Source organism: Gossypium hirsutum, chromosome D06 (genome assembly GCF_007990345.1).
Source record: "Gossypium hirsutum isolate 1008001.06 chromosome D06, Gossypium_hirsutum_v2.1, whole genome shotgun sequence".
NCBI lineage: Eukaryota > Viridiplantae > Streptophyta > Magnoliopsida > Malvales > Malvaceae > Gossypium > Gossypium hirsutum.
Window position 1 is genome coordinate 55,661,797 of NC_053442.1, and position 72,089 is coordinate 55,733,885.

Genomic DNA, 72,089 nt, shown 5'->3' on the forward strand with positions numbered 1-72,089 from the left:
CATTGATGAGTGCTTGAGCTTTTTGATAGTTGTTGATGAAAAATGAAAGATATGTTAAAGATTAATATGTTTTGTGTTGAAGTTTTTGGTGATTTTGAGTAGTTAGGGCTAAATTACAAAAATAAATTTTTGAAGGACTCAAAGGTGGAATAAATGAAATGTATGGACTTATATGGGTACTAGGAAGATTCGGCCCTTAAGGAGTGTGACCAAATTTTGTGTATTTGGTGTTTTGTGGAATAAGGACTAAATTGTGAAAGTGCGAAACATTAGGGGTAAAAATGTAATTTACCCATTTATGCGTTATTAGACTAAGTTGAATGAAAATATGTTAAAACGAGATTTATTTGAATATGTTAAGATCAAGAAACCAAGAAATTGGATTTAGATCGGGGAAAAATCGAAAGTAGTTGAGTAGCCGATCAATTAGTCGACGACATCCGAAGAAAGTTATAAGCAATTAGATATTAAAATTTCGGAATAAATGTTAGTTATATATGCTGAAATGGAAATATGGTAAATGTATATATAGCTGAATATGATATGGGTGAATTATATGTTAAATTAAGGCTTGGTAAGCTAGCTATTAAGGTGAAATGCTAATGTTAGTATTTGATTTGGTAATAATCTGTTTGGGGACAGCAGCAGTAAGGTGATTTCGGAAAATCGCCATAAATTGTAGGAGTTGAATTAGAAGCTGAGTGAATTATGTCATTAAAGCTTGAAGAGTCTATTTTCTTACAAAAGAAACTATAAAAATAAAAGAGTTACCGATCTTGACATATTTGAAGTATTGTGGGGCTGAGTCAAAATGACTGCTGGATTCCCTGTTCTGTTTTTAGAAAATCATTATAAATTGTACAAAAATGATTATAAGATAAAATTTATATGCTTAGACTCCTTAATGAGTCTAGTTTCAAATGAGATCAAATACAACACATTTTGAAATCTGTAAAGTGAGAAATTGGATTCGTAGTGAAGAGTGGTCAGAATAGTCAAACAGTGAAACAGGGGAAACTTTAAGAAAAATCTGGTATTGATTGGCCAAGCCTAAAATTCTGAAAATTTTATGGATGGAAGATATACGAGTCTATATTCAGGGAAAATTAGCGGCAAGTGAGTTGGAGTTTAGTAGCTCCAGTTATAAATAATTTACTAACTACTGCTCAGGAAAACAGCTCGTAGTGAATATGTGATTTTGTTGTAAACATTAATGAAAGTTTGCTGATGAATTATTTATTGATTATTATAAAGCTTATTATAATCTATGTGTGTGAAAGTCGGATCAATATATATATTATTCTGAAAGTAATACTTGAATAGTCGATTAATGACTATTTTAAATTTTGTTGAACTTAAGCTCAAGAGCAAAGGGGAACTAGATCCGATAAAGGGAAGGAAAAAGTAATTGAATAGCCATTGAAGTCGTTCGACGACATTTGAGGTAAGTCTTCGAGTAATGACCCTACTTGAATTATATTGAAATGAATAGTCATACTATGACGGATAGTCGAATGTGCTTAGAGACTATGTTATAAAGCCAATTGAAATCATGCTCTTTGTGTGTGGCTACTGAGCCGAAATTTGAAAGGTTTAATAAATGTTTTGTGTTTGAGCCTTAGTAACGAAGAAATGATATGGATGTGTTATGATTATTGATATATGTGTGCATGAGCATTGGAATATATCCGGGCTAAGACCCGAAGGCAATTATGCGAGTTGATATATCCGGGCTATGACCCGAAGGCAATTATGCGAGATGATATATCCGGGCTAAGACCCGAAGGCAATTATGCGAGTTGATATATCCGGGCTATGACCCGAAGGCAATTATGCGAGATGATATATCTGGGCTAAGACCCGAAGGCAATTATGCGAGTTGATATGTCCGGGTTAAGACCCGAAGGTAAATGTGTTTGCGGCTATATTCGGTTAAATACCGAAGAAACTTGGGTTTGAATGTGAGCGTTTTGTGCTGTAACTAATTCAATAAATATGCTCGACCAACCCGAACGATAAGGTATGTTTGCATGTGCATTGGAAAAGTCGATTCGTTTTAAATAGTATTCGTGCGATCGGCTAACGAACTTTCGGCTTTTAGAAAGGTTGATACTTTGTATATATATGTTGTTGAAGTGTGAAGTAAGTATGATTATGTGAATGTGTGTTAAATAAAGTGACTTAGTTAGCTATGTGAATGTAATACTGTAGTCAAAGCCGATTTCATTACTTGAAACTTACTAAGCTTAAAATGCTTACCCGGTTGCTTTGGCTCTCTGTTTTATAGATTTTGTTCGTTAGCTATCGGATTCGGGATCAGCGAAGTCGAAGTCATCCACACTATCAAAGCTCTTTTGGTACTTTTTTTAGTGAACTCTGGATATGGCATGTATAGGACTACCCCCTGTTGTTTAAGTACTTTTTGTGATGTATGTGTGTAAAGCCATGCGAAAATGGCTCGTAGAAGTGGAGTATGGCATTAGACCATTGGTGTTTATGTATGTATATATGGTTTCATGATGTGACTATGGTTTGGAATGGAAGTGTTGGGCAAATGATCAGCCATTGGAATGGCTAAATATGATCATACGTGGACCTATGTATGACAAAACCCTAGTTGGTCCATGGTAACCACGAAATAGGTAAAGTTTACCTTGAAAACAGATGCTGACAGCAGCAATGGTGTAGATTTGAAAAATCACAAAAATTTGTAGGAATGGAATTAAATAGTTAATAAATTATGTAATCGAACCGTGATGAATCTATTTTCATATGAAAGTAACGAAACAATCATATGAACAGTATATTAAGAGAGATTAAAGTTCTCGTGAAACGGGGTCAGAACGGTTTCTGGATCTCCTGTTTCGAATTTAAAAATTTACCATAAATTAACCAGGGATAATTAGGAGTCATACCATATATGTGTAGATTCCTCTCTGAGTCTAGTTTCTATAGAAACAAACGGCATCAGTATTGGAGCCCTGTACAAGGAGATATCCAAGTCGTAATGCGCAAAGGTCAGGGTAGTCGATCCCTGTAACATGGGAGACTTTGACTAATAAACTGTACTAATTGGCCCGACCAAAAATTCTAGGAAAAATTATGTAGATGGGCATGTGAGTCTAGTTTCAGGGAAAAATCACGAAACTGATTTTCGAGTTGTGAAACTCAAGATATGATTTTTAAAGCGACTATTACGCAGTTTGGCAGTGTCTGGAAAATTTTTTTTTAAAGTCTGTTAACACCTCGTGTTCGACTCCGGTGACGGTCTCGGGTTCGGGGTGTTACAGTTGATGCTATTTGCTTACAGCTGTTCCCATTCTCGTTGAGGAACAAAGCAAAACAATTGTTAAACTCTTTACCATGAGGTTCCATCACTATATGGGCTCAAATGATTGAGATATTTTAGCAGAAGTACTTCCCACCGGCTAAAACAACCAAGTTGAGGAATGATATCTCTTGCTTTGTTCTGATCGATGTAGACACTTTATACGATACATGAGAGAGATACAAGGTGCCCTTACCATGGGTTACCTTTATGGTTACAAGTTCAAATCTTCTATAATGGTTTGAATCCATCAATTAGGCTTTTAATCAACGTAGCATCTGGTGGAACTCTAAACAATAAAACACCAAAAGCACCTTATGAATTTATTAAGGAGATGACACTGAATAATTATCAGTGGTAATTCATGAGGACAAAATTGATGAAAGCAATCGGTGTCTTTAATTTAGATGCAGTAACCATGTTATCAAACTAGGTAGAAATATTAAATAAAAAATTGATGGTTTATATATTTCTACGCAGGTAAATTAGGTGATGCAATGCGATGCAAATGGAGGTGGAATAAATAATCTAAAATATTTACCCTTTAGTCCTAGCACAAAGAATAAGCAAATCAATTATATGGGTACTAATTCTAGACCTCAAAATAACCCTTATAGTAATAACTATAATACAGGTTAGAGGAACGACCCAAATTTCTTATGGGATGGTCAAGGAAATCGAAGATCACAACCCCTTCGAGCTTTAAACAACCTTATCAGCAAGAGAATAAGCCGAACCTTGAAGAGATGTTGGAAAAATTTAGTTCAGTGTCAGAGACTCATTTTCAAAACACCAAGACAGCTTTGAAAAATCAGCAAGCATCAATTCATGGGCTCGATAATCAGATTAAGCAGCTTGCTAAATTGGTTTCAGAAAGGCAGCAAGGTAGTTTACCTAATAACACCAAACCTAACCCAAAAGAGCATGTGAAGGCAGTTACATTGAGGAATGGGAAAGTGTTGGCTGAGCCCAAAAAGAAGTTGCAACAGGAAACTGATAAGGCAAATGATAAGGGGGTAAAACCCAAAGAAATTCAGACACCAGTGCTTAAAGAATATAAACTGCCAATCCCATATCCGAAAAAGTTGAAGAAAGACCATATGGATGAACAATTTGGTAAATTTCTTGAACTTTTTAAACAATTACATATTAACTTACCTTTTGTTGAAGTTATTTCACAGATGGCCACATATGCAAACTGTTTAAAGGAGCTATTAACAAATAAAAGGAAGTTTGAAGAGCTATCCATTATGAAACTCAACGAGGAATGTTCAGCTATTTTCCAAAATAAACTGCCAACTAAGTTGAAAGATCCAGGAAGTTTTACAATTCCCTATTTTATTGGTAGTTTAACCATTGAGAAAGCATTAGTAGATTTGGGTGCTAACATTAATTTGATACCTTATAAAATGTTCAAGAAACTTGGTCTTGGGGAACCAAAACACTAGGATGAGTATTCAATTGGATGATGGATCTGTTAAATATCCTAGGGGCATTATTGAAGATGTACTTGTAAAAGTAGATAAATTCATATTCCCTATTGATTTTGTTGTACTTGACATGGATAAGGTTGTTGAGGTGCCTTTAATTTTAGTTTGCCCTTTTTTAGCCACAGTTAGAGCTATCATTGATGTGGGTGATGGTAAACTTGTGCTTAGGGTTGGTGATGAGGAGGTCATTTTTAAAATCTATGATGGAATGCGATTCTCTAGAGAACAAGATGATTCATGTTATTTTATTAACTCTATTGATCATGTTATTCAACATTCATTGCAGGAAATCGTTCATAAGGACATGTTGGAACGATGTCTTGCTTAAGGAGAGGAGGTAGATGGCAGTAATGCTATGATAAGTGAGACGAAAAGTGATTTAGATTCTAATAAGTCTTTACTAAAATAGAAAAATTATGAGGACATTGAGGTAAGTAAGGAATTAAAATTAAAACCGTCTATTGAAGAACTTCCCAAATTAGAATTGAAGTAATTACCAAACCACATAGAGTATGCATTTCTTGGAAACAATTCTACATTACCAGTGATTATTGATTCATATTTAAAGTTGAATGAGAAAGATGAGTTATTGTAAGTGCTGAAGGAACATAAAAGAGCTATAGCCTGGAAGATTTCTGACATTATAGGAATTAATCCTTTTTTTGCACCCATAAAAATTTAATGGAAGATGAGTACAAACCATGTGTGCAAGCTCAAAGAAGGTTAAATCTGAACATGAAGGAATTTGTTAAGGCTGAGGTAATTAAACTTGTAGATATTGAAGTTATTTATCCTATTTTTGATAGTACAGGTTCTTCCTAAGAAAGGAGGAATGACTGTTGTGACCAACGAGAAGAACAAGTTGGTTCCAACAAGAGCAGTCATGGGATGGAGTTTGTATTAACTATAGAAAGTTGAACGATGCCACAAGAAAAGACCATTTTCTACTACCATTCATAGATCAAATGTTGGAGAGATTATCTGGTCACATGTTTGCTTGCTAGATAGACTTTCTAGCTACTTTCAAATCCCGATAGCCCCCGAGGATCAAGAAAAAATGACATTTACATGTCCATATGGTACGTTTTCTTATCGAAGAATCCCTTTTGGATTGTGTAATGATCTTACATTTTCCATATGGTACGTTTTGTTATCGAAGAATCCCTTTTGCATTGTGTAATGATCTTACTATTTTTCAATGTTGCATGTTAGCCACATTTGATGAACTTGTAGAAGACATTATGGAGGTATTTATGGACGACTTCTCGGTATTCGGTAATTCTTTCCATCTTTGTTTTTAAAATTTAAAACAAGTTTTAATGAGATGTGAGTAAATGAACCTTGTGCTTAATTAGGAAAAATATCACTTCATGATTCGAGAAGGTATTGTGTTGGGCCATAAAATTTCTAGTAAAGGGATTGAGGTTGATAGAGCGAAAATTGAAACCATAAAAAAACTACCTCCCACTAATTTAGTTAAGGCTATTTGAAGTTTTTTAGGACATGCTAGGTTCTATAAAAGGTTTATCAAAGATTTTTCTAAAATAGCGAAGCCTTTAACTAATTTTCTAGAAAAAGATGTGTCATTCGATTTTAGTCAGGAATGCTTAGAAGCATTTAATATTCTTAATGGAAAATTAATTAATGCCCCGATTGTGGTTGCACCTGATTGGATTTTACCCTCTGAACTAATGTGTAATGCGAGTGATTTTGCAGTAGATGCAGTTCTTGGACTGTGAAGAGACAAGCATTTTCAGCCAATCTATTATGCTAGCAAGACTTTGACAGATGCATAAGAAAATTACACTACTACAGAAAAAGAATTGCTACTTGTGGTTTTTGCATTCGATAAATTGAGACCCTATTTAGTATTGTCTAAAGTTGTTTACACTGACCATTCCTCTCTTCACTACCTTCTAACTAAATCAGATGCAAAAACTCGACTTATAAGGTGGATTTTATTATTACAGGAATTTGATTTAGAAATCCAAGATAAGAAAGGAGCTAAAAATCTTGCAGTAGATCACCTTTTAAGACTAGAAAATCCCCATCTCAAGGAGCTTAATGAGAATAAGATAAATGATTAGTTTTTTGAGGAACAACTCTTGGTTGTAACTGATTCTGAAGTCTCTTGGTTTGCGGATATCGTGAATTACTTGGATGCTAAATCCTACCAAAAGGGTTGATTCATCATCAAAAGAAGCGATTCATTGCCGATGTGAAAAATTATTTTTGGGAGGATCCTTTTCTTTTTCGTGTATGTGCAGATCAAGTAATTCGAAGGTGTGTTACAAAATCAGAAGCAAATAAAATCTTGGAACACTGCCACTTAAGACCGATAGGAGGACATTACAGTGGGATTGGGACAACACATAAAACACTTGAATTAGGTTTTTATTGGCCTACATTATTTAATGATGCTAACAAGTATGTTGCTTCTTGTGATAGATGCCAAAAAACAGGTAATATTTCTGAACGTGATGAAATGCCTCAAACTTATATGCTTTCATGTGAAATTTTTGACATCTAGAGCATTGATTTCGTCGAACCATTTCCTAGCTCTTTTGGTCATAAATACATAATAGTAGCTGTTGATTATATGTCAAAATCAGTAGAAGCTCAAGCTTTGCATACTAATGATGCTAGAGTGGTAGTTCAATTTCTTAAGAAGCTCTTCTGTCGATTTGGAACACCTAGAGCGATTATTAGTGATAGTGGTACACATTTTTGTAACACGCAATTTGATAAGATCCTTAAGAAGTATGAGGTGCATCATAGACTAGCTACCCCTTATCACCTTCAAACTAGTGGTCAAGTTGAAGTTGCAAATCAAGAACTCAAACGCATCCTAGAAAAAACTGTAGAGTCAAATAGAAAGGATTGGGCTTTTAAAGTAGATAATGCTTTATGGGCTTATAGGACTGCTTATAAAACACCCATAGGAACATCTCCTTACAAACTTGTATATGGAAAGAGTTGTCATTTACTGCTTGACCTCGAACACAAAGTATTTTGGGCAATAAAATTTCTAAACTACGACTCTAAACTTGTAGGTGAGAACAGATTGTTGCAGCTAAATGAGTTAGACAAGTGGCAAGCTAATGCTTATGAGAACTCGAGACTATACAAAGAAGTGACAAAGTGACGCAACAATTGTCGTTTGAAGCAGCCCAAATAATTCACAGTTAGGGATCGTGTTCTTTTATACAATTCAAAGCTCAAATTATTTCCCGGAAAGCTAAAATCAAGATGGTCAAGTCCATTTATGGTACAAACTGTTTTTCCGTACGGTATGATAAAGGTAACACATCCGGCATATGGCATATTCAAGGTAAATGAAATCGACTCAAATTTTATAGTGGGGACGATTTTAGAAATGATAGAGAGGAGCTTCGGCTCTGAGAACCACCGTAATCGTGCACAAGGTAAAGTCGAGCTTAGACTCTAAATAAGCACTTCTTAGGAGGTAATCTGAGTGTTTAACTTCTGCTAATTATTTTAATTTATTTGCATGCTAATTTAAAATTAAATAAAAAAATGTTTTCGACCCACATGGCCTGGACACACGAGCGTGTCCCAAGCCGTGTGCACAATGGGGTATTCGATAATCAGTCACACAGCTTGGCGACATGGTTGTGTACACAATTGAGTGTTCTACTGTGAGTTACACGATGGGAAGACATGGTCGTGTAACTTACAGGGCCTGGACACACGAGTGTGTCCTTGGCCCTGTAAGTACTGGGAGTTAATTTTTCCAAATTTCAAAGGTTACATGGCCTGAGGTGGTCCACACGGCCTGGACACAAGGTCGTATGGCACAAACGGCTTGGACACACGGGTGTGTCCTAGGCTGTGTGAGTATTTGAGCTAATTTTTCAATTTTAATTTAAAGTTAGTGAGTTACACGGGCAAAAGACACGACCGTGTACAAGATATGACTAGGACACATGGGCGTATGTGAGGCCGTGTGCACCACACGGCCTTACAAAAGGCGTGGAAGAAACAAAGGTGATCATACACGACCTAGACACACAGGCATGTTCGAGGCCATGTGAAGACTAGGCTTAGAGTTTTAAATCACACACGGACTGAAGAAGTGCCATACGGGCGTGTGATATGACTCTGTGGCCCAACACAGGCCTTTACACGACCGTGTCACCCTTTTAAACCAAACCTTAATTTTTTTTCCCTTGTGTTTTCTTCTTCCTCACTTCTTTCCCCCGTCGTCGATTTGCCTTTACCCACATTGACCCCCATTCCGGCCACCCACTCCGTCGCCCCTACGCCCTAGCCTTTCTCCTTCCTATTTCCCCCTTCCCTTTCCCTTTTTTTCTCATCCATCCAGCCTTCATAGCCTCAACTCAATCTTCCACCATCACCCATTTCGATTCACCATTCCCCCATTTCCATCTTCTTCCTTACTGGTCAAAGGGAGAGCATTGGCATCGCCGGTACATTCGACGTATATTTTTTACGGAGCATGGCCACGGGGTGCACATTTAATCTTGCCTACTTCCTTGCCCTTGCTTGCCGCCATTAAACAAAGCATAGTAGGAAGGGTCTTATCTACGTAGGCCCTTACGTGACTCACCTCGCATGACACTTCGGTCTCCTCGACACTCTGGAGTAATCTTCCTTATTCACACTGGTTGGACAGCTGGCCCCATAGAGGTTATCGAGTATTAGTCACATGAGGAGGATCAAGTGACTACGTGGAGTGGATCCTCCTCAATACCGATTATCTCATTCTGACCCTCAGGATGAGCATGCGGACTTCACTGATGATGTCCCCTTCCACTACGAGGATCCACCTCCTCATCCATCTTAGAGTCACCATCCTGCTACTTCTGTTGCCACCTTAGCGGAACTCTCCAAGTGGTTCACTCGTTTTGAGCGACACTGTTTTGAGCGGTTTGACAGTATTGATGTGAATTTGCAGCAGATCTATCAGCACCTTGGATCAAAAAAATGTGCAAGTGTACACAATCGCAACAAGTAATAAAGTGACAAGTAAATGTCCAGTTATTGTACCCATAGGGACTGTGTAAAAAAATTATTTATGAAATAAAATTCAAATACTTTGGTGATTAAAAGTATTTCGATTTTGAGGAAGTGGTTAAAAACTAAAATTTAACAAATTAAAATAAAATAAAATAAAAATAAAAGTTCCAATGCACAATTTCAAAAGATGGTTTTAATCAAGATAACATAATTGTGTTAGATTAATTATATTTCTTAACTTAATATTACTAAAACAATGTTCATGTTGTTACGAAATAATTCACGACAACTTGGTAATTTGTTAACTATAGCACATACAGACTTACTAAATTAACTAATCTCTTGAACATATCACTATGCCAATTTAAACAATTAATCAATTTAAATAAGCAAGTAAAAGATTAAGTGAGGTAACAATATATACCTACATTGAAATAGTTTAATCACAATAATCTTACAAGTTATGCAAGGCTAACGTACCGTTTAATACCGTCGCTAATTTAACCCTCAGCTACCTTAGAAGATTGAACATGCACTGATTAGGTATTGTAATTGCAACACTATTAATAATTAATTCATTAGTTACCTTACAATTATGATGCAAGAATAACTTCATCATGGTGTTACTTAATCAAACATTTTACCAAGACCTATAACAACACGAACATAATTTCAATAACTTAAGTGGACGAAATGCAATCAACCTAACATGAATTAAATTTAAGCCATGTTAATTAAATTAAGAATAAAAACATAAAAAACTATTCATAAACATGTTCGTAACAACAACAATAAAAGTTAAAAGATAGGAAACTAGAATCAAATCCCGTGATTCTTCGAAGTCTGACTAGTTTGCTCCGCTCCTCTTTCTCTGACCGTTCCTATTGAACCAAGGCTTTTATAAGTACTTGAATGTTGCTACCAATGATTATTGAAGGGATCCTTTTCAAGAGGGGAAATTGACAAGGGAATGGAAGGGAAAAATGGAAAGCAAAGGAAGGTTTGGAAGAGAGAAAATGAGAGAGAAGTGAAGAATGAAATGTGTGAGAGGTGTGTTGAAATGAGTAGCAAAGGCGGGTATTTATAGGTGGGATTAGCTGCTAAAAATAGAAAAATTTCAGTAGCCATAGACCCCCTTGGCCGGCCACACATGTGGCAAGTTTGAAGGTTTCAAACTTGCTAAATTTAGCTAGGGGCAAATCTACAAAAGCTTGATAAGTGGAGTGGTTTGAATGCAATTTCAAGGAAACTTCAAGGGCTGATTTGCAAGTCAAATAATCAACAAATTTGAGCTAATTGGGTCAGCATGTTGGATGGCTTTGGGTAGCCCATTTGCTCGATTGGGTCGATTTTCTAGGTTTAGCACAATTGGGCCTCATTTCATAATTTAATTAATAATAATTATTTAACCCAAAATAAATTGGATTAAAATTAAAATTAGTTATATTATGAATTAATATTCATAATTTGGACTGCCTTAGGCTGAAAAATTAATTTGCCTTGATTCTTCAAAAATCGCTTCCTAGATTAGCATTTCTAGCAGTGTCTGCTAAGCCAATTTTCACCCTTTATCTGCATCTATCAAAAATATATCAAAATTTATCAAAATTTATTATAAAATGAATTAAAATTCAATATGTTAATAATTTAAGTACAATTTAATTATTTTATATTTTTTGACAAGAATTACTGCAAAATTGCATAAAATTGAGTTAAAAAAAGGCATGGAAAAGTTTATATATTTTCGTGTTTCCACACCTCCATATATCTTCTTCAGCGCCGACGCCTTACAATCATGATGCCTCTGACGATGAATACCACTGATTTTAGTTTTATTTTTATTTTTTATTTTTGCTTTTAGTTGTTTTATTTTTATTTTCTTAGACTTATTTCATTTATTATCTTTTGAATTATATTCTTATTTTTATGGTTGTTTCTAATCGATTTTGTAACCTCTTAATCTTTTTTATTATTTGTATTTATTTTCTTATTAGTTTGCTTGGAACCATGCAATACATTTAGATTTGCCTACATTTAGATTTGCCTACATTTCTTATATTCACCATCTGACTAATTCATCCATATTCAAGGCAGTTTTAGTTTTCTCCCTCTCTTATGATATTCTGCTTATGCTGTGCTTATATATGTAAATCTTAAGTATAGGGAGGTTATTCATATAATTATTGGAAAATCCCTAAATTATTTCTTGTGTTTAAGTGATTTTCTTATACTTCCATTAGAATGAATTTTTGTCTATTTGGGATTTTTACTGATCTGTTTTGGATCAATTTGTAGATATTTGTGCATTGGTTGATTTAAAATTTAAGACATGAGAGAATCAAGCATGAAATGTTAGTTTTTAGAATTAAAAATTTTTGGTTGTTTCCTTGAATTGAGGTATTATCTTGAAGTTTTAAATTTGCAAGTTTGACATCAAAAACCATGATTTTTTGTGAGATTTTGAACCTTTAGAGCATAAAATTTTCATGCACATTCAATTATTGGTTATGAGTGTGACAACTTGATTCGTTATTCTAGAACTTCCTTCGATTATACATGTCGAGACCACACTTTTGATTTGATATACTGAAATGATAAAGACACTTAGGTTTTAACCCACTTATCTCATAAAAATCCTACCTTTGTAATTCACCCTTAGTGAACCCTGTTGAGACTAACACATTGTTTCTTAATTTACCCATTAATGTTAACCCATAACTCATTTTTTATTCATTAAGAACTCTTACTGTTTTAGTGACTCCCTTTTTGTCGAAATTTGATTTGGTTAATTCCCCTAACTATGCTCTTTTGTTTGATTTGCTGAATTATTTCTTCTTGTTCTCAAAATATATATTGATTATTAATTAGTTATTTATTGGTTGAGCTTGAACAGTTAAATTTATAAATTGAGAAGAACCTCTTTTTTTTATTGTTAAATAGTTTTGATTGATGCACTTTTTTTTAATTCAACATTTGTTTATTTTTCCTAGTTTAGGAATTTATCAACTCGATCTTGATTATAAACAACTTTTATAGTTTTTTCCACACCCTTAACCTAAACCCCATTACAACCTCTTTAAGACATTTTGATTAGTGTGTCATATCATTTTATAGTGGTGGAGATTTGATTTTCAAGAAAACTTATGGTAATGGCATTTCTTGTTCGACTAATTGCGTGCATATTTATTGAACCTTAAACACTTTGAGTGATTTGAGTGAATCTTTAGTGAGGATGTCAAGTCTTGTCTATTTTGAATTAAAAGTAATTACTTAGACAAAGGGAGATACGGATGTTTTCGTGCTTTAAAATTTTTCAACTTGGATTGTTTGAATCTTTAGTGCCATTTTAGTTGAATTATCAATTCATGATTATTTGTGAATTACTTCGAAACATTATTGATAAGAATTACAAGTTGAGAAAGATTAACTTTAATGTGAGTTGAGAATTTTTCTTGAGGACAAGCAAATGCTTAAGTGTGGGGATATTTGATAAATGATAAAACTAACATATTTTAATCTCATTCTTAATGTGTTTTTGGATGTTTATTTATTCAAATTGGTGAATTTGATGCTCCTAATCCTATTAATTCATGTTCTTATACTTAGGTGAGCATTTGGGAGAAAAAGGAGCAACAAACAAGCGAAAATCAGAGAAAAAGAGAAGATTTTAGGATCCACACGGGCTGGACACATGCTCATGTGAGCCACATGGGCTAGACACACGGCCATGTGCCAGCCCGTGTTGATTTTGCAACCTACTTCCCAAACGCATAGAAAAACACAATTTTTAGGCTTTCCAAGCATTCTAAAGTCTATAAATACCAAATAGAAGAAGAGATATGAGGGCCATCGGAGAAGATCGAAGAAAACAACTCGAAGAACACCATTGGAGCCAACTCTGAAGTAGATTCCCATCAAGATCGAAGACCTCCTTTTAATTTCTTTTGAAGTTTTTATGAGTTTATTTGTTTCTTGTGGTTTTTCTTACTTTGAGATATTTTCATATAGAATTTTGAACTAATTCCCTAGATAACTAAGGAAGATGAAACCTATGATGAATTCTATTATTTAATTTTTATTTTATGCGATAAATACTTGATTCTTGTTCTCAATTATGTATGCTTATTTCTTGTTTTAATATTTTCAGGATATTAATTCATGTTTAATGTGCTTAATTCAGTGGAGGAAAGGTCCTTATTTAATAGTAGATCTAGCATAATTGAGTGGAGTTGCATGCAATCCTAAAAATGGGACAACATAAATCTATCGGATTATAGTCAAATCTAATAAGGGAATCCATAAATCGAGTTAATGCAAAGATAGGGGGTTTTAATTAGAAAGACATTTCAATTAATCAACTTAGAGTCAGTTGCTCTTACTCTCGAAAGAGATATTAGCATAATTTAGGGATTTCTACGGATCAAGTCACCAAATGAATAAATCATTTAACTCAGATTCATAATAATAGATAAAGTCTAGGTGGATTCTTTCCTGTGTATTGTCTCTCTCATTGGTTATCATTCGGTTATTTTCGTAATTTATATTCTGTTGAGTTCTTATTTAGATTAGTTTTGTAATTTTAGGTTAAAACCAATCACTCCAATTTGTCAGCTAAATAATAGGAAAACGGTAATTACTAATACTTTTAGTCCTTATGGATACGATATTTCTACTCACCATAACGATATTATTTATCGATAGGTGCACTTGCCTTAGTCGTATTTTTAGTTAGTCACGTGAGACACATCACAAAGTTATGTTTTGTGCTTGAGATGTGGCATTATAGCCTTGTTATGATTGAAGTTGTTTTGGTATAAATGTGGCGACTTTGAATGGCATATTGGTTACAAGAAATATGTTGATTGAATTGGTATGTTTATATGTGTTTGAAAGGTGTGTAGGTCTATTGAATCAATGCACAATTAGAGTGGATGATTGGGCAAGTTTTGGACTTAAAATGATTTGTTTATAGGGTCAATTTATAGAGCACACAACCTGGCTACACGGTCGTGTGTAACTTATTATTTCAAGTCAGTGAGTTACACGGCCTATGACACGACTATGTGACATAAGCCAGAGAGTTACACGGTCTGGCACACGGTCTATATAATAGCCTATTTTTCAGTGGTGTCAAAAACAATGGTTTTGAGGCCACCAAATCTGACGAGTAAGCGTGTAAATATTATTATTTAATATTTACGAGTCAAATATGGTTTTAAAAATGTTTTTGATTTGATAAATTATGATATATAAGCGATTTATTAAGTTCAAGTGGTAAGACCCTAAGGTAAAATGGTTTTAGAAAATAAGGTATCGAGACCTCGTTTCTATAAACCAAGCCATAAATATTTTTATAAATATATATGGAGTGTCATTAAGGTGGTATTAAAGCTTTGTTGAAAAATTTCAACGTTTCAATAGTTAATTAATTAAAAAGGACTAAATCGTAAAAGATGTAAAATTTAATCACTATTTAATTTGAGTGATTAAATGGTTAATTGAATAAAGGAAAAGGGATTTAAATGGTAATTAGACCATTCAAGGTTAAGCAAGGTTTAAATAGTCATTTGATAATTAAATTGAAATAAATAAAACTAAATTGTTTATTCATCTTTTACATTGTCTTTTTTACGAATTATTAAGGGAGAAAGAAGCCATTGTTAACCTTGGAATTTCAGCAATTTGAAAAGCCAAATTGATCAAGTTCGAGTGGAAAAATCAAGGAGAATGAAAATTACCAAAATGCCCTGAATATTGGTATTTTTGCAAGTTAGCCAGGTAAGTTCATATGAATTGTATTCAGTAAAATTTTGATTAAATTGAATGTTAATATGTGATTATATTGTGATTAAATCAATATATATGTGTTAGTATGCAATTTATCTTGTAATCAAATGATGGAAATCCAACGATGTTTTAACGACTACCGAGTCTCATTTGAACCTTAGGAATTCATAAGATACAAATGACATGTCATTAGGGTTTACATGATTCAGGTGCTAGTCTTGAATGTCCTACCGATGGTTGAGGTTCGGCATGTGTTGTAGATACTCTACAACTCATGTGAGCAGCATCATGTAGCTACGTTCCGACTCACAGCTCGTGTGAGCAGGCCCATTTTCAAAGCTCATGTAGAAACTATATTGATTTCATAGCGCGCATTCGACAAATTGCTGAAGCTCTCAATTGGGAATTGTTTTGTGAGAAAAGACCGAGTACAAATAAGGAACTAGTTCGTGAATTTTATGCGAATTTGACCTAAAATGAATTGACGAAAGTTTTTTTCTAGAGGAATCAAGGTACTAATAACCCCAAACGCTATTAATGAATTCTTTGAATTACCTGATTTCGAAGATGATAAATATTCTTCCTTGATGAAAAATTTTGAGACTAAAAATCTGTAAGATATTCTCGAGGAACTTACAGTTCCAAGTTCTAAGTGGATTGTGTCAAAGTAAGGAATTCACACTTGTCGTAGAGAATATTTGACACCACTAGCGAATGTATGGTTCTATGTCATTCGATTTAGTTTTATGCCTATTTCACATGGGACTACAATTTTATTAGAGCGAATGATCTTATTATACTCGATTTTAATTGGAAAGACCATTGATGTGGGAAATATCATTTTGAGAGAAATGCGAAATTGTGTCACTAGACGTTCTAGCCTAGCTTACTTTCCCTTTATCATAACAATTTTGTGCTTGAAAGCTAAAATTCTTACAAACGTAAAGAAGATAGGTTATAGCCAGGGCACAATCACAGATTGGGACCTCTACCGAATAACCGGAGATTCTGTTCTCCGGCAATGAGTTAAAGAGAGTGAGGATCCCGAAGAAGAAAAATATCCCATAGAGATCAAACTAATGTAGTCAATTGAAATCCCTAATAAGGTAGAACCAATGGAACCAACAATCGAACCTGACATGACAACCTCAATGTTCAGAACTCAATCGCCTTATCCAGATCTTCAAGATGAGCTGTCAAAATTGATGGACATAATGCAACATATGTAGTGACAGCAACAAGCTTATTAGAGATATTCAAAAATACGGGATGACTCAATGAGAAGCGCTTTAACAAAAATATGCAATGACCCGCTTATTTTTGTGCCTAAGTTTCCAGATTTCATATTTGAACCATGGAGTCCACTATCGAAGAGGGAGTGAAGTGATTCATGCAAAAACAAAGATTATGGAGCAAAAGATGAGTCGAATTCTAATGGATCTGCAAATAAATAAAAAAGAGGGGGATCTTAACTTTGTTTTATTTTTCTTCTTAGGTTATTTAATGTTTTAGAATTAGGTTCTATTAGGATTTTTTTTTATCGCATAATAAAACAAGAGATGGAAATCATAAATAAAAATGAACAAGTTGCAAAGTACAAAGTGTGGCAATAGATATATACGTGTCTAGGATTAGATCTAAAGAAAGCTTGGTACTTAGACAGTCAGATTGACTCACCTCTTTTTTAGAATTCTACCTGGTGTATATTATCTATTCATTTTTAACAATGAGGACATTGTTCATCTCAAGCAAGGGGACCTAAAAATTGAAATTATTTCCTCTCAGAATAAAAATTTCTTTTAATTATGATTAGGATATATTTTGTTCAAAAATTTGAAATTTTGTTAAGTATGCTAAACTTCAGTATGAATAAAATTCTATTATTTCAATAATTGTTATATTAGTAGAATTATGACATAAATGTATTCTTAATAAAGCATGCAAATCATACCATAAAATTTTTAGTTCCTTAAGAAAATTAGGCATGCATGAAAGTTTAAGTCTATAGAATTGACTTAGTAGTTTCTTGAGGCGAAATCCTAGGAAGCATGGAATGTTGAAAATGATTTAGCCAACTTTTTTTGGACTGTTTGATCCTTTCAAGCCAACCTTGATGAATTTTTATCCCTTGAAACCCAACTTTGAGACTATATGGCCTAATTTTATTTGAACCTTTGCAATATTTAGCCATCACTTCTCTCTAGTCAGCTTTAAATTATCTCAAACATTAGACTCAGTACTATTCAAAATATTCTTTGAAAATAAGTTTGGGGGAGTTGAAAAGAAGCACCAAATTCTCCAAAAATTATAGTATATACAGCAAAATGCTCGTGAAAAAAAAAGAGAAGAGCATATGTACTTGAAAGAAAATAGATGTACAAAAGAGTATGTGAGAGCAAAATAATTTGGTGTATTGAAGGTAAATATTCTGAAGGTCTGAATGAAGTTGAGTCTAGGGTTTTTAGCCAAAATTTATCTATCTTTTACCTACCCTAGCCTAGCCACGTTACAACCTATTTAAAAGACCTATTGATTCAAGTTTCTGGGCTACCTACATTAGTGGAGAGAAATTAATATGTTCAACATATGAAGGTATAAATTAAACTTGATGATTGCAGCTTAACCTTAAATAAGGAAATAAAACCAAATTGGTAGGTATTTAACATGTCTTTATTGAGTAAGCATTTAGTTTATTTTTATTTTTATTTTTATTTTTGCTATCATAATAGTAATTGAGATTAATTTGAATGATATATATACTTAAGTAGCATAAATATCAAATTTCTTATTCTTGAGCATAAGTATACTAAATTCATAATTTTGGGAAGAATGTTGTTCTGAAGTAATTTTTTAAAGGTGTTTCTGAGAAATTCTTTTCAATTTGTGCATTACTTGGGACGAGCAATGAATTAAGTTTGGGGGTGTGGAAACATGAAAATATACACACTTTTCCATGCCCTTTTAAACTCAAATTCATGTAAATTCGTAGTAATTCTTGTCGAAAAATTTATTATAAAATAATTAAATTGTACTTAAATTATTAACATGTTGAATTTTAATTAATGTTATAATAAATTTTGTTTAATTTTGATCATTTTCGGAAAATTTGCATAAAGGGCAAAAACTGGCTCAATAGACATTGCTAGAAGCGCAAAACTAAGAAACGATTTTTGAAGCATTGAGGCGAATTAATTTTTCAGCCGAAGACGATTCAAATTATGAATATTAATTCATAATATAATTAATTTTAATTTTAATCCAATTTATTTTGGGTTAAATAATTATTATTAATTATGAAAAGAGGCCCATTTGAGCTGAACTGAGAAAGCCGATCCAACCGAGCACTGGGCTGCCCAAAACCCTCCCACATGCTGACCCAATAAGCTTATTTGGCTGATTATTTGGATTGAAAATAGCCCTTGTAGACTCCTTGATTTTGCATTCAAACCCCTCCAATATTCATGCCTTTCTAGATTTGTCCCTACCTTAAAATAGTAGGTTTGAAACCTTCAAACTTGCCATATGTGTGGCCAGTCATGGAAGGAATCTATGGCTGCTGATTTTTTCTATTTTTAGCAGCCTACTCAACCTATAAAACCCCCTTGGCTGCTCATTTGAAACACATCTCAAAACCTCTCATCCTTTCACTTTTCTCTCACTTTCTCTCTTCAATCCCCTTACCTTGTTCTTCATTTTCTTCCCCATTTCCTTGTCGATTTCACCTCTTGAAAAATATTCCTTCAACCACCATTTGGAGCAACATTCAACTGTTCGTGGAAATCTTGGTTCAACAAGAACAAGCTGAGAATGAGTAGCAGAGCAACTTAGTCAAGCCTCGGAGATACATCGGATTTGATTCTTGCTCCTTATCCCTTTAATTTTTTGTGTTGTTATGAACATTTCAATGAATAATTGTGATGTTGATGTGTTTAATTTAATTAATATGGCTTAAATTTAATTCGTGTTAGGTTAATTGCATTTTCTCCACTTAATTTATTAAAATTGTGCTTGTGTTGTTATAGGCCTTAGTAAGATGTTTGATTTAGTAAAACCATGACTAAGTTATTCTTGCATTAAAATTGTAAGGTAACTAATGAATTAATTATTTAAACGGATTGAAATTATAATTAATTGACACGATACTTAATCAGGGCATGTTTAATCATCGAAGGTAGCTGAGGGTTAAATTAGCAACGGTATCTAACGATACATTAGCCTTGCATAACTTGCAAGATTATTGTGATTAAATTGGTTCAAGGTAGGAATACATTGTTACCTCACGTAATCTTTTATGTGCTTATGACATTGAATTAATTGTTTGAATTGGCATAGAGACATGTCCAAGAGATTATTTTTAATTTCATAACTATGTATATGCATTAACGCATTTGCTTATTAAAATTTGTTTAATCGGTTGAATTGACATAGAGATATAGTCAAGAAATAAATGGATTTTGGTAGGTGAGTTTGTTCATAAGTTAGCAGATTACCAAGTGTCCGTGAATTTATTCGTAACAACATGAACATTTGTTTAGTAATTCTAAGTTAAGAAATGCAATTAATCTAACACAATTATCTCATCTTGATTAAAATCATCTTTTGAAACCGTGCATTGAAACTTTTATTTCCTCTTTATTTATTTTACTTAGTTAAAAATCTTAGTTTTTAATCACCAACTCAAATCAAAATATTTTTCTTTACCAAAGTGTTTTTAATTGCATTCATAAATAATTATTTTCACAATCCCTGTGGGTATGATAACTTGACATTTACTTGTCACTTTATTACTTGTTGCGATTGTGTACACTTGCACATTTCCGTAGTTCCACTAACTCCAATAATGCTGAATGCGATACTCAAGTATCTGAGTAAAGATGTTGCTAAGGATGAGTAGAAACTCATAAAGGTATGAATAAATGTTTTATAATGTATGCTAATGATGAATTTTATGTTATATGTATTTATATGAGAATCAAATTTTGAGGCTTTACTGTCTTATACAATGGAATTCACAAGATTTATCTTGATTAAGCTTACAAGAGTGAAAACAAAGAGTTCAATGGCTAAACGAATAATAATGTGGCCAAAGCCAAGGATTGATTAGCAAATTAAGAGAATTATAGAAGAGATATTAGATTTTTCTAAAAATCATTTGGGATCCACAACGTCACCGTTAAATAAGAAGTTATTCACGAATAATTGACTTATTCAAGTGTGGCATCTAAAGAACAGATTAATCGAAATTTCTTCTAAATTTATTTCTTTAGTGAATGGGATAATGTGGGATTATTGATGACTATAGTAGTCAGTGAAATAATGTTTGAACTAAAAAGATATTTGAATGCAGCGGTTATAGTCGAGTATCTTATGACGATCTTTTCTGGGTATTCTGTATGTTCTTTTATCCTCAGAGGTACATGCAATGATTTATTTTCAAATGTGATTCTTATTATATGAGAACGCTAGCTAACCATAATGTTAGACGGAAGTATTGTTAGGCTGGTTGATTTATGATCGGCATTATTTTATCTTTCTTTGGTGTTCTATTCCATTATGTTTCATAGAAAATTCGACGATAAAACTCATATGATGCTATTATTATATTTCTACTTGTTATTGCTCTAAATTATATATGCGATTTATGTTGTCTCTATGACAACTAATTCTAGTGAGCATGAGCGGTATTCCTCTTCTAGATTTTCTTTGAGGGATTATCAATCTCTTTATCATTCAATATAAGTTGTATTCTCAAAAGAGAGATTCACATCTTGGATTTAATTATCTCAGTTTTCTTATCATTTTTATGGTCTAATTTTATCTATCAAACATGGTTCATTTCGAAAGGATATTCATTGGTCGAAGGTAATTACATTTATTACGATTATAAACCCTGGTTCGATCATGGGAGCTCGATGATATAGATATCAGATTATAAAGGTTGTGTTCCTGCATTGGTTGTTATTAGGACTACCTTTGATTTTCCTCTTCTATTTATGAGTGCACTATTGATGTTGAGGTATTGTTCTATCTATATGATTGAAACATCGATCTTATTATAGCACTAAGGTTTTAATCTATCTGATGGTTGTGGCTCCGATATGGGTCAAAGCTTTGATGTTAATAAGTGAAATAGCTTTATTATATTCCCTTTCTTGCTTTCGTGAAGGGGAGGCATCGACAAAAGTGTAGACGGTGGAAGATTGAGCTCAAACTTGTATATTGGTTCTCATTCCTTAGGTTATCTTGATTATGTCAACAAGTTAAAATATGATATTATGTTTCGTTTGAGTTAATGCAGTTTGTAGAAATCTTTGATTGGTATTCTAAGTGAATTATGATAGATTGTATGTATGGGTTGTCTGGACAATAAGAAGAAGGGATTATTCTGAAATTTATTATTCGATACATAAAATCGACTCAGTTGTTTTAATCAGAGCAAGTTATTCATTTGAAAAGTTAATTGAGATATACGCATTTGAGTTTATCCTTAGATTCGAGAATAAATTTAGTGCATTCACGGGTAAATTAACGAATAGTCAGAATGAGGGATTCATATTCTAGAAGACATGATACAAAAATATATCTATCAGAACAGTTCTAATCAGGAAATGTTATTATGGGTTAGAGTCGTCTTGATAGTTGAAGATGTAGCGCCGGTGTTAAACGATATTGATTGATGCTTTCCATGCAAAGGGAACAAATATCAGTTGAAAGCCATAGATGCAAACATGTCAAAAGCATCAGTTAGAGTTTGATAATCTGGTTTTCTCAGTTATGTTTTCACAGGCGATCATTAAGGAATCTCTCGGTAGTTATACTACTAATGATAAAGTGATTGACACACAGCCTTGTGACCCTGCAGTTTGAAAAATTCCTTCATTTTCTATAAAAATTCTATATGTTTCTTATTTAGTCCCAACTTGTTTCTAATGTGTTTTTAGGGCGTCGAAGGCTCGTATAAGGGACAATATGAATGATATTCATTGATTTTGCTATGATTGATGTTGAGCTATTAAATGATTAAAATTTTTTATAGTTGAAACGTAAACTCCGGTAATGCTTCGTAACCCTATTTTTACGACGAATACGGGTTAGGGGTGTTACAGTCTACGACATGGCTGTCTGACCTAAATCATTGAGTTACAGGATTTAAGACACAGGTTGGGACAAAGCCGTGTGTCCCATTGTTCGAATACCACACGTCTAGGCTATGTCACATGGCCTGTGACCCCTGTTTTCAAAATTTTTAACTTTTCCCCAAATTTTTTGAATTGTTTTAATTTAGTCCTAAATTAATTCCAAACTATTTTTAGGGCTCAAGGGCTCGATTTAAGGCCCAAATGTATATGTTTGCTAGGTTTGTAATGAGTTTTAGGTAATTAATGTTAAATGACATTATTGATCTGCTTTGAAGTTAATTGTTTGGATTTGTATGGTAATGCTCCGTAACCCTAATCCAAAGACAGAAATAGGTTAGGGGTTTTACAAAATAGGTTGTCAAGGCATACGATGTTAAAATTAGTAGAGATGTTAAAGAAATTTTAAGCTAAATTTTTTAGGGTAAACTATAAAATTGTCACCCAACTATTAGCGTATTTTTGTTTTGGTCAAACAAGTTTAAAATTTTCTATTTTAGTCACCAACATTTTCAAAATTTAATAATTTGGTCACTCATTTGTTAAATCGCTGACAGAAGCCTTTTTTTCATTGGCATAATAACAAATTTATCCTTCCAATATTTAAAAAATTATCAATTTGGTCCAAATTCTAAAAAGTTCAACAAATTCAACCACCAACTTTATAAATTCTACCAATTTAGTTTGATTCTTAAAAATTAAAACATTAAAAATAAAAATATTTAACAGTTCATTTTTCGATAAAAATACATAAAAAATTATTAATAAGTTAAAAATAAATGAATACCTATTTTTTCTCTTTCTAACATGAAATTTATTTATTAAATATTATTGGCTTAAGGGTAAAAAACTCCCTTAGTAAAAAATAAAAATTCAATTAATGTAACAACCCGTTTTTTTAGTGGTGTCGAAAACAATAGTTTCGAGATCACACTTCCAACGTTTGAGTCTGTAAATATTAATCATTTAATATTTTAATATTTATGAGGTCCTTAGGGTCGTATTAACTTTTGGTTAGGAAATTTTAACATTTAGATAGTTAATTAAAGAAAAAGGATTAATTCGTAAAAGATGTAAAACTTCATTGCTATTGATTTATAATGATTAAATGGTTTAATTATCATAGTTGGAAGGACTTAAATGGTAATTATACCATTTTTATATAGTGGGACGGTTAATAAGTGAATTTTTATACATTTTATATGTTACTTTTTAAGATTAAATTAATAATAAAGTATTAAAACATAAAAAAATGGTCATCTTCCAAATCTTCCATTGATGTTGAACAAGAAAAACCTCCATTGAAGAGTTTGAAGGCTTGGCTATGCTTAACCCTTGCATGTAAGTTTGTTTTGAGTTTATTTCTTTTAATTTTTATGTTTTTGATATCGTTGCAACTAGTTCAAGCAAACTCGTACCTCCGTTTTCAAAAATATTAAATGTTTTAGAATGTGCCACGGATGAGTTTGAGATGTTTGTGAAAATTTGTGACAGATTACTCAACTTGGTTGCTGAATAGGATTATTTTGTAAAGTAATTTTTGTTGATTGTAATGTTAAAGGACTAAATTGTTTAAACGATAAAAATTTATAGTATTGTTGTAAAATTATGTTAGATAGAGGGTTTTATAGATGTAACACCCCTAACTTGTATCCGTTGCCGGAATAGGGTTACAGAGCATTACTTAAGGTTACATTTCAAAACAAACAAAAATTTTAAACATTTTAATTCATATCACTAATAATAGCAAAACCAAACAATAACATGCATATCGTCCCTTATACGAGCCCTCGAGGCCCTAAAAATACATTGAAAACAAGTCGAGACTAAATCAGAAACATTTAGAATTTTTCAAAAACAGATGAAAATCTTCAAATTGTAGGGGTCACAGGGTCATGTGACCAATCACACGGCCGAGAGACACACTCGTGTCTCTGGCCGTGTGGACATTCAAAAATAGGGACACACGGCTGGGTCCCAGCCCGTGTCCATGCCCGTGTAACTCTCTGATTTAGGTCACACGGCCAAGCCACACGACCGTGTGCTAGGCAGTGTAACTCTCGAAATGCAACCTGTAAAAACCTACAGGGACACACAGCTATGTCGCCTGAATGTGTGTCACATACAGCTGAGACACATGCCAGTGTCTCTGACAGTGTTGACAAAAAGTAGGCCATTTTCAAGCCATTTTCCTCACCTGTTCATGCACACACATATAACCAATTTACCACAGGTAATCAAGCACTCCAAAGTGCACCAAACCATTCTATAACAAGCTATCCAATTACGATTCATAAGCATACAACCAATGTGTCCAAAAAGTGCCTCAATCACAATCATTAAACATGTATATCCATATACATAAATTGGCTAAAAGTTCAACTAAATTATAACTAAACTTATGCCATAACTTACCACTTTGTTTACCTATCAAATTTCACACTAAAAGTACCAAACATTGCATTTTACATCTAGCACCAATAACCATACATGTCATCTATAACAATTATACCAATTCACCACATTCAAACATATCAAAAGACCATATCAACTCCAACCATCAAGGCCATTTAAATGACACAAATCTAACCACATCTAGATGATTCCAATAGTCAACATGTATACAAACCATATTTCAACCATACACATCTATTCAAAACCTTTCCAAGGCATAACATATATTGACCATGTTGAGGTCAATTCATCATATATCACTTTGGTCGTTCAAACATGCTTTAACACACTATCAAATTCACACATATCAACAAGGCACCAAATGTACCAAGGCTAAAATGACATATACATGCCAAACACATCAATTAACATTTAACTAATCATAAACCATAAGTTCACCTATACATTCTATTATAACCTTAACCAAAATATCAGAATCTACTGATATAATTGTTAGATAGTGTGATAGATCTCCGATGAACTTCCAACCCGATCAAGCTTCCGATAATCTGAAAAGTAACAGAAAAACAACTACGTAAGCAATGAATTCTTATTAAGCTCGTATAAACTTTAGTCATATCAATCCATTTCAAATATGAAATTTATACATATCAAGAATAATCATATAACAATACTGTAAGGTTCATAAAACCATATCCAACAACTCATGAAGTGAATAAATCCATAGCATCATATATACATATTATCCCTAGCATAGTAGGACTTTATAAAACTTTAAACCCTTTTAAATTTTCTTATTTTCATTTGCATTTACTCTCATTAGCTCAAATAACAACTTTAATTCAATTCATCATTCCCTTTTTCATCATTCTACACTTCAAGTATGAACTTACTATTTCATTACCTTTCCACACCCGTTTCATATTCATAACATACAAGACATAAGCATATCATTCAATCATAGCCACAAGCTAGTGCATTAAAACATAACTCCTTTTGGAATTAGTCACATGATAAACCATTTCACAAGAAATTACATAATTTAAACATTACCACTCTTTCACGAACACAAGTATGTTTCCATTAGAGCACTTACCATTTCAATGCAACTTATAAGTAAACATAATACCATTCAATCAATAGCTTGGCACATGCCTAAGCATCAAACAACAGCACATGTTAGCAATGTAAATGCATATATAAACCAATAATCATGGATGAGCACAAAAATTGATAAATTTTCATATACATGTATCATCCAATTCAATTTTTCCATCTACCATGTAACAACATTTCCATGTAATTCATATGTGTCTGTGTCATAGTCCGTATTGAACTCTTATCATTTCGTATCAGAATATTTCCCGTCGAACCATTTAGAATATCATTGGATACTCGAGATAGCTCACACATAGTGTGCTAAACTGTAATCTATCAATTCCTGTACATGTATGCTCCTATGAGCTATGAATTAATATGTTCTCACGAGTTGTAAATCGTTAAGCTCATATGAGGTGGGAATCGGTGAGCTCTCAGGAGCTGAAATCGATAAGCTTATACGAGGTAAAAATTGATAAGCTCTCACGATTTAAGGGCATTTAGAAATTTTCTATTTTCCTCCATTTTCCACCCGATATTGATCTAAATTAATAATTTTATTCAATATATTAATTTAGAAATAAAAAATTCATTTCATGCAATTTGATCATCTTAGAAATTTTTACAAAATTACCCCTAAAGTTTTTCTTTTATTCAATTTAGTCCCTGAGACCAAAACATGCAAATTAACCATTTTTACCCAAAATTGATCCAATCTGAATACTTATGGCATCAAATATAGCACACTACTGTAATAATTTCAAATCAAGTCCGTGTAATTTTACTATTTTAACAATTTAGTCCCTAATTGAAAAAGTTTATCAAAAATCACTTAATAAAATACTTTTAAACATCAAACAACATTTCAGATTCATCATTTAACATATAAAATTTTAAAGTTCCATCAATGGCAACATTCAAAATCGTTAAAAGTTTCAAAATCAAAGGTATAGGCTAGCTGGACCTAGTTGTAATGATCTTAAAAACATAAAAAAATAAAAGAAATAAACCCAAATTTAGCTTACATGCAAAGGAGGACTTGGCTGAGTGTTTAAGCTATCATCCATGGCTTCCTTCATTCTCTAATTTCGGCAAAACTAAAGAACAAATATGATAGCATAATTGTTTTATTTTTAATATAATATAATTTATCAAATTACCATTTTAACATTAATAATTAAAATAAACAAAAAATTCAAGCCCATAATTTTCCACTAACACATTGAATGGTTTAATTACAATTTAAGACTTTTTTCCTTTATTCAATTACTCATTTAATCACTCAAATCAAATAGCGATCAAATTTTACATCTTTTACGATATAGTCCTTTTTAATTAATTAACTATTGAAACGTTAAAATTTTTCAACGAAACTTTAAAACCACTTTAATGACACTCTGTAAATATTTAAAAATATTTATGACTCAGTTTATAGAAACGAGGTCCCGATACCTCATTTTTTAAAACCACTTTACCTTAGGGTATTACCACTTGAACTTAATTAATCCTAGTAATAGTATAGATTATCAAATCAAAAACCTTTTCAAAGTCACAATTAACTCATAAATATTAAATAATAATATTTACGAACTTATTCATCAGATTTAGTGGCCCCGAAACCATTATTTCTGACACAACTGAAAAATGGGCTGTTATAATAGAAACCCTAAGTACTCGGATGGTATGAGTTGTTTTCAAATAAGGTTAATTTTTTTAATTTTCAAGTTTAGGGATTAAATTGAATAAAGTGTACAATTTTGAGGCAAATGTGAAAAATTGTAAATAGAAAGGAATATGTATTAAATTGAATGACACATGAAATTGAAGCTAATAAAGTGAAGTAAACTATTTTATAGATCAAGAACAAGTAGATGACCAAGGAAAAGGGAAAGTTGCTGACTAGTCCCTGAACTTTTACAAACTCTACAATTTAGGCCTAGTAAGTTTGTTCAATTTATTTTAACATATTTTGAAATGTACATTGATTATGAAATTGGTTATTGAATATTTTAGTGAATGTTTGATTATAAACTATTGTAAATTTAGAAAATAGTTGCTTTGAACTTTGTTAAACGACGTTGTGTTTTGAGCTAGATGAACATAGGATATAGTACGATTGGCATACCAATAGGTTATGTCGCGCGTAGTATGGGGCTGATTTAAGATGAGACGATGATTCATGACTTGTTATTGTACACTTAATATAGTCCAGCATTTGTTGTAGGCTATTGCGAAATATTACAGTGATTCTGGCGTGTTACTAGAGGCGGATATAAAGCCTTTGGGCTTGGCACTTAGTACCCTGACGTGTTTTTGGTTGGAATGGCTTGTTTGAGCTTTTGGCATGTTTCGGGTGGATAACTATGTACTTATATCCGTTATATCGTTCATCGAGCATAATTTTTCAGTGTTAAATGTTTTGTTAATGAATTGTAAAAGGTTGTACATGAATTTTCCATTAGCATTGTGACTTGATATTGAATGAGTTAGTATGTTGTATTAATACGTAACTCGTATATGATTTTATATAACCTCACCTGTTAATAATTGTGGTTGATAGGAAGCAGCACTGTCTATTAATCTTGTTATTAAAATTGCTATGTTTATTTCGGTAAGCTTTATCGGTTTAACTGTCGAACTTACTAATCTCTATAGAAGCTTACTCGTGTTATTTTCTTATTTCCTTATAGATAGCATTATGTGGAATCAAGCTAATGGATCAACTTGAACATCACACTATCTAGTCACATTTAGGTAGTTTTTGAAAGTTAACTTTTGGGTTATATGGCATGTAATAGGTGAAATTTTTAAATGTTTGATTGTATGTTATGTGGTAATTGTGAAAGTGATGAATGATGTTTATGTTCAGTATTAACTTGTATGTGTTCATGTTCATGTCATGTTATTTGATCATTTGGTATAAGTCTTATGTAGATGTTCGAAATTATGGTATAAATGTATATGTTTGAATGAGAAGAGTAATGGTAAATTTTAAAATAAGATGATATAAGATTTGAGACTTTGAACAAATACTTGTTAATATGTTTGGTGTATGAATGTGATATAGAATATAGCCTTGAATTTGGTTTGTTTTGGAATGTGAATTGAGGTGCCAAATGATGGCATATTGGTTAGACATAGGTTGAGTGAATTTGACATGTTTTTGGGTGTGATTGAATGTGTTTGCGCATGAAATTGTAGTTGAAAATAGCTTGGCTTGGCATTTAAGTTTTGGTGGAGAAATGACTTGAAATGCCAGCTTTTTAAGGTGCACACGGTCTGGGATACGGTCAGCCACACATAGCCACCCCACACGGTCGGTGTCATTATTATTTTAGGTGCAAATTTCACACGGCCTAGCACACGGTTTGGCATATGGCCCGCGGCACAGCCATGTGATCATATTTCAAATATACACACAGTCACAGATAGTTACATGGCCTGGCGGCACGACTGTGTGACCAAACTTCGAATGCATACACAGTTTGGCACACAACTTGCGACACAGCCATGTGACCCTCTTTAAAATTATAAAAAATTATAAACTATAATTATAAAAAAAACTTCGATGATGGTGTGGTATACCATGTCAGCAAAAATAAAATTATAAAAAAAATTAAAATTAATAAAATATATAGAGAGAGAGAATGACCCTGGACAATGATAGCCAAATTCATTCAAGATGAGTACAAACTATAATTTTTTTAAAAAAAATTTATAAAATTACTAAAAATTATAAAGATGTTATAAAATTTTGAATATGTAAATAACTATAAAAATTTCAACAAAATTATAAAAAAATTAATTAAAATGCGAAAGAGGGTGCCATGAAAGAATTCAAAATTACAGAAGCTTTTCAATAATTGAAAAAGATTTCATGATAGAATTCAAAATGAATAGAGTGCCACGCAATCTTCCTTGTAAAGAGAGGTGAGAGAAAGATAAGAGGAAGAAAAAAAAAAGAAAATATACTATATAAGGAAAATAATTATTAATATTTAAAAAATATATAATTTATAATAATTTTTATGATGTTTTAAAAATTTATAATTTTGCACTCTCCTTAATTTAAACAAATGGTTGTTCAAGTTCATTCTATATATAAATATTTATTAATTTTAAAATATATTTTATAATTTTTTATTTTTTTGGTAACGTGGCATGCCACGTCAACACACATTTTTTTAAACTTTGTTGATGTGACATGCCACATAGCACTGTATGTCATGTCAGCATGTCAGGTCAACGTCGTTTGACACATCAGCAAAGTTAACGGTCAAACTGATCAACTAACGACTTTCGTTAACGGAATGGCCTAGTTGATTTTTTTGGGAGTCACTAAGAGTTCAATAAGATGAACTTTTTTCCTAAGGATTTAATTGCATTTTTATTTTTTTACTAACGGTTTTTTTACGCTTAAGCTAATATTATTTTACAAATAAAATAGTTTTAAGAAAACCCATATTCAAACTTTTCTCGTTTTTAGTTTTATTTTATAAATAATAATTTATTTAATGTACATATGGTCTTGTTCCCTAGTCCTCGTCAAATTTGTTAAGCATTGGGCATTACCTTTGTGCACAACCAATGGCACCAATAACTCTTACTTCGAATTTTTTGATTTCCACATCTTTTATTATTGTGCCATCCAACTCGAAATCAGTTATAGAGTTATCAGCATGGCTTTTTACCTACTGGGTCTCTAAGACTTCATCCTCACTTGTATATCTCCAATCGTGTTCGCCTTCAAGCTATAGTCTTTGACCCAGCTTAAACACACTGGTTGTTAATGTTGAAAAAAAGAGAAAAAACTGAATTTGCTTAAGTCTTCTTCATGGTTTGTCTCTTGAATTGTTTTATTTATAAGATTATTAATTTTATTTATAAAATTATTGTTTTTATAAATAAATTCAATGTTAGAAAATGGGTATTGATTTATTCAAAAATATTTTTATAATTTTGTATCTATTTTTGTAAAATCTTATATATTCTTATCAAAAAAATAAACTTATATATATAATTTTTAAAGTTTTCTAATTTCTGAATTTTTAATATTAAAGACTAAATTAACATAATGTGAAAAGTTAAAGGTTAAATTTGTTAAATTTTTTAAATTAAAATTAAATTGATAAAATTTGTAAATATTAGAGGGATAAATTTATTATTATTCTAATAAAAAATCTTTCATCATTAGATGAGTGGCCAGAATATTAAATTTTAATAAAGTTAATGATTAAAATATAAATTTTTAAATCCAATACGTTAAAGGATATGACCATTTCGTTTACCCTATTTTTTTTTATAACATAGTAATAAAAATTCCTGTCGTAATAAAATTAATTGAGAAATTAAAAAAAAATGATGATGGTTGATTCCTTCACCAAACTCTTTCTTGTCGCTGTGTGTCTTTCAACCTTTAGCTTCGGCAGTTTAGAGGCTCTAACGCGATGGTACTGCTTCTGTTCCAACGCAGCCACTTTGACCGGAAACATCGTCTATGCCGCGAATGTCGATCAGCTCTTCTCTTATCTCTCAACCAACGCGACGGAGCACGACGGATTCTTCAACACCACCGCGGGACAGGAGCCTAACATGGTGTATGGTCTCTTTCTCTGCCGTGGGGATGCCCGTCCTGAAATATGCCGTGACTGCATCAACCTTGCTGCTGCCGATGTAGTTAAACTTTGTCCTAACCAAAGTTGGGCTATTATTTGGTATAACAAGAGCATGCTACGTTACTCGAACCGGTCCATCTTTTCCTCCATGGCTGAAAGACCTAATGTAACTTTGTCGTACTGGGTAGACGCCATGGAACCATACCGCTTTAACCGGCTGGTTGCAACTGTGATGAAAGATATTGCAACTCGGGCTCCAAATGCTACATCTAGGACTAAAAAGTTTGCTACGAAAGAGGCAACTTTTAATGCGTTCCAAACACTACAGCCTAGCACAGTGCACACCAGACATTTCCAGTGAGGATTGCTACAGATGCCTCCAGGACGCTATTGCAGACTTGCAATTCCATTTAGGTGGAAAACAATCAGGATTTGCTATGTACCCTAGCTGTACTGCACAATATCAGACAAGCCCTTTCTATAGCCTAAACCAAACTGGATTAGCTAAGCCCCCAGTCTCGCCTCAACATCCTCTTCTACTCCCTCCACCTCCTCCTCCAGGTCGGTGTAATAGATCAAAGTAGTGTCGTCGATGCATCATTTACTCAAAATTTGTTTTAAATTCGCTTTACTTAATCTCCTCTGCTTTTGTGGGAACATTGAATAGGTTTTCTTTATGTAGTGAGTGTGAATCGGAGTATCATTGTATCACTATAACGAGTTCTATCAATAATTTTCAAACCATTCTTCTTTATTCAGGTAAAAGGGGGATATCATCACAGACAGTGATCAAAATTGTTGTTTCAACAGTTGGCTTCTTGGTTTTGTCCTGTTTCTTATGTTGTGTTCTTGGTTGGAAAGCAACCAAGAAACTAACTGCGCGAAAAACCAGAAATGGAAAGCCAAAATCTGTAATATGACCATTCAACTCAAAAATCACCATTATATTTGCTTAGAAGCCAATGACTTTCTGTTGGAGCTAAGTGCAACAAATAGCAAGGTTCAACAAAAAGCTTGCCGAGCAAGAATCGAGACTTGCGGCAGAAACAAAGAAGAAAAATGAAATAAATTTTAAGCAAAGCTAAAATAGAGAGTATATGGATGAAATCTTGATTGAATTCATTCATATTTTTTTAAAATGGCATAAGGCCTATTTATACAAGCTTACAACTTGACAACTTAGTTGGAATACAACTAAGTTTCATCATTACATCCACTTAAAATAAATCACCACCTACTACACTAACAAACTTAGTTGGAATACAACTAAGTTACATCATTACATCCACTTAAAATAAATCACCACCTACTACACTAACAAACTTAGTTGGAATACAACTAAGTTACATCATTACATCCAAATAATAATAATAATAATAATAATAATAATAATAATAATAATAATAATAAAACATGTGATTGCTACATGCTAACCATTGCTTCAATACTCCTCCTTGGTTTGCATGGAGCAAACACCTAGCTTCCTTCTTAGACATTCGAACCTTGTGACATTAAGGGCTTTAGTCAAAATGTCTGCAAGTTGATCCTCAGAATTACAATGGATCAGCTTCACTTCCTGAGCTTGCTCCATTTCTCGAACAACATGCAACTTGATGCTGAAATGCTTTGTTCTTCCATGGAACACTGGATTTTTAGCAATTGCAACTGAAGATTGGTTGTCACAGAAGATCTCAGTAGCTTCCTTTTGATGCACTTTCAAATCAGCTAAGATTTTCCTTAGCCAAATGGCTTGGTTGACAGCACTTGCAGCTGCCACATATTCTGCTTCAGCAGTAGATTGAGCCACTAGACTTTGCTTCTTCGAGCTCCAGCAAAACATGGCTGAACCAAGGTTGAAAGCATACCCTGAGGTGCTTTTCATGTCATCTATCGAGCCAGCCCAGTCACTATCAGTGTAGCCAACCAGCTTCAGATTTCCTTCCTTGCTGTACTTTAAACCATAGCTCAAAGTGCCTTTGACATATCTAAGCACTCTCTTAGCAGCTTGTAAATGCTTTTTATTGCAACAATGCAAGAACCTTGAGAGCAATCCTACAGCATACATTATGTCTGGTCTAGTGGCAGTTAAATATAACAGACAACCAACTAGACTTCTGTAGGTTGTTTCACAAACCTTCTCAAAATCACCTTGGCTCGATAGTTTTTCTCCAACAGCAACAGGTGTTTTAGTTGCTTTACTGTTTTGCATGGAGAACTTGGTCAGAATCTTTGTGGCAAAGTTTCTCTGACTTAGAAATATCCCATTTTGTGCTTGAGTCACCTCCATTCCAAGGAAATAATACATTTCCCCTAGATCAGACATTTCAAATACTTCTTGCATCTTGGTCTTGAAATCGACTAGCACTGCTCGATCTCCTCCTGTCACCAGCAGGTCATCAACATATAGGGATACAATGAGCTGTGTTTGTGTCCCTTGCTTCTTGACATACAGTGTTGGCTCACTCTTGCTTCGATCGAATCCCAAATTAGTCAAGTAGCCATCGATTCTGCTGTACCAGGCCCTTGGAGCCTGTTTTAAGCCATATAGGGCCTTCTTCAGTTTGTAGACCATATGCTCTCTGCCAGCTATCTCAAACCCTTGTGGTTGTTCAACATAGATCTCTTCATCTAAGAAACCATTCAGAAAGGCTGATTTCACATCGAGTTGATGGATCTTCCACTCGAGCTGTGCTGCTAAGGCAATCAGTAATCTGATGGTGTCTAGCCTGGCCACTGGTGCAAAGGTCTCCAGGTAGTCCAGGCCATACCTCTGACTGAACCCCTTGACAACTAGCCTTGCTTTCAGTTTGTTCAAGGTACCATCAGCATTTTGCTTGGCTTTGTACACCCATTTCACCCCAATTATCTTCCTTTTGACTGGCCTTTCAACTAATTCCCAGGTCTGGTTCTTCTCAATCATGCTAATCTCCTCAGCCATTGCCTGCTTCCACTCTTGCTGAGCTTCAGCCTCTTCAAAATTGCTTGGTTCAGCTATGGCTACATGAGCTCTTTCATAAATCTCAGTCAATGGTCTTGTTCCTCTAACTGGTTCATCATCAATGTCCATTTCAGGAACATTTTGATCTGGCTCAGCTTGATCTGCTGCAAGTCCTTCTGAAACTTTCTCAGGTTCATGTTTTTCCCAGTTCCAACATGACTTTTCATCAAATACCACATCCCTACTGACTGACACTTTCTTTGTTGAAGGATCCAAGATCCTATAGCCCTTCTTAACAGTGCTGTAGCCCACCAAAATACCAGGTCGAGCCCTTTCAGACAATTTGTCCCTTTTGACAGCAGGTACATGAGCATAACAGATGCATCCAAAGACCTTCAGATGAGCCAGTGATGGCTTGAATCCAAACCAGGCTTCGAATGGAGTCTTCTGATCCAAGGCCTTGGTTGGAAGCCTATTTTGAATGTAGTTTGCAGTGTTAACTGCCTCTGCCCATAGTGCTTTAGGCAGATTCTTCTGAATCATCAAGCACCTGGCCATATCCATCAAACTCCTATTCTTCCTTTCACTTACACCATTTTGCTGAGGTGTATATGTGTTGGTAAGTTGATGTTTGATGCCTGCCTTATCACAGAAGGCTTGGAACTGAGCTGAGGTGTACTCAGTCCCATTATCAGACCTTATGGACTTCAGCTTGCAACCTGTTTCAGTCTCAGCAGCAGTCTTGAACTTCCAAAACACTGAGGCCGCCTCTGATTTCTGTTTTAGGAAGTAAAGCCAGCAATATCTTGAAAAATCATCAATGAACAGTATGAAGTACCTGTTTCCACTTAATGACTCAGTCCTCATAGGGCCACACACATCAGTGTGCACCAGTTGGAGTTTTTCAGAGGCTCTCCAGGCTTGATTCGAGGGAAATGGGAGTCTGGCCTGCTTTCCTAGCTGACACACTTCACACACATCATCATGATCCACTGAGTTGATGAAGTTTTCAGCCAAGTCCTCTCTGACCATTCGAGCCATCGATCTGAAGTTGGCATGTCCCAGTCTTTGATGCCAAAGCTTGGATTCATCTAATGTAACTGTGTAGGCAATGTTTGACTCCCTGGTCCAGTCAACTACAAAGCTCTTATTAGCCATAGGAACTGCCATCAGCTTGGATCCACTTGGATCATTGATTTGGCATTGGTTGTCTTTGAACACAACAGAATAACCTTTCTCCAGCAACTGAGCTATGCTGAGCAGGTTTCTGTCAATTTCAGGCACCAAAAGCACATTTGAAATCACTTTGGCACCTGTGGGGGTGCATATCAGCACATCACCCTTGCCTTCAGCTTGAATAAAATGTCCATTTCCTATCTTGACTTTAGTTCTGCAGCTTCTGTCTAAAGACTTGAAGATTGCAGCATCAGGTGTCATGTGGTTGGTGCATCCACTGTCTAGAAGCCAACCAGATGAGAACTTTTCTTGAGCAGCTGAGCATAACACAGCAAAGACTTGCTCCTCTTGGTCACTGTCCTCCTTAGCTACTCGAGCCTCAGCTTTCATCTGTTGAAACTGAGTCTGCCTTGATTTGGCCTTGCTCTTGCAGACTCTCTCAACATGACCCTTCTTTTTACAATGCTGACATACAGCATCTGGATTGAACCAGCATTTTTCTTTTGGATGACCAGCCCTTCTGCAGTGCTTGCAAGTCTGACCCTCTTTTCTTGCAACATCAGTCCTTGGCTTGTCTCTCCAGGCCTTCTTGCCTTTGTAGGCAGTGTTTGTTCTTGCCTGAAAGGCACCTTCTTGATGCTCCTCCAGTCTGCTTGCTCTTCTTTGCTCTTGAGCATATAAAGCATTGATCAACTCTGTCAGGGAGATGGTGTACAGGTCCCTTGAGTCCTCGAGAGATGAGATTTTTGCCTCATACCTCTCAGGCAGAGTTGCAATAACCTTCTCCACTATCCTAGCTTCCTTGAGCTGCTCTCCAAGGAGCCTAATGCTGTTAACCACAGCCATAATCCTGTCAGAGTACTGCTTGATAGTTTCTTCTTCCTTCATCTTCAAATTCTCAAAATCTCTCCTTAAGTTCAGCAACTGTTGCTGCCTTGTCCTCTCTGTCCCTTGAAACTCCTCTTGCAACTTGTCCCAGGCTTGTTTTGATGATTCACAGGCCATAATCCTTGTGAAAATCACATCTGACACTGAGTTCTGGATGCAAGACATGGCTTTGTGCCTCTTGGTCCTCTCATCAGCATGCTGCCTGATTTGAGCTACTGTTGGATTGCCTCTAAGTGGCTCTGGTTCAACATCTGAGTTGACTACCTCCCACAGATCGAAAGCTTGTAGGTAGGTCTTCATTTTAACCACCCATATGTGGTAGCCTTCTCCATTGAAGACTTGAGGTGCAGCTGGTGAAAAGCTTGATGAAGCCATGAATTTGTATAACAGATCCCTTAAGAAATAGGCTCTTGATACCAATTGTTGGAGCTAACTGCAACAAATAGCAAGGTTCAACAAAAAGCTTGCCGAGCAAGAATCGAGACTTGCGGCAGAAACAAAGAAGAAAAATGAAATAAATTTTAAGCAAAGCTAAAATAGAGAGTATATGGATGAAATCTTGATTGAATTCATTCATATTTTTTTAAAATGGCATAAGGCCTATTTATACAAGCTTACAACTTGACAACTTAGTTGGAATACAACTAAGTTTCATCATTACATCCACTTAAAATAAATCACCACCTACTACACTAACAAACTTAGTTGGAATACAACTAAGTTACATCATTACATCCACTTAAAATAAATCACCACCTACTACACTAACAAACTTAGTTGGAATACAACTAAGTTACATCATTACATCCAAATAATAATAATAATAATAATAATAATAATAATAATAATAATAATAATAAAACATGTGATTGCTACATGCTAACCATTGCTTCAATACTTTCACAATTTGTATAATTTGCAGATGAACTAAAAGCCATGGCATTGCAATCTCTGAGATTTGATTTGAGTATAATTGAAGCTGCTACAAAAAACTTCGCTGAAGTTAACAAGATCGGTGCTGGTGGATTTGGCAGTGTATATAAGGTGAGGAAAATGGTATGATCGTATAAAATTATCTCCACTCTTTTTGGTTAAAGATTTAGAGATAGTCCCAAGGTTGATTGTTTCATAAAGAATTATTGTGCTTGACACGGTTAGGGTATACTTACTGATGGACAAGAAATAGCTGAGAAGAGACTATCAACAAGCTCGGGTTCAGGTGCTGATGAGTTTCAGACTGAAGTTGTATTGGTAGCCAAACTTCAGCATCGGAATCTTGTGAAGCTATTAGGGTATTGCCTAGAAAGAAAAGATAAGATGCTTATCTATGAACTTGTGCCCAACAAAAGCCTTGATCACTTCATATTTGGTTTGGCCCTTTCACACAGACAGATATACCTGCATGCTTTTATTTTCACCAAAAATAACCTGTTTATGACCTATTGATCATGACAAACAACATTTACTTTTTCTTTTGCTCTTTCATTTCAGATCTTGAAAAACAAAGGCAGTTAGTTTGGCCCCTACGATACAAAATAATTAAAGGGATTGCTCGAGGGCTTTTATACCTTCACTCAGATTCACATCTCAAAATCATACACCGTGATCTTAAAGCTGGTAATATTCTATTAGACGAGGACATGACCCCAAAGATTTCTGATTTTGGTATGGCAAAGATTGTTGGGGAGAATAAAAGCCTACAACATACCAAGAGAATCGCCGGCACATAGTAAGTTAATTTCCATTCAATTGCATTTTACTTTCACTTGTGCAAATCTCTGTTTTGATATTGCTGCATTATATTGACAAAAAATCTACTAAGTTCTGGGTTAATTACTAACGCTTTTATGTTGCAGTGGTTACATGTCTCCAGAATATGCTGTGCATGGACTATTCTCTGAAAAGTCTGATATATATAGTTTCGGTATTTTGATGCTGGAAATTGTATGTGGCAAAAGGAATACAAGTTTCTTTCACTCTGCACATGCCGAAAACCTTCTAACTTACGTAAGTCTAAGAGGATCCAACACTTGCACCCGACTTCAAATAATTGTGTACTAAGAAGTGTTATATGGTGGTTGTTTGCAGGTATGGAGACAATGGAAAAATGGGACACCAATAGAAGTGATGGATTCAGCCTTAAGAGATTCTTATGTAAGCAATGAAGTTGCAAGGTGCATTCACATCGCCTTGTTGTGCGTTCAACAAGATCCAGAAGCAAGGCCACCAATGACGAAAGTTGTTGATACGAGTCACGAAAGCCCAACCCAAGCTCAAGAACGTGATGGGCTTAAATTACCACAAGGCCCAATAACGAGATCAAAGGCCAAATAAATGCGTTCCAAACTAAATGGGACCATTCAGGACTTTGTTAGCAAGGCCTTAGATGCATACACGAAAGAAAGAGAAAATCAAGATTCACTTCCTTGTTTTCAAGAAAATCAAGAAACCGAATCTTGGCCCAATTTTGTTGTTTGGAGCGATTTCAAGAATCAAGAAAAATAAGATTTCAAATCTTGGAAATCTTAGTCCAAGAAACTGAATCTTGCAGCTAAAGAGCATTGGATCTCCGTTACGAGCATCAACGAGCCAATTTCGATAGGAGATGGACTACAAGCCCAAGTTCTTGAATGCAAGGCCTAATAAGATGACTCCAAGCCCAACCAAGAAGTCAAACCATACTTAGTTGAAAATCAGGCCAAATTGTTAAAGTGGCCCAATTTGTAAAAATTTTAATTGTTTAAATATCTAGTTTAATTTTTAGACTTTAGGATTTTTATATGTAAAAATTCGGCTCAAGCAGCCCATTAAAATGCCTTGGCCGAATTTCCTTATTAATTTGTTAATTAGGTTTTTTTTAAGTTTTCCTAATGAGATTAGAAAATAGTTAATAATGCCTATTAATAGGCATGGCCGTCCACCCTTGTAAGACACATTATAATTACATTGAAAATTTCAAATTTGATTGATCCAAATTTCTCTTTGATTTTTCTCCAAGAATTCTCTTTTGAGTTTTCTTTGGAAGTAGTTTTAACAATCTTTTTGATTGTGGGAGCCATCTTCAGCCTTCTTCTTGCCAATGATCTTCATTAGAGGGGGGATTAGAGCCGTTTGAAGGGAGTTGTGAAATCTTTCGGGATTTCAAGGCTTCTTATGACTTTATCTTTATTTTCTTGCTGTTCAATCTCTTTTAAATTTCTGATTGTGTCGATTTTTATTAGCTAATTTGTTTGTTGTTCTTGTTGCATTTCAGCCTTTCCAAAACTCCAAGATCTGAATCGGCACTTCCTTGGACATAAAGAAACGTTTTTGATTTCACAAGAACCCCTCTTTTCTTGCCGTCCCATCTCTAGAAGTAGTTTCAATTGATTTCGTGATCTGTTTTAATCTATTTGTTGTTTTGTGTTCTTTGTTAGATTCGGCTGATTGGAAGTTAATCTTGGGGCTTAATTTCGTGTTCTTTGCTTCCAAGAATATTTATTCATAAGTGTTTGATTATTGGCTGTTCTTTATTGAATTGAGAATTTTTAGTTTTCAGATCTAATTGATTTTAATTAAGTTTTGCTGTCTTGTTTCAGATCTGATCGTCTAGAGCCTTCGTAGGAATTTCTCGTGACTTGACAACTCAATCTTGGTCCGCGCGCAACCCCCCTTATCAGTTGTTCTCATGCTCAACAGTTCCTCGGTTACTTTGCCATCACCTCAAAGAACAACATTCTATTTTGGCACCATTACTGAAGGAAAGCCTTCGATTATGAATTATAAATCTGATCAATCAACAAGTAGTGCCTTGGCCACAGTTAACGAGACGTCCCTTACTGAACTATCCCCTCGTTAAATCCGATGAGTGTGTAATGGATGATCATGATGAAGCTCAACAGCATTTTCTATAAATATACACAATCTTTATTGAGAATGTGTCTTAGACTTGCTTAATAATAGGTCTGTAGACCAAGTCTTTAGGGATTTAAATTTATGTTACATGATTTTCAGGAGTAAGTTAAGTATTTGTGATACATTTTTTAGGAGTAATTTTTGCAAGTTTTTGTTATTTTTTTTACTATATAATATGAAAAATACAACAAATTATATTATGATTCTAATATATCTTTCATTTATATTTTTTGTGTTTTATATTGTTGCTAAAATACTAACAATCTTTCACTTTGATATTTGAAGGTGTTATTTATTTAGTAAAAGTAATCCAACTCAATTAACTCACCCATTCATACATAATATTTTTCATTAACATCTGAAAAATCAGAGGAGGATATGGTAGAAATAACCTTGGATGGTATGTCTTAGCATCCTTCAAAAACTTCTTAAGTTGCCCCAAATCAAACTTTTCCATTGACAATATCTTACCCAAAAAGATGGTCCTTTTCTTTCTCACAACATAACAATCGAAAAATAAATTAAATAACAATAACTATTTTCCTCAATTCAAAAAAGTTTTAATTTTTGTGGTTTTATATATATTATAATTTAATTATTTATTATATTTTATTTGAAAATTTATTTCTCATAATTATTAATTTTATACTAGATTTAAATCAATTATGTAATTTATTTAACTTTGATTTTATTTTATTTTAAAAATTAAGGAATTGAACCTTATCGACCTTAATATACAAACCTAAGAAATACAAATAACTTGAATCTAAAATGATGAAATTCATTATAATCGTGTATTAAATTAACCCTGAATGACTAAACATGAAATGACTATAACTCAAAAAACCTAACATTCAAACCCAAAATGACCTGAATTCTAAATGATCCAAACTCAAAATGATCTGAATTCAAAATGATCCAAACCCAAAATTACCCCACCTGAAGTAACTCAAAAATTTTAAAACCTGAATTGATCCGATCCAAAACTAACATGACCCACCCAACTAACATTTACAACATTATTCCTAAAATATATTAAATGTTATGAGTCTAATCTTGAAAACAAAAGATTTAATTCAAAAGTTAAAAGATAATGGATGTGCTAACTTGTTGAATAAAATGATTTTTTTTTGTGAAACTTGAGAATTGGATGTCCTAGATACGAATACACAGTAGGTTATAGTCATAAAAAGAAGATGTTGCTATAGAATCACTATTGAGTGGATATATATTTGACTATAATAGATAACCAATTGCAAGAATTGAACGACAAATTTAACAAACATGCTACAACTTTAGATTCTAAAAAGTTCTTCAAGTTATTTGATATTGAAAAATATTACATTCTTATAAATAAGTTTTATATAGATGATTTTTCTCAATAAGAGAAAGAACATATTTAATATGATTTGAGATATTATGAACTTGACGTGTGTCAACATCTTAAATTGTGAAAATATCAACACTTTATTTTTTTTATAGAAGTTTAGTTGAGTGTAGAAAGTTAGTTACATATTATTTCATTGATAGATTATTTAATTTATATTGATTCTTCCAGTTTCAGCTACATCTATAAAGCATTTTTTTAGGCTATAAAAATTGTGAAGACCCAACTTTAAAAAAACATGAAAGATGGTTTTATAAGAAACTCTTTAGTTATTTATTTGAAGGAAAAATCACAAAAAAATTTAATATAAATATGAGAACCAAAACTTTTTTAATCTTTTCTAAAATTTATTTTGATATTTTGTTTTACTTAACTTTTATTTTTAAAAAGGTTACTATTTCTCATCGGCTGGATTCCTAAGTGAATTATCTAGCTTCGTCCCTAGTAGGGATATTGAGTTAGTTGCTTATTTCTTGAAAGCATTTTGTGGGTTCTCCATCATTTTACTTATCGATCCACCATGTTTATTCAATGTTCAAAGTAAATTAGAACAGTGACTCATGATATTCAACTTGACTGAGTCTCCCTTGTAAACAATGACACATCACTGGCAATTGAAAAAACAACTGGCTTGACCCACACTTTCGTGCTTTGGAAGCTAAAACCACCCATATCACCATCAAGTAGAAGAACCGAGTTTTGGGGAAAACAAAATCTATAGACTCACAGATCTTACAAGTTTAATCAACCAAAAAACTATTCATTTCTTATTTGTCAAAATTTCAAGATTTCTCTTCCGAAAGTCTGGCTACACTTCCTTTTTTTTTTTGTGTGTATGTGTGGCTAGACTTTTTTGCTTGACTTAAACTCGTTATTTCAAGTAGTCTTGCGAGCAAATTTATTGCAGCGAAATTATCGTTTTTAGATTTTATAATTAATTTAATACTATCTGATATAGTGAAATAAAAAAAGTTCGAGTTAGTCGAATTAAAGATTTCTATTTTATTATCTGAATTCGATTTGAGTAGAATCAAGTCGAGTTGAGTAATTTTATTTGAGTTAAATTTAAAAAATTAAACTAACCATAAATTTTATTGACAATATAATTAAATTCCAAATTAAAGAACATAAACGTCATGTATATATGAAAACTCTTTTGAAAAAATAAGAGGGAAAAAATAAGATAACTAGTATGATAAACTTAGTTGATAATTTATTTATTTAACATCTCAAATTTATCATTTTAAATTTTAGAAATAATGAAATAATATATGTGGCATACAATATTTTAGAAATAATGAAATTTAACTCAATGGATTGAATGTATACTATTTTGTCAAAAATGAATTTTACAGCTAAAAAAAATTATAAAAATATCAAATTATAGTACATAGATCAAATTTGTAACTTACACATAGTACAAAGGACTAATAACAAATTTTACTTTGTTATGAAATAATTCCAAAGCCTACTCTAGGGCACCGTCATCGCCACCCATCCCATCGATGTCGCCTTGGGGAGAAATCAGTATTGATTAAAAGATACTTAAAACTTAACGTTGAATGTAAATACAAATTAAATACAATTCAATAATTAAAAAAGGAAAAAGCTTTGTTTATGATATGAACATAAAGAAAAATAAATAAATAAAGGGCAAATTATCAAAATAATCATTTTTGTTTTCCTCAGGTTATATTTTAATCACTAAGTCATTAATTGCTATTATCGGTGTAACGATAAACTAACGTGGCACGTTAAATCATCATTTCAAACAAAATTTTTAGGTTACATTATACAATTGGTCTCCATATTTTCTCGTTTTGAGGAATTTTTTTTTCTTTTATGTTCTTTAAACTTCTTTTTTTTTCTTTTTTTTATTTTCTTCTGCTTCTCCCTCTATTTTTTCTCCCTTCTCCATCTTTTTTAACGTAAAAGAAAAAAATTAAATTGCTCAATACGAAAAAAATATAAGGACCAATTGTATAATTTAACCTAAATTTTTGTTTAAAATGATGATTTAACGTGGCATGTCAGCTAATTACTATTACACAGTTAATAGTAATTAACATTCAATAACTAAAATTTTAAAATACAATAATATAAGTGAGTAAAAAATAATATTTTAAACATAAATGACTAAATAATAGAATTGTAAATAAATAAGAAAAAATGATAGTTAATAATAGAATTGTTCACAACTTAAAAAATGGGAGATAAAAAGTCATAAAGCTCAAGTATGAACTATAATAATACATGTTTGAGTGTCGAGTCTTGAGACTTTGTAGGCTTTGGGTCTTTGTATGTCCTCAACCAATCCAAACATGAGATTTAAATTTGAAGGAATTTTCCGCACTCCAGTCCTGTCCCTGTCCTTGTCTCGTTATCAAATTCATGGCCTTATTTTCCACAAGGTTAGACATAATTGCGTGTCTCCATCAGTATTGACTTTATAAACTTTGGGACGGTATTCTTAACCAATCCGAACCTGGCACATCTTTTCTAAATTAGACTTTTTTTGGCACTCCAATCTTTGGGTCTGCTGCTTATTTATTTTCCATAGAAAAATCAAAGTTAGCTTCTTGACTGGGTCTATGCATTACCGGATTTTCCACAAGGTAGACAATGAGCGATGCTTTAACTCTAAAACATTGGGACTTCATCTTAACCAATCCGAACATGGCAGATATTTCCTAAATTGGACTTCTTTTGGCACTCCATTCTTGAGCCTCGTCACCATTCTTTATTATGAAGTTGCTCCTCATTTACCACAGAAAATTGACGTCTTTTTTTACTGGGCTATTTCAGCAATTGTATCGGGCCACGAATATACTCAAACTAAAAATATATATTTATATTGATTTCATGGCGCGCATTCGACAAATTGCTGAAGCTCTTAATTGGGAGTTGTTTTGTGAGAAAAGACCGAGTGCAGATGAGGAACTAGTTCGTGAATTTTATGCGAATTTGACCTCAAATGAATTGACGAAATTTTTTTCTGGAGGAATCAAGGTACCAATAACCCCAAACGCTATTAATAAATTCTATGAATTACCTAATTTCGAAGATGATAAATATTCTTCCTTAATGAGAAATATTGAGACTGAAAATCTGTAAGATATTCTCGAGGAACTTAGAGTTCCAGGTTCTAAGTGGATTGTGTCAAAGTAAGGAATCCACACTTGTCGCAGAGAATATTTGACACCACTAGCGAATGTATGGTTCTATTTCATTCGATTTAGTCTTATGCCTATTTCACATGGGACTACAATTTTATTAGAGCGAATGATCTTATTATACTCGATTTTAACTGGAAAGACCATTGATGTGGGAAATATCATTTTGAGAGAAATGCGAAATTATGTCACTAGACGTTCTAGCCTAGCTTACTTTCCCTTTTATGATAACAATTTTGTGCTTGAAAGCTAAAATTCTTACAAACGTAAAGAAGACAGGTTATAGCTAGGGCACAATCACAGATTGGGACCTCTACCGAATAACCGGAGATTCTATTCTTCGGTAACGAATTGAAGAGAGTGAGGATCCCGAAGAAGAAAAATATCCCATGGAGATCGAACTAATGCAGTCAGTTGAAATCCCTAATAAGGCAGAACCAACAGAACCAACAACCGAACCTAACATGACAACCTCAATGTTTAGAACTCAATCGCCTCGTCCAGATCTTCGAGAAGAGCTGTCAAAATTGATGGACATAATGCAACATATGTAGTGGCAGCAACAAGCTTATTGGAGATATTCAAAAATACGGGATGACTCAATGAGAAGCGCTCTAACAAAAATATACAATGACCCGTTTATTTTTGTGCCTAAGTTTCCAGATTTCATATTTGAACCATGGAGTCCACTATCAAAGAGGGAGCGAAGTGATTCATGCAAAAACAAAGCTTATGGAGCAAAAGATGAGTCGAATTCTGAGGGATCTGCAAATAAATAAAAAAAGGGGGATCTTAACTTTGTTTTATTTTTGTTCTTAGGTTATTTAATGTTTTAGGATTAGGTTCTATTAGGATTTTTTTTATCGCATAATAAAATAAGAGATGGAAATCATAAATAAAAATGAACAAGTTGCAAAGTACAAAGTATGAATAAAATTCTATTATTTCAATAATTGTTATATTAGTAGAATTATGACATAAATGTATTCTTAATAAAGCATGCAAATCATACCATAAAATTTTTAGTTTCTTAAGGAAGTTAGGCATGAAAGTTTAAGTCTCTAGGATTAACTTAGTAGTTTCTTGAGGCGAAATCCTAGGAAGCATGGAATGTTCAAAATGATTTAGCCAACTTTTTTTTGGACTGTTTGATCCTTTCAAGCCAACCTTAATGAATTTTTATCCCTTGAAACCCAACTTTGAGACTATATAGCCTAATTTTATTTGATCCTTTGCAATATTTAGCCATCACTTCTCTCTAGTCATCTTTAAATTATCTCAAACACTAGACTCAATACTATTCAAAATATTCTTTGAAAATAAGTTTGGGGGAGTTGAAAAGAAGCACCAAATTCTCAAAAAATTGTAGTACATACAGCAAAATGCTCGTGAAAAAAAAAAGAGAAAAGCATACGTACTTGAAAGAAAATAGATGTACAAAAAGAGTATGTGAGAGCAAAATAATTTGGTGTATTGAAGGTAAATATTCTGAAGGTCTGATTGAAGTTGAGCCTAGGGTTTTTAGACAAAATTTATCTATCTTTTACCTACCCTAGCCTAGCCATGTTACAACCTATTTAAAAGACCTATTGATTCAAGTTTCTGGGCTACCTACATTAGTGGAGAGAAATTAATATGTTCAACATATGAAGGCATAAATTAAACTTGATGATTGCAGCTTAACCTTAAATAAGGGAATAAAACCAAATTGGTAGGTATTTAACATGTCTTTATTGAGTAAGCATTTAGTTTATTTTTTTTATTTTTATTTTTGCTATCATAATAGTAATTGAGATTAATTTGAATGATATATATATACTTAAGTAGCATAAATATCAAATTTCTTATTCTTGAGCATAAGTATACTAAATTCATAATTTTGGGAAGAATGTTGTTCTGAAGTAATTTTTTAAAGGTGTTTCCGAGAAATTCTTTTCAATTTGTGCATTACTTGGGACGAGCAATGAATTAAGTTTGGGGGTGTGGAAACACGAAAATATACACACTTTTCCATGCCATTTTTAACTCAAATTCATGTAAATTTGTAGTAATTCTTGTAGAAAAATATATAATAATTATAAAATAATTAAATTGTACTTAAATTATTAACATGTTGAATTTTAACTAATTTTATAATAAATTTTGCTTAATTTTGAACATTTTCGGCAGATTTGCACAAAGGGCAAAAATTGGCTCAGCAAACATTGCTAGAAGCGCAAAACTAAGAAGCGATTTTTGAAGCATTGAGGCGAATTAATTTTTCAGCCGAAGACGGTTCAAATTATGAATATTAATTCATAATATAATTAATTTTAATTTTAATCCAATTTACTTTGGGTTAAATAATTATTATTAATTAATTATGAAAAGAGGCCCAGTTGAGCTGAACCGAGAAAGCCGATCCAACTGAGCACTGGGATGCCTAAAATCGTCCCACATGCCGACCCAATCAGCTTATTTGGCTGATTATTTGGATTGAAAATAGCCCTTGAAGACTCCTTGAATTTGCATCTAAACCCCTCCAATATTCATGCCTTTCTAGATTTGTCCCTACCTTAAAATAGCAGGTTTGAAACCTTCAAACTTGCCACATGTGTGGCCAGTCATGGGAGGACTCTATGGCTACTGATTTTTTCTATTTTTATTAGCCTACTCAACCTATAAAACCCCCATTGGCTGCTCATTTGAAACACATCTCAAAACCTCTCATCCTTTCACTTCTCTCCCACTTTCTCTCTTCAATCCCCTTCCGTTGTTCTTCATTTTCTTCCCCATTTCCTTGTCGATTTCACCTCTTGAAAAATATTCCTTCAACCACCATTTGGAGCAGCATTCAACTGTTCGTGGAAGTCTTGGTTCAACAAGAACAAGCAGAGAATAAGGAGCAGAGCAACTTAGTCAAGCCTCGAAGAAACATCGGATTTGATTCTTGTTCCTTATCCCTTTAATTGTATTGTTGTTGTTATGAACATTTCAATGAATAATTGTGATGTTGATATGTTTAATTTAATTAATATGGCTTAAATTTAATTCGTGTTAGGTTAATTGCATTTTGTCCATTTAATTTATTAAAATTGTGCTTGTGTTGTTATAAGCCTTGGTAAGATGTTTGATTAAGTAAAACCATGACTAAGTTATTCTTGCATTACAATTGTAAGGTAACTAATGAATTAATTATTTAAACGGATTGAAATTGTAATTAATTGACACGATACTTAATCAGTCCATGTTTAATCATCTAAAGTAGCTAAAGGTTAAATTAGCAACGGTATCTAACGATACATTAGCCTTGCATAACTTGCAAGATTATTGTGATTAAATTGTTTCAAGGTAGGAATACATTGTTACCTCACGTAATCTTTTATGTGCTTATGAGATTGAATTAATTGTTTGAATTGGCATAGAGATATGTACAAGAGATTATTTTTAATTTCATAAGTATGTATATGCATTAACGCATTTGCTTATTAAAATTTGTTTAATCAGTTGAATTGACATAGAGATATAGTCAAGAAATAAATGAATTTTTGTAGGTGAGTATGTTCATAAGTTAGCAAATTACCAAGTGTCCGTGAATTTATTCGTAACAACATGAACATGAGTTTAGTAATTCTAAGTTAAGAAAAGTAATTAATCTAACACAATTATGTCATCTTGATTAAAATCATCTTTTGAAATCGTGGATTGAAACTTTTATTTCCTCTTTATTTATTTTACTTAGGTAAAAATCTTAGTTTTTAATCACCTACTTAAATCAAAATATTTTTCTTTGCCAAAGTGTTTTTAATTGCATTCATAAATAATTATTTTCACAGTCCCTGTGGGTATGATAACTTGACATTTACTTGTCACTTTATTACTTGTTGCGATTGTGTACACTTGCACATTTCCGTAGTTCCACTAACTCCAATAATGCTGAATGCGATACTCAAGTATCTGAGTAAAGATGTTGCTAAAGATGAGTAGAAACTCATAAATGTATGAATAAATGTTTTATAATGTATTCTAATGATGAATTTTATGTTATATGTATTTATATGATAATCAAATTTTGAGGCTTTACAGTCTTATACAATGGAATTCACAAGATTTATCTTGATTAAGCTTACAAGTGTGAAACCAAAGAGTTCAATGGCTAAACGAATAATAATGCAACCAAAGCCAATGATTGATTACCAAATTAAGAGAATTATAGAAGAGATATTATATTTTTCTAAAGATCATTCGGAATCTACAATGTCGCCGTTAAATAAGAAGTTATTCACGAATAATTGACTTATTCAGGTGTGGCATCTAAAGAATAGATTAATCAAAATTTCTTCTAAATTGATTTCTTTAGTGAATGGGATAATGTGGGATTATTGATGACTATAGTAGTCAGTGAAATAATGTTTGAACTGAAAAGATATTTGAATGCAGCGGTTATAGTCGAGTATCTTATGACGATCTTTTCTGGGTATTCTGTATGTTCTTTTATCCTCAGAGGTATATGTAATGATTTATTTTCAGATGTGATTCTTATCATCTGAGAACGCTAGCTAACCATAATGTTAGACGGAAGTATTGTTAGGCTGGTTGATTTATGATCGGCATTATTTTATCTTTCTTTGGTGTTCTATTCCATTATGTTTGGTAGAAAATTCGACGATAAAACTCATATGATGCTATTATTCTATTTCTACTGGTTATTGCTCTAAATTATATATGTGATTTATGTTGTCTCTATGACAACTGATTCTAGTGAGCATGAGCGGTATTCTTCTTCTAGATTTTCTTTGAGGGATCATCGATCTCTTTACCATTCAATATAGGTTGTATTCTCAAAAAAGAGCTTCACATCTTGGATTTAATTATCTCAGTTTTCTTATCATTTTTATGGTCTAATTTTATCTATCAAACATGGTTCATTTTGAAAGGATATTCATTGGTCCAAGGTAATTACATTTATTACGGTTATAAATCCTGGTTCGATCATGGGAGCTCGATGATATAGATCTCAGATTATAAAGGTTGTGTTCCTGCATTGGTTGCATTAGGACTACCTTCGATTTTCCTCTTCTATTTAGGAGTGCACTATTGATATTGAGGTATTGTTCTATCTATATGATTGAAACGTCGGTCTTATTATAGCACTATGGTTTTAATCTATCTGATGGTTATGGCTCCGGTATGGGTCAAAGCTTTGATGTTAATAAGTGAAATAGCTTTATTATATTCCCTTTCTAGCTTTCGTGAAGGGGAGGCATCGAAAAAAGTGTAGACGGTGGAAGATTGAGCTCAAACTTGTATATTGGTTCTCATTCTTCAGGTAATCTTGATTATGTCAACAAGTTAAAACAGGATGTTATGTTTCGTTTGAGTTAATGCAGTTTGTAGAAATCTTTGATTGGTATTCTAAGTAAATTATGATAGATTGTATGTATGGGTTGTCTTGACCATAAGAAGAAGGGATTATTCTGAAAATTATTATCCGATACATAAAATCGACTCAGTTGTTTTAATCAGAGTAGGTTATTCATTTGAAAATTTAATTGAGTTATACGGATTTGAGTTTATCCTTAGATCCGGGAATAAATTTAGTGCATTCATGGGTAAATTAACAAATAGTCAGAATGAGGGATTCATATTCTAGAAGACATGATACAAAAATATATCTATCAGAACAGTTCTAATCAGGAAATGTTATTATGGGTTAGAGTCGTCTTGATAGTTGAAGCTGTAGCGCCTGTGTTAAACGATATTGATTGACGCTTTCCACGTAAAGGGAACAAATATCAGTTGAAAGTCATAGATGCAAACATGTCAAAAGCTTCAGTTAGAGTTTGATAATCTGGTTTTCTCAGTTATGTTTTGACAGACGATCACTAAGGAATCTCTATGTAGTTATACTTCTAATGATAAAGTGATTGACACACGGCCGTGTGACCCCTGCAGTTTAAAAAATTCCTTCCTTTTCTATAAAAATTCTATATGTTTCTTATTTAGTCCCAAATTGTTTCTAATGTGTTTTTAGGGCCTTGAAGGCTCGTATAAGGGACAATATGAATGATATTGATTGATTTTGCTATGATTAATGTTGAGTTATTAAATGATTAAAATTTTTTATAGTTGAAACGTAAACTCCGGTAATGCTCCGTAACCCTATTTCGACGATGAATACGGGTTAAGGGTGTTAGAGTCTACGACACGGCCGTCTGACCTAAGTCATTGAGTTATACTGTTTAAGACACAGGTTGAGACAAAGCCGTGTGTCCCATTGTTTGAATACCACACGGTCTGGGCTATGTCACATGGCTGTGTGACCCCTGTTTTCAAAATTTTTAACTTTTCCCCAAATTTTTTAAATTATTTTAATTTAGTCCTAAATTAATTCCAAACTATTTTTAGGGTCTCAAGGGCTCGATTTAAGGCCCAAATGTATATGTTTGCTAGGTTTGTAATGAGTTTTAGGTAATTAATGTTAAATGACATTATTGATCTATTTTGAAGTTAATTGTTTGGATTTGTATGATAATGCTCCGTAACCCTAATCCGATGACAGAAATAGGTTAGGGGTTTTACAAAATAGGTGGTCAAGGCATACGATGTTAAAATTAGTAGAGATGTTAAAGAAATTTTAAGCAATATTTTTTAGGGTAAACTATAAAATACTCACCCAACTATTAGCGTATTTCTGTTTTGGTCACAAAAGTTTAAAATTTTCTATTAGTCACCAACATTTTCAAAATTTAATAATTTGGTCACTCATTTGTTAAATCATTGACAGAAGCCTTTTTTCATTGGCATAATAACAAATTTATCCTTCCAATATTTAAAAAATTATCAATTTGGTCCAAATTCTAAAAAATTCAACAAATTCAACCATCAACTTTATAAATTCTACCAATTTAGTTTGATTCTTAAAAATTAAAAACATTAAAAATAAAAATATTTAAAAGTTCATTTATCGATAAAAATACATAAAAAATTATTAATAAGTTAAAAATAAATGAATACCTATTTTTTCTCTTTCTAACATGAAATTTATTTATTAAATATTATTGGCTTAAGGGTAAAAAACTCCCTTAGTAAAAAATAAAAATGCAATTAATGTAACAACCCGTTTTTTAGTGGTGTCGAAAACAATGGTTTCGGGATCACACTTCCAACATTTGAGTCTGTAAATATTAATTATTTAATATTCTAATATTTATGAGGTCCTTAGGGTCATATTAAATTTAGGTTAGGAAATTTTAACATTTAGATAGTTAATTAAAGAAAAAGGATTAATTCGTAAAAGATGTAAAACTTTATTGCTATTGATTTATAATGATTAAATGGTTTAATTATCATAGGTGGAAGGACTTAAATGGTAATTATACCATTTTTATATAGTGGGACGGTTAATAAGTGAATTTTTATACATTTTATATGTTAATTTTTAAGATTAAATTAATAATAAAGTATTAAAACATAAAAAAAATGGTCATTTTCCAAATCTTCCATCGATTTTGAACAAGAAAAACCTCCATTGAAGAGTTTGAAGGCTTGGCTATGGTTAACCCTTGCATGTAAGTTTTTTTTGAGTTTATTTCTTTTAATTTTTATGTTTTTGATATCGTTGCAACTAGTTCAAGCAAACCCGTACCTTCATTTTCAAAAACATTAAATGTTTTAGAATGTGCCATGGATGAATTTGAGCTGTTTGTGAAAATTTGTGGCAGATTACTCAACTTGGTTGCTGAATAGGATTATTTTGTAAAGTATTTTTTGTTGATTTTAATGTTATGTTAGTAAAAACTCCGGTAAGGAAAAAACTCGAACACACGATCGGAACTCGAAAAGAAAAAGAAGAAATAGGACAGGCTCCAAGGCGTGTATCAAGCCACTATCTTTAAGGTTATATTCGCCCCCACTTATCTTCAGTGTGCAAACGAGTTCCAAGCAAATTAACCTCGAGGATACAATGAAGCCAATGACTATTTGCGTTTTGCACTGACGAGAATAGTCCACTATGCACTGAGTAATGTATAACAAAAACTCAATTTCTACAAAGGATTTCTGCAGCAATACTTTATAGAATAATCTAATAATATTAGAAAATGAAGGAAGAGAAGAAATAATATTAGAATTTGTTGATATGATTTCCAAATGAAATCCCATTCCTATTTATAGGAATTTTCATGTCTCTTCATAGAGACATCTTTCAATAGGTGTCTTTATGAATAAATAAATAATAATAATTATTCATTTAATTTTGTAACTATTCAAATAATATTTTTTGAATAGTTATAATTCTTTTTAAAAAATCAAATGATATAACTTTTGACCAATGACCAAAAGTTTTATCTTTTGATTAATTACACCCATTCATTTATAGTTATTGGGATACTATAAATATTTGAAAATATTCCAACAATCTCCCCCCATTTTCAAAATATTTAGACTTTGATATTCTTGGAAATCAATTTGCATAAATAAAGGTATCTTACGATTGAACCTTCACTTAGTGAAAACATGTTAAAGTTAATCGAAATTGTATGGTAGACTAAGCTTTGAACCAACTATTCCATTTGATTAACTGAACACATCTCACACAATGATTTCAACATCAGTCAATGCATAGTATCTAGGGACACTATTATAGCCATGTGTCTATGTCCTCTTTTCATGAGTGCTGTCAGAGCCAAGCCCTTAAGCTCCTAGAAGCGGCCACACTTCCACTCACATAGGTAGATCCCATCAAAAGTGTTCCCGTAATTATAACACTCTAACATATTTATGTTATGGGTCCATTAAGAGTACATTACTCATCCTTCCCTTATCATTATGGGTACCTAGCACTTTAATCTTAGGATGGATTTATTTATAGTGCTAACAGTCACATACTAATGATGTACTTTGTCTCATTGAACTCAAGACTTGACGTTATACCAAGCGTTGAGTCGAGTTTCCATCATGGTGACTCTAATTAATAGGCTTGAGTCCCATCCCTTTTGAGGTCCTTTTTACTGCATCTCTAGCAAGACTTTTTGTCAAAGGATCTGCCAAATTTTCACTTGACCTCACATAATTAATAGTGATCACTCCATCAGAGATTAATTGTCGGACATAACTATGTCTTAATCCAATGTGTCTAGACTTTCCATTATATACTTGGCTATATGCCTTTGCTAGGTAGCCTCACTATCACAACGGATAGAAATAGGTGAAATTGGCTTAAGCCATAAAGGTACATCATAAAGCAAATTTCTTAACCATTCTGCTTCTTTAGATACAGCGGCTAATGCAATAAATTCTGCTGCCATGGTGGAATCAGTAATACATGTTTATTTCTTGGAACCCCAAGAAATGACTCCTCCACCAAGAATAAAGATCCACCCACTAGTAGATGCATGATCTTCCAAACTTGTAATCCAACTAGCATCCGAATACCCTTCTAAAACTGGAGGATATCCATTATAACACAATCCATAGTTAATAGTTTTCTTTAAGTACCTAAGTACTCTATTTAAAGCTTGCCAATGCAAACTACTTGGATTACTTGTGTATCTACTCAATTTTCCAATAGTATATGCAATATCTGGTCTTGTACAAGTCATTATGTACATAAGACAACCAATTAGACTTGCATATTTCAATTGATCAATTTTCCTACCAGCATTAGATACTAATTTTAATTGAGGATCCATGGGTGTAGATGCTGGTATACAGTTGAAAAAATCAAACTTTTTAAGCACATTTTCAATGTAATGTGATTGTGATAAAGCTATAGTGCTTTCATCTCGGGTTATTTTAATCCCAAGAATAACATCTGCTACACTCATATCCTTCATAGCAAAGTTGTTTGACAAGAATTTCCTTGTGTTTTCTATTTGTTCCAAATCCGTGCCAAAAATGAGCATGTCATCTACATATAAGCAAATTATAACACCCTTTCCATTATCAAATTTACTATATATGCACTTATCGGATTCATTTATTTTATAGCCATTAGCTAAAACAACCTTGTCAAACTTTTGGTGCCATTGTTTTGGTGCTTGTTTAAGCCCATATAAAGATTTAACAAGCTTACATACCTTATGCTCTTGTCCTGGAACAACAAATCCTTCCGGTTGCTCCATGTACACTTTTTCTTCCAATTCACCATTTAAAAATGCAGTTTTAACATCCATTTGGTGAACAACCAAATTATATATAGAGGTAAGTGATATTAATAGTCTAATTGTAGCAATTCTTGCTACTGGAGCATAGGTATCAAAGTAATCAATACCTTGTCTTTGTGTAAAACCTTTTGCTACCAACCTTGCTTTAAATTTATCAATGGTTCCATCGACCTTCATTTTCTTTTTGAAGATCCATTTACAACCTATTGGTTTGGAACCTGGTGGAAAATCAACTAAGATCCAAGTTTGATTTCCCATTATTGAATCCATTTCATCATTTATTGCTTCTTTCCAAAAAGCAGAGTCTTGAGATTTCACTGCTTCTTCAAATGTAATAGGATCAGATTCGGTATTATAACAATAAGGTATCTTATTGCATATACTTTCACCTTTTCTTCTACGAGAAACATAATGAAATCTGGTCCAAAATCTTTGACCTTTTTAATCCTCTTACTTCTTCTTAATTCTTGACAAGATTCATCATTATTATCAATTTGTTTCAATGGAATCTCATTCTCATTTGAAGAATGAATCAATTGTTGTGGTTGTAATTGTCTTGATATAGAATTAAATCTATTTTCATCAAAAATAGCATCTCTTGATTCAATAACCGTATTAATTGAAATTGAATCATTTGGTTTAATTACTATGAACCTATATGCCTTGCTATTATGTGCATAACCTATAAATATGCATTCAATTCCTCTTTCACCTAACTTTTTACGTTTAGGTGTTGGAACTTTTACAATAGCTCTACAACCCCAAACCTTTAAATAATTAAGGTTTGGTTTCCTTTTCTTCCATTGTTCATAGGGGGTTATTTTAGTTTCTTTATTAGGAACTCTATTCAATATATGACAAGCTGTTAGAACAGCTTCTCCCCAAAAACCTTGTCCAAGACCTGAATATGATAACATTGAATTTACCATTTCAATCAAGACTCTATTTTTCCTTTCAGCTACACCATTTTGTTGTGGTGTGTAAGGGGCTGAAACTTGATGGACAATTCCAGTGAGTTCAAAATAACTTGGATTATAGTATTCTCCACCTCTATCCGATCTTAAGCACTTGATAAATGATTCACACTGAAGTTCAACTTCAGATTTATAAACTTTAAATTTATCAAGCGCTTCATCTTTTGAATGCAATAAATATACATAACAATATCTAGAACAATCATCAATAAAAGTAACAAAATATTTCTTTCCACCTAATGTAGGAGTATTATGCAAGTCACATAAATCACTATGTATCAAATCAAGCAATTTTGTTTTCCTTTTAACCTTAGGGAAAGGATTTCTTGTAATTTTAGTCAACATACAGGTATTGCATTTTTCAATATTATTATTAAAAACATGAATTAAATATAATTTATACATGTCATTCAATTTTCTATAATTCAAATGACCTAATCTATAATGCCACAAACAAAATGATTCAACCATATAAGCAGAAATAGTATTTTTATTCTTATTAATAATATTAAGTTTGAACATGCTTTCATACATATACCCTTTTCCCACAAAAATTCCTCCCTTAGACAAAATAAACTTATCTGCCTCAAAAACAAGTTTGAAACCAAACTTATTCAACAGACTTCCAGACACTAAATTTTTCCTAACTTCTGGTACATAATATACATCATTTAAGGTTAAAACCTTTCCAGAAGTGAATTATAGTTCAACAGACCCTTTGCCTTTAATTGTTGCGGTGGAAGAATTTCCCATGTACAAGACATTGTCATTTTCACATTATGTGAACTTTGTGAACATGCTTTTGTCTTTGCACACATGTTTGGTTGCTCCGGTATCAATCCACCATGTATTATCATCTTGTGCCATATTAATTTCAGATATCATTGCAACGAACTTTTCGTTATTATCAGCCTTAGAAGATGATTTCTTCTTTAAAAATCGACATTCATTCTTGAAATGTCCCGGCTTTCCACAATGATAGCATGAGCCCTTTTGTTTCTTTTTGAACTTAGGTGCTCTATCAGCCTGATTGAACTTTCTTTTGAATGGTTTAGTAGTCTGTACTTCCTCCGTAACATGTACTTTGGCATTTTCAGAATTTAGGTTCTGATCTTGTTTTCGATACTCTTCTTCAATACGAAGATGATTTGCCAAAGCCTCAAGAGATATTTCCTCTTTCTTATGTTTTAGACTTCTTTTAAAGTCTTTCCAAGATGGAGGAAGTTTGTCTATTATAGAGGATACCACAATCATTTCATCCATTTTCATATCATATTGCTTAAATTGATTCAGCATCTTTTCAATATCACGAAATTGTTCCATAACAGAACGACCATCAACCATTTGATAATTATTGAAACGACTGACAAGAAATTTCTTACTTGTAACATCTTCGGTCATGTATCTTGCCTCCAATTTGTCCCATAATTCTTTAGCGGTTACGTCGTTTTGGTAGGTGTCGAACAAACCATCAGATAAACCATTCAATATGTGGCCCATGCACATGTAATCAGCATTGTCCCATTTTTGTCTATCTCGGGTTACAGCAATAGATTCGTTTTCATTCTCTTCAGGTCTTGGAGTATCCAAAACATAAGCAATCTTCAAAGTTGATAACAAAAAGTGCATCTTTTTCTGCCATCGTCGAAAATTGCCACCATCAAAACGATCAAGTTTAACAAAGTTGGAAGCCAACTCCCTTAGTGTTCCATTTTCATGTGTTGTGGTAGTCATCATGAAATATAACCTTAAAATTGTTAGTACAAAACTCCGGTAAGGAAAAAACTCGAACACACGATCGGAACTCGAAAAGAAAAAGAAGAAATAGGACAGGCTCCAAGGCGTGTATCAAGCCACTATCTTTAAGGTTATATTCGCCCCCACTTATCTTCAGTGTGCAAACGAGTTCCAAGCAAATTAACCTCGAGGATACAATGAAGCCAATGACTATTTGCGTTTTGCACTGACGAAAATAGTCCACTATGCACTGAGTAATGTATAACAAAAACTCAATTTCTACAAAGGATTTCTGCAGCAATACTTTATAGAATAATCTAATAATATTAGAAAATGAAGGAAGAGAAGAAATAATATTAGAATTTGTTGATATGATTTCCAAATGAAATCCCATTCCTATTTATAGGAATTTTCATGTCTCTTCATAGAGACATCTTTCAATAGGTGTCTTTATGAATAAATAAATAATAATAATTATTCATTTAATTTTGTAACTATTCAAATAATATTTTTTGAATAGTTATAATTCTTTTTTAAAAAATCAAATGATATAACTTTTGACCAATGACCAAAAGTTTTATCTTTTGATTAATTACACCCATTCATTTATAGTTATTGGGATACTATAAATATTTGAAAATATTCCAACATGTTAAAGGACTAAATTGTTTAAATGGTAAAAATTTATAGTATTGTTGTGAAATTATGTTAAATAGAGGGTTTTATAGATGCAACACCCCTAACTCGTATCCGTTGCCGGACTAGGGTTACAGAGCATTACCAAAGGTTACATTTCAAAACAAACAAAAATTTTAAACATTTTAATTCATATCACTAATAATAGCAAAACCAAACAATAACATGCATATCGTCCCTTATATGAGCCCTCGAGGCCCTAAAAACACATTGAAAACAAGTCGAGACTAAATCAGAAACATTTAGAATTTTTCAAAAAAAGATGAAAATCTTCAAACTGCAGGGGTCACATGGCCGAGAGACACACCCATGTCTCAGGCCGTGTGGGCATTCAAAAATAGGGACACACAGCCGTATCTCAGCCCGTGTCCATGCCCGTGTAACTCTCTAACTTAGGTCACACAGCCAAACCACACGCCCGTGTGCTAGGTAGTGTAACTCTCGAAATGCAACCTGTAAAAACCTACAGGGGACACACAGCCATGTCGCCTGAATGTGTGTCACATACAGCTGAGATACACGCCCGTGTCTCTGACAGTGTTGACGAAAAATAGGTCATTTTCAAGCCATTTTTCTCACCCATTCATGCACACACATATAACCAATTTACCACAGGTAATCAAGCACTCCAAAGTGCACCAAACCATGCTATAGCAAGCTATCCAATTAAGATACATAAGCATACAACCAATGTGTCCAAAAAGTGCCTCAATCACAATCATTAAACATGTATATCCATATACATAAATTGGCTAAAAGTTTAACTAACTTATAACTAAACTTATGCCATAACTTACCACTTTGTTTACTTATCAAATTTCACACTAAAAGTACCAAACATTGCATTTTACATCTAGCACCAATAACCATACATGTCATCTATAACAATTATACCAATTCACCACATTCAAACATATCAAAAGACCATATCAACTCTATCCATCAAGGCCATTTAAATGACACAAATCTAACCACATCTAGATGGTTCCAATAATCAACATGTATACAAACCATATTTCAACCATACACATCTATTCAAAACCTTTCCAGGGCATACCATATCGTGACCATGTTGAGGTCAATTCATCATATATCACTTTGGTCGTTCAAACATGCTTTAACACACTATCAAATTAACGTATATCAACAAGGCACCAAATGTACCAAGGCTAAAATGACATATACATGCCAAACACATCAATTAACATTTAACTAATCATAAACCATAAGTTCACCAATACATTCCATTATAACCTTAACCAAAATATCAAAATCTACTGATATAATTGTTAGATAGTGTAATAGATCTCCGATGAACTTCCAACCCGATCAAGCTTCCGATAATCTAAAAAGTAACAGAAAAACAACTACGTAAGCAATGAATTCTTATTAAGCTCGTATAAACTTTAGTCATATCAATCCATTTCAAATATGAAATTTATACATATCAAGAATAATCATATAACAATATTGTAAGGTTCATAAAACCATATCCAACAACTCATGAAGTGAATAAATCCACAGCATTACATATACATATTATCCCTAGCATAGTAGGACTTTATAAAACTTTAAACCCTTTCAAATTTTCTTATTTTCATTTGCATTTCATTGCTTTCTATTGCATTTACTCTCATTTGCTCAAATAACAACATCAATTCAATTCATCATTCCCTTTTTCATCATTCTACACTTCAAGTATGAACTTACTATTTCATTACCTTTCCACACCCGTTTCATATGCATAACGCACAAGGCATAAGCATATCATTCACTCATAGCCACAAGCTAGTGCATTAAAACATAACTCCTTTTGGAATTAGTCACATGATAAACCATTTCACAAGAAATTACATAATTTAAACCTTACCACTCTTTCACGAACACAAGTATGTTTCCATTAGAGCACTTACCATTTCAATGCAACTTATAAGTAAACATAATACCATTCAATCAATAGCTTGGCACATGCCTAAGCATCAAACAACAGCACATGTTAGCCATGTAAATACATATATAAACCAATAATCATGGATGAGCACAAAAATTGATAAATTTTCATATACATGTATCATCCAATTCAATTTTTCCATCTAACATGTAACAACATTTCCATGTAATTCATATGTGTCTGTGTCATAGTCCGTATTGAACTCTTATCATTTCGTATCAGAATATTTCCCGTCGAACCATTTAGAATATCATTGGATACTCGAGATAGCTCACACATAGTGTGCTAAACTGTAATCTATCAATTCCTGTACATGTATGCTCCTATGAGCTATGAATTAATATGTTCTCACGAGTTGTAAATCGTTAAGCTCATATGAGGTGGGAATCGGTGAGCTCTCAGGAGCTGAAATCGATAAGCTTATACGAGGTAAAAATCGATAAGCTCTCACGAGCTAAAATCAATTATCCCTAATGACATGTCACTGGTATCTTTCGAATTCCTAATGTTCAAACAAGGCTCGTTAATTGTCATACGTCGTTGAATTTACGTCGGTTTATAGCACGGTAAATTGCATACTAGTATATATTGATTTAATCACAATATAATCACATATTAACATTCATTTTAATCAAGATTATAAGAATACAGTTCATATGAACTTACCTAGCTAAATTGCAGAAATACAAAAGTTTAAGGGCATTTTGATAATTTTCTATTTTCCTCCATTTTCCACCCTATATTGATCTAAATTAATAATTTCATTCAATATATTAATTTAGAAAAAAAATTCATTTCATGCAATTTGATCATTTTTGAAATTTTTACAAAATTACCCCTAAAATTTTACTTTTATTCAATTTAGTCCCTAAGCCCAAAACATGCAAATTAACCATTTTTACCCAAAATTGAACCTATCTGAATACTTGTGGCATCAAATGTAGCACATTATTGCAATAATTGCACATCAATTCTGTGTACTTTTACTATTTTAACAATTTAGTCCCTAATTGAAAAATTCATCAAAAATCACTTAATAAAATACTTTTAAACATCAACCAACATTTCAAATTCATCATGTAACATATAAAATTTTAAGGTTCCATCAATGGCAACATTCAAAATCTTTAACAGTTTCAAAATCGAAGGTACAGGCTAGCTGGACCTAATTGCAATGATCTTAAAAACATAAAAACATAAAAGAAATAAACCCAAATTTAGCTTACATGCAAAGGAGGACATGGCCGAGTGTTTAAGCTATCATCCATGGCTTCCTTCATTCTCCAATTTCGGCAAAACTAAAGAACAAAGATGATAGCATAATTGTTTTATTTTTAATATAATATAATTTATCAAATTACCATTTTAACATTAATAATTAAAATAAAAAAAATTCAAGCCCATAATTTTCCACTAACACATTGAATGGTCTAATTACCATTTAAGTCTTTTTTCCTTTATTCAATTACTCATTTAATCACTCAAATCAAATAGCGATCAAATTTTACATCTTTTACGATTTAGTCCTTTTTAATTAATTAACTATTGAAACGTTAAAATTTTTCAACGAAACTTTAAAACCACTTTAATGACACTCTGTAAATATTTAAAAATATTTATGACTCAGTTTATAGAAACGAGGTCCCGATACCTCATTTTCTAAAACCACTTTACCTCAAGGTCTTACCACTTGAACTTAATTAATCCTCGGAAGAGTATAGATTATCAAATCAAAAACCTTTTCAAAGTCACAATTAACTCATAAATATTAAATAATAATATTTACGAACTTATTCATCAGATTTTGTGGCCCCGAAACCATTATTTCTGACACAACTGAAAAATGGGCTGTTATAATAGAAACCCTAAGTACTCGGATGGTATGAGTTTTTTCAAATAAGGTTAATTTTTAAAATTTTCAGGTTTAGGGATTAAATTGAATAAAGTGTAAAATTTTGAGGCAAATGGGAAAAATTGTAAATAGAAAGGAATATGTATTAAATTGAATGATACATGAAATTGAAGCTAATAAAGTGAAGTAAACTATTTTATAGATCAAGAACAAGTAGATAACCGAGGAAAAGGGAAAGTTGCTGACTAGTCCCTGAACTTTTACAAACTCTACAATTTAGGCCTAGTAAGTTCGTTCAATTTATTTTAATATATTTTGAAATGTACATTGATTATGAAATTGGTTATTGAATATTTTAGTGAATTTTTTATTATAAACTATTGTAAATTTAGAAAACAATTGCTTTGAACTTTGTTAAACGACGTTGTGTTTTGAGCTAGATGAACATAGGATATAGTACGATTGGCATACCAATAGGTTATGTCGCGCATAGTATGGGGCTGATTTGAGATGAGACGATGATTCATGACTTGTTATTGTACACTTAACATAGTCCAGCATTTGTTGTGGGCTATTGCTAAATATTACAGTGATTCTGGCGTGTTACTGGAGGCGGATGTAAAGCCTTTGGGCTTGGCACTTAGTACCCTGACGTGTTTTTGGTTGGAATGGCTTGTTTGAGCTTTTGGTATGTTTCGGGTGGATAACTATGTACTTATATCCGTTATATCGTTCATCGAGCATAATTTTTCAGTGTTAAATGTTTTGTTAATGAATTGTAAAATGTTGTACATGAATTTTCCATTAGCATTGTGACTTGATATTGAATGAGTTAGTATGTTGTATTAATACGTAACTCGTATATGATTTTATATAACCTCACTTGTTAATAATTGTGGTTGATAGGAAGCACTGTCTATTAATCTTGTTATTAAAATTGCTATGTTTATTTCGGTAAGCTTTATCAATTTAACTGTCGAACTTACTAATCTCTATAGAAGCTTACTCATGTTATTTTCTTATTTCCTTATAGATAGCATTATGTGGAATCAGGCTAATGGATCAACTTGAACATCACACTATCTAGTCACATTTAGGTAGTTTTTGAAAGTTAACTTTTGGGTTATATGGCATGTAATAGGTGAAATTTTTAAATGTTTGATTGTATGTTATGTGGTAATTGTGAAAGTGATGAATGATATTTATGTTCAGTATTAACTTGTATGTGTTCATGTTCATGTCATGTTATTTGATCATTTGGTATAAGTCTTATGTAGATGTTCGAAATTATGGTATAAATGTATATGTTTGAATGAGAAGAGTAATGGTAAATTTTAAAATAAGATGATATAAGATTTGAGACTTTGAATGAATACTTGTTAATATGTTTGGTGTATGAATGTGATATAGAATATAGCCTTGAATTTGGTTTGTTTTGGAATGTGAATTGAGGTGCCAAATGATGGCATATTGGTTAGACATAGGTTGAGTGAATTTGACATGTTTTTGGGTGTGATTGAATGTGTTTGTGCATGAAATTGTAGTTGAAAATAGCTTGGCTTGGCATTTAAGTTTTGGTGGAGAAATGACTTGAAATGCCAGCTTTTTAAGGTGCACACGGTCTGGGATACGGTCTGCCACATATAGCCACCCCACACGGTCGGTGTCATTATTATTTTAGGTGCAAATTTCACACAGCCTAGCACACGGTTTGGCATACGGCCCGCGGCACAACCATGTGATCATATTTCAAATATACACACAGTCACAGATAGTTACATGGCCTGGCGGCACGACTGTGTGACCAAACTTCGAATGCATACACAGTTTGGCACACAACTTGCGACACAGCCATGTGACCCTCTTTAAAATTATAAAAAAATTATAAACTATAATTATAAAAAAAAAACTTCGATGATGGTGTGGTATACCATGTCAGCAAAAATAAAATTATAAAAAAATTAAAATTAATAAAATATATAGAGAGAGAATGAACCTGGACAATGGATAGTCCAAATTCATTCAAGATGAGTACAAACTATAATTTTTTTAAAAAAAAATTATAAAATTACTAAAAATTATAAAGATGTTATAAAAATTTCAATATGTAAATAACTATAAAAATTTCAAAAAAATTATAAAAAAATTAATTAAAATGAGAAAGAGGGTGCCATGAAAGAATTCAAAATTACAGAAACTTTTCAATAATTGAAAAAGATTTCATGATAGAATTCAAAATGAATAGAGTGCCACGCAATCTTCCTTGTAAAGAGAGGTGAGAGAAAGATAAGAGGCAGAAAAAAAAATGAAAATATACTATATAAGGAAAATAATTATTAATATTTAAAAAATATATAATTTATAATAATTTTTATGATGTTTTAAAAATTTATAGTTTTGCACTCTCCTTGAATGAATTTAAACAAATGGTTGTTCAAGTTCATTCTATATATAAATATTTATTAATTTTAAAATATATTTTATAATTTTTTATTTTTTTGGTAACGTGGCATGCCACGTCAACACACATTTTTTAAAACTTTATTGATGTGACATGCCACATAGCACTGTATGTCATGTCAGCATGTCAGATCAACGTCGTTTGACACATTAGAAAAGTTAACGGTCAAACCGATCAACTAACGGCTTTCGTTAACGGAATGGCCTAGTTGATTTTTTTGGGAGTCACTAAGAGTTCAATAAGATGAACTTTTTTTCCTAAGGATTTAATTGCATTTTTATTTTTTTACTAACGGTTTTTTTACGCTTAAGCTAATATGATTTTACAGATAAAATAGTTTTAAGAAAACCCATATTCAAACTTTTCTCGTTTTTAGTTTTATTTTATAAATAATAATTTATTTAATGTACATATGGTCTTGTTCCCTAGTCCTCGTCAAATTTGTTAAGCGTTGGGCATTACCTTTGTGCACAACCAATGGCACCAATAACTCTTACTTCGAATTTTTTGATTTCCACATCTTTCATTGTTGTGCCATCCAACTCGAAATCAGTTATAGAGCTATCAGCATGGCTTTTTGCCTACTGGGTCTCTAAGACTTCATCCTCACTTGTATATCTCCAATCGTGTTCGCCTTCAAGCTACAGTCTTTGACCCAGCTTGAACACACTGGTTGTTAATGTTGAAAAAAAGAGAAAAAACTGAATTTGCTTAAGTCTTCTTCATGGTTTGTCTCTTGAATTGTTTTATTTATAAGGTTGTTAATTTTATTTATAAAATTATTATTTTTATAAATAAATTCAATGTTAGAAAATGGGTATTGATTTATTCAAAAATATTTTTATAATTTTGTATCTATTTTTGTAAAATCTTATATATTCTTATCAAAAAAATAAACTTATATATATAATTTTTTAAAGTTTTCTAATTTCTAAATTTTTAATATTAAAGACTAAGTTAACATAATGTGAAAAGTTAAAGGTTAAATTTGTTAAATTTTTTAAATTAAAATTAAATTGATAAAATTTATAAATATTAGAAGGATAAATTTATTATTATTCTAATAAAAAATCTTTCATCATTAGATGAGTGGCCAGAATATTAAATTTTAATAAAGCTAATGATTAAAATAGAAAATTTTAAATCCAATACGTTAAAGGATATGACCATTTCGTTTACCCTATTTTTTATAACATTGTAAAAAAAATTCCTGTCGTAATAAAATTAATTGAGAAATTAAAAAAAAAATGGTGATGGTTGATTCCTTCACCAGACTCTTTGTTGTAGCTGTGTGTCTTTCAACCTTTAGCTTCGGCAGTTTAGAGGCTCTAACGCGATGGTACTACTTCTGTTCCAACGCAACCACTTTGACCGGAAACATCGTCTATGCCGCGAATGTCGATCAGCTCTTCTCTTATCTCTCAACCAACGCGACGGAGCACGACGGATTCTTCAACACCACCGCGGGACAGGAGCCTAACATGGTGTATGGTCTCTTTCTCTGCCGTGGGGATGCCCGTCCTGAAATATGCCGTGACTGCATCAACCTTGCTGCTGCCGATGTAGTTAAACTTTGTCCTAACCAAAGTTGGGCTATTATTTGGTATAACAAGTGCATGCTACGTTACTCGAACCGGTCCATCTTTTCCTCCATGGCTGAAAGACCTAATGTAACTTTGTCGTACTGGGTAGACGCCATGGAACCATACCGCTTTAACCGGCTGGTTGCAACTGTGATGAAAGATATTGCAACTCGGGCTCCAAACGCTACATCCAGGACTAAAAAGTTCGCTACGAAAGAGGCAACTTTTAATGCGTTCCAAACACTTTACAGCCTAGCACAGTGCACACCCGACATTTCCAGTGAGGATTGCTACAGATGCCTCCAGGACGCTATTGCAGACTTGCAATTCCATTTAGGTGGAAAGCAATCAGGATTTGCTATGTACCCTAGCTGTACTGCACAATATCACACAAGCCCTTTCTATAGCCTAAACCAAACTGGATTAGCTAAGCCCCCAGTCTCGCCTCAACATCCTCTTCTACTCCCTCCACCTCCTCCTCCAGGTCGGTGTAATAGATCAAAGTAGTGTCGTCGATGCATCATTTACTCAAAATTTGTTTTAAATTCGCTTTACTTAATCTCCTCTGCTTTTGTGGTAACATTGAATAGGTTTTCTTTATGTAGTGAGTGTGAACCGGAGTATCATTGTATCACTATAACGAGTTCTATCAATAATTTTCAAACCATTCTTCCTTATTCAGGTAGAAGGGGGATATCATCACAGAGAGTGATCAAAATAGTTGTTTCAACGGTTGGCTTCTTGGTTTTGTCCTGTTTCTTATGTTGTGTTCTTGGTTGGAAAGCAACCAAGAAACTAACTGCGCGAAAAAACAGAAATGGTAAGCCAAAATATGTAATATGATTCAACTCAAAAATCACCATTATATTTGCTTAGAAGCCAATGACTTTCACAATTTATATAATTTGCAGATGAACTCAAAGCCATGGCATCGCAATCTCTGAGATTTGATTTGATTATAATTGAAGCTGCTACAAAAAACTTCGCTGAAGTTAACAAGATCGGTGCTGGTGGATTTGGCAGTGTATATAAGGTGAGGGAAATGGTATGATCGTATAAAATTATCTCCACTCTTTTTGGTTAAAGATTTAGAGATAGCCCCAAGGTTGATTGTTTCATAAAGAATTATTGTGCTTGACACGGTTAGGGTATACTTACTGATGGACAAGAAATAGCTGTGAAGAGACTATCAACAAGCTCGGGTCAAGGTGCTGATGAGTTTCAGACTGAAGTTGTATTGGTAGCCAAACTTCAGCATCGGAATCTTGTGAAGCTATTAGGGTATTGCCTAGAAAGAAAAGATAAGATGCTTATCTATGAACTTGTGCCCAACAAAAGCCTTGATCACTTCATATTTGGTTTGGCCCTTTCACACAGACAGATATGCATGCATGCTTTTATTTTCACCAAAATAACCTGTTTATGACCTATTGATCATGACAAACAACATTTACTTTTTCTTTTGCTCTTTCATTTCAGATCTTGAAAAACAAAGACAGTTAGTTTGGCCCCTACGATACAAAATAATTAAAGGAATTGCTCGAGGGCTTTTATACCTTCACTCAGATTCGCGTCTCAAAATCATACACCGTGATCTTAAAGCTGGTAATATTCTATTAGACGAGGACATGACCCCAAAGATTTCTGATTTTGGTATGGCAAAGATTGTTGGGGAGAATAAAAGCCTACAACATACCAAGAGAATCGCCGGCACATAGTAAGTTAATTTCCATTCAATTGCATTTAACTTTCACTTATGCAAATCTCTGTTTTGATATTGCTGCATTATATTGACAAAAAATCTACTAAGTTCTGGGTTAATTACTGACGCTTTTATGTTGCAGTGGTTACATGTCTCCAGAATATGCTGTGCATGGACTATTCTCTGAAAAGTCTGATATATATAGTTTCGGTATTTTGATGCTGGAAATTGTATGTGGCAAAAGGAATACAAGTTTCTGTCACTCTGCGCATGCCGAAAACCTTCTAACTTACGTAAGTCTAAGAGGATCCAACACTTGCACCCGACTTCAAATAATTGTGTACTGAGAAGTGTTATATGGTGGTTGTTTGCAGGTATGGAGACAATGGAAAAATGGGACACCGATAGAAGTGATGGATTCAGCCTTAAGAGATTCTTATGTAAGCAATGAAGTTGCAAGGTGCATTCACATCGCCTTGTTGTGCGTTCAACAAGATCCAGAAGCAAGGCCACCAATGGCGAAAGTTGTTCTCATGCTCAGCAGTTCCTCGGTTACTTTGCCATCACCTCAAAGAACAGCATTCTATTTTGGCACCATTACTGAAGGAAAGCCTTCGATTTTGAATTATAAATCTGATCAATCAACAAGTAGTGCCTTGGCCACAGTTAACGAGACGTCCCTTACTGAACTATCCCCTCGTTAAATCCGATGAGTGTGTAATGGATGATCATGATGAAGCTCGACAGCATTTTCTATAAATATACATAATCTTTGTAATAGGCCAATTTCGGCCTGGCTAAAAAACCATTTACATAGCCCAAATAATTCGACCCAATAAGACCTAAATTGCTAACCCTAATCTGTTAGCCAAAAAAACACAAAGGGTATAGCAGAAACCCTAGTAGCCGCCGCAGCAATCTCACCCTCGCACGCCGCTGCAAATGGCGCGCATGCGCTCCTCCAAGCATGTACCTGCAAAAGGCAACAAGCAGTATAAGCAAGAAAATCAAGAAAATTGTAAATCAAGAAAATAATAGAATGATTTTTTTCCTTTATTTTCTTGTTTCATTACGGCTATAAAAAGCCAATTAAAATATGTAAAAAGGGGATTCAGTGAAGGAGATACAAAGAAAAAGAGAGAATAGATCCAAAAATATTTGAATAACAGAGGTGATTATTTTTTTTGGTTTACTTTGTGGGCGTATGTTTTATTTAATTATTCATTTAGTTTTATTTATTTTTTTTATTTTTTTAACTTAAAACATAAAAGGAAGAGGGGAAACTTACCTAGTCACCGGAGTCGTCGAGCCGGTGTCTTCTCCGTCGAAATCGGGGCATGGGCATAGGGCTTGAACGGTGGCTGAAACAGGGTATAAAACCCTAGCAGAGAAAGTAGAGAGTTTTAGTTTTTTTATTTTTTCTGGTTATAAATGATTTTTGTAAAATATTCAGTTTAAATAAAAATACCAAAACGGCGCCGTTTACTAAGGCAGGATCCGCGCGTTGACCCGACCCACAGGCAGGATTCGCGCGTTCCTGCCCTTAAGGGGTAATTTGCGAAGTTGGTCCTCCCTTCTTGTTGTGTTGTTTAATTAAGTTCTTTTCCTCTTTTTTAAAATTGGGCACAGAAACTTTACCATTATGACATTTTAATCCATGTTGCTGCGCAACGTTTTGGGAGGCGGAATATTTTCCAACCTGGCCCCATATAATTCGCGTGTTGTAGTTTAATCCTCCATTTTATTTTTATTTTTTTTCTTCCCTAGTAATTCTGTTCTAGTTGAGATTTAATCCTTTTTTTATATTTGTTTTTTTATTAATTAGTATAATATTACTATTACTATTATTATTATTGTTATTAATACTATTATTTTTTTTCTCTATATATACTAATTTACTTAACTTTTTATATACATTATTTTATTCCATTATGAACTAGTATTTTAAATTTTTTAAATTGTTAATATTATTATTTAATTTCATGATGTATAATTTTATATTTTTATGATTAATTCAATATTTTAGTAGTTTTATTTTATAATACATCTTTTTTAAAAAAAATCCATTTATATATATATTTCCATGTTTTAAAGTTTTATAATATTTTTTATATAATGCCATTATATATATATATATACAATTTATATTAAATTATTTCTATACATATATGCTCATATAGTATTATTGATCTCATATTTGTTATACATAAATATAATTTATTTCTTTTAAAAAAAATCCTATTTTTAATATATTTAGTTTATTTCAACTTTTACATGCAGTATTTTATATATTATAATTTATATTAAGTTTTCACCCCATAGGTATTATTTTTTTTAAAAAAAATTAATATAGGTATATATCTATTTTTTTATTTTTATTTATTTTCGAAAATGTTTAACTACCTACTTATGTTGTTAACACATATGTATATGTAGTTATATTTTTTTCTTTGTTTTCATAAATGCATTATGTATTTTATATATAAGTTTTATAACCTAAAATTTTATGTGCAAGTTATGTTTACGTCTTTTATTCTCCATAAATTCAATGTATATATTTTGTACATTTTTTTCCTTTATATTTAATTTTTTTCTTTGTTTATTTTCTTCTTTTGTTTATTGATTTATGTTTTCATTTATTTTTTGTTCATTTATTTGATACTTTACATGTCGTTGGTTTTTTTATGTACATTAATTTCGTTTATTTATATTATTTCTATGACATTGTTGTATTTATTATTGTATTTTACACTTAATGTAGCATTAAATCATTTTTTCACTCGAATTTAAAATTTTCAAAATTGAGATAATACTCGTATTTAGGATTTTCAAGAAAATTGAGCCCTAACGTAATGGGTTCCAATTTTTTTTGTTGAATCAAATAATCGAGAATGCTCATTAATCAAAAATAAAATGAAAAGCTTGTTGTTGGGAATTTAATATGTTGTATCCTAACGCATTGGATGTGACGTATTGATTTCTTGAGACAAAGATTTTTTAAAAAAAAATAATAACTAAGGAAATATTCCAAGTTTAGGATTTTGAGAAATTGTGTCCTAACGTATTGGACCGTGATTTCTTTATAAATCTTAAACAAATGAGTATTCTTTTAAATTTTATTACACGAGTATTTTGGACTAATTCATTTTTGAGGAAGTAAAATGTCGTGCCCTAACGCATTGGGTGTGACATTTTCTTTCTCCAAAATGATAAGAGTCTTAATAAGTAACGATTTTTTTAAGTTTTTATTAAGGATCATATTTTTAAATTCTCGACATTAAGACACTAATTAATTAACTAGGTACCAATTTTGGGTGTTACGAGGGTGCTAATCATTCCTCGTGCATAACCGACTCCCGGATCCATTTTTCTAAAACTCATAGACCAAAGATATTTTTAGGTGATCCAATCACACCTCAATAAAAGATTGGTGGCAACTCCCAATTTTCGTTTTTTTTTTAAATTCAACAACTAAATTTTTTAAAATTTTTGTTTTCATAAAAATGGTTTCGACAGCTTGGCGACTCCGCTGAGGACTAAAATAAGAGAGTCGAGCCACAAAGTTGATTAATTTCTGTCTTATGGTCGAAAAATAAATTTAAAAAAATCATAAGATCCTTTTGCATTCATCATTTTCTTGCTTAATCAATCTAAGTATTTTA

General features: G+C 32.7%; 3 protein-coding genes across 3 annotated transcripts; all 3 read left to right on the forward strand.

Annotated features, from left to right (window-relative positions):
- Positions 1–31,613: 31,613 nt before the first annotated feature.
- On the forward strand, positions 31,614–32,231 carry LOC107901917 (cysteine-rich receptor-like protein kinase 25). The gene has a single exon (XM_016828097.2). The coding sequence runs from the start codon at positions 31,614–31,616 to the stop codon at positions 32,229–32,231; it is 618 nt and encodes a 205-aa protein (XP_016683586.1).
- A 73-nt stretch (positions 32,232–32,304) lies between these two features.
- LOC107900172 (putative cysteine-rich receptor-like protein kinase 12) lies at positions 32,305–39,207 on the forward strand. The gene is made up of 7 exons (XM_041095911.1): positions 32,305–32,431; positions 32,630–32,781; positions 37,795–37,916; positions 38,031–38,241; positions 38,364–38,601; positions 38,729–38,879; positions 38,961–39,207. The coding sequence occupies exons 2-7, from the start codon at positions 32,709–32,711 to the stop codon at positions 39,204–39,206; spliced, it is 1,041 nt and encodes a 346-aa protein (XP_040951845.1). The 5' UTR covers positions 32,305–32,431; positions 32,630–32,708; the 3' UTR covers position 39,207.
- A 27,125-nt stretch (positions 39,208–66,332) lies between these two features.
- LOC107901918 (putative receptor-like protein kinase At4g00960) lies at positions 66,333–69,483 on the forward strand. Its single transcript, XM_016828098.2, has 7 exons — positions 66,333–67,209; positions 67,408–67,545; positions 67,637–67,758; positions 67,873–68,083; positions 68,205–68,442; positions 68,570–68,720; positions 68,802–69,483. The coding sequence occupies exons 1-7, from the start codon at positions 66,390–66,392 to the stop codon at positions 69,129–69,131; spliced, it is 2,010 nt and encodes a 669-aa protein (XP_016683587.2). The 5' UTR covers positions 66,333–66,389; the 3' UTR covers positions 69,132–69,483.
- Positions 69,484–72,089: the final 2,606 nt, after the last annotated feature.

Coding starts and splice junctions, on each gene's coding strand:
- LOC107901918 (XM_016828098.2), top strand. CDS start 66,390: ATGGTGATGGTTGATTCCTTCACCAGACTCTTTGTTGTAGCTGTGTGT. Junction 67,210..67,407: donor CCCTCCACCTCCTCCTCCAG/GTCGGTGTAATA, acceptor TTCCTTATTCAG/GTAGAAGGGGGATATCATCA. Junction 68,721..68,801: donor CCGAAAACCTTCTAACTTAC/GTAAGTCTAAGA, acceptor GGTTGTTTGCAG/GTATGGAGACAATGGAAAAA.
- LOC107901917 (XM_016828097.2), top strand. CDS start 31,614: ATGATGATGGTTGATTCCTTCACCAAACTCTTTCTTGTCGCTGTGTGT.
- LOC107900172 (XM_041095911.1), top strand. CDS start 32,709: ATGTTGTGTTCTTGGTTGGAAAGCAACCAAGAAACTAACTGCGCGAAA. Junction 37,917..38,030: donor GATTTGGCAGTGTATATAAG/GTGAGGAAAATG, acceptor TGACACGGTTAG/GGTATACTTACTGATGGACA. Junction 38,242..38,363: donor CCTTGATCACTTCATATTTG/GTTTGGCCCTTT, acceptor CTTTCATTTCAG/ATCTTGAAAAACAAAGGCAG.